Source organism: Mirounga leonina, unplaced genomic scaffold (assembly GCF_011800145.1).
Source record: "Mirounga leonina isolate KUSES-001 unplaced genomic scaffold, KU_Mleo_1.0 Mir_173, whole genome shotgun sequence".
NCBI lineage: Eukaryota > Metazoa > Chordata > Mammalia > Carnivora > Phocidae > Mirounga > Mirounga leonina.
Window position 1 is genome coordinate 2,214,631 of NW_023270447.1, and position 71,046 is coordinate 2,285,676.

At 49.0% G+C, this 71,046-nt stretch overlaps 2 protein-coding genes and 1 long non-coding RNA gene across 7 annotated transcripts; all 3 read left to right on the forward strand.

Annotated features, from left to right (window-relative positions):
- Positions 1 to 11,122: 11,122 nt before the first annotated feature.
- On the forward strand, positions 11,123 to 17,732 carry LOC118019014. Its single transcript, XR_004681534.1, has 3 exons — positions 11,123 to 11,160; positions 16,750 to 16,896; positions 17,698 to 17,732. It is a non-coding gene; the product is annotated as an uncharacterized LOC118019014 (long non-coding RNA).
- Positions 17,733 to 19,140: 1,408 nt separating this feature from the next.
- On the forward strand, positions 19,141 to 22,826 carry LOC118019013 (endogenous retrovirus group K member 13-1 Env polyprotein-like). Of its 4 annotated transcripts, XM_035017809.1 has the most exons (3): positions 19,141 to 19,329; positions 20,813 to 21,139; positions 21,658 to 22,826. In XM_035017809.1, coding segments are annotated over exons 2-3 (1,158 nt in total). In that variant the 5' UTR covers positions 19,141 to 19,329; positions 20,813 to 21,137; the 3' UTR covers positions 22,814 to 22,826. The 4 variants fall into 4 exon arrangements, with proteins under 4 accessions (XP_034873700.1, XP_034873699.1, XP_034873701.1 ...); XM_035017808.1 differs by having other exon boundaries at positions 20,813 to 22,826; XM_035017810.1 differs by lacking the exon at positions 20,813 to 21,139 and having other exon boundaries at positions 19,213 to 19,329.
- A 22,924-nt stretch (positions 22,827 to 45,750) lies between these two features.
- KCNA2 (potassium voltage-gated channel subfamily A member 2) lies at positions 45,751 to 48,689 on the forward strand. Of its 2 annotated transcripts, XM_035020121.1 has the most exons (2): positions 45,751 to 46,802; positions 48,588 to 48,689. In XM_035020121.1, the coding sequence occupies exons 1-2, from the start codon at positions 45,903 to 45,905 to the stop codon at positions 48,687 to 48,689; spliced, it is 1,002 nt and encodes a 333-aa protein (XP_034876012.1). In that variant the 5' UTR covers positions 45,751 to 45,902. The 2 variants fall into 2 exon arrangements, with proteins under 2 accessions (XP_034876012.1, XP_034876011.1); XM_035020120.1 differs by lacking the exon at positions 48,588 to 48,689 and having other exon boundaries at positions 45,751 to 47,629.
- The last annotated feature ends 22,357 nt before the right edge of the window (positions 48,690 to 71,046 follow it).

Genomic DNA, 71,046 nt, shown 5'->3' on the forward strand with positions numbered 1-71,046 from the left:
GCTTGTCTTGTAATTTCTTGCCTACTTGGCTGCTGTAGCCTTGTAAATGTTTCATACTGCAGCCAAAGTGATCTCTGGAAACCAAAAATATGCTGATGACTCTCCTGGCTAAAATACTTCAGTGACTGTCCTTTATCCTTTTAGAAGAAAGCCCAAACTTTTTAGCACGACATCTGAGGCGCTTCATCATCTAGCTCCTGTTGACCTCGCTAACCTCATTCTTTCTCACTCTGTAACAGGTGCTCTCTGCTTCCATCACCCTGAGTTACTGTGAATTCCTTGTATGCAATATGCCCTCTCTTCTACATACCTTCACATCTGCTGCTCCCTCTGCCCACGTGTTTTTCTGCCCCACGCCACCCATCCATGCTGTTCTCCTCAGTTGGGCAATTGCTACTTATCTTTCAAGACTTACTTTAGGTGATATCTCCTCTGGAAGACCTCGGTTAAGTTTCCTTCTGATGTACCTTCAACTGACCTCGGTCCAAGAACCTAACACAAAATATAACTGACCATTCTTCTGTCCCCTTTTCGAAACTGTGAACAGCTGGAAAACTGACTCTGTGTCCTAGTCCTCGTTGTATTCACAGGGCCTACTACACAGTGGCTGCTTACTAGACATTTGCTGAACAGATAGGACACTGAGAAGATGGAATTTTTGTCCTCAAAAACCTCACAGAATTAGTGGGAAATGAGAAAGCCTATGATTAAGGCATGGTGACAAGTTCTATACCACGTAGGTAGGCTCCAGGAACTGAATTAGTTCAGCTCTAGGGCTTTCTGGAAAACAGAAGTTCAGGCTCGATAAGTAAGTAGAAAGAACTGAGTGAAGCAAATGAGGAGGGGGAAGGGTGTTCAGCTCCTTGCAGCCCAGGCCAGGTTACTCATCGTGCACAAATTGCAAAAGCTGCTATACATTGAGATACAGCTGATGAGAGGCTCTCAACTCTAGATTCGTAAAACAAATGCACTCCGAGGAAAGGAGATAGTTGTCTTGGCAGTGGAAAACCTTAAAAAACAAGTAAAAGTTTCGCAGTACTTAAAAATATTTTGGATTCATTAAAGCTCTAAATACATCTCTTTCTTGGAAATTTTCCCTCTTAATTTTGAAACATATGAGTCGTGTTGAGGAACTTAATCTGTACTTTCAAGTCAGCCACACTTACTTCATCCCGTTGCTGTTTTAGAAGATCTGTTTATTATTCCAGGAACCTTCAAGGTCCTTATTGTAAGCTTTCAGACTTAGAAACAGGAAATCTGATTTTATCTCTAGGGTAATTTTAACCTCAGCACTTAAACATTTCCAGTGGTTTCTAGACTTCATCAGAGGGCTACTTCAATCTCTGAGCCTTTGAAGTATTCCACTTGGACAAGAGCTCTTGTGTTTAAACTGTACAGAATTTGCCTGTTGATATCTCTATAAACCCTCAGTCAAAATGATTCCCAGTTCAAAAACATATACACATTCTCTTATTCATGTGGAATCTGCTGGAAGCAAGCCTACAGAAGGCACCAAACTTTAGATCATTACAATCACTAAGCACCATTCACTTAAAGTAAGAGTTTAGTTACTGATAATTCCGAGCAAACTTCTTAACAAAACTTCAAATATGGATTTTCCTGTTGTGATAAAAGAGAAGGAATATAGATTTACCGGAAAGGAAAAACTGACTCTAAAGGTTGCAAATGGGTCGCAATCCGTATTATTCATTGCAACTCCTTTAGGCCTATTAAAGAGGAATTTAGGGAACCAAAGAGTAAGATATAATTAATGTAACTTGGTGTTGGTGATTTATTCAGTGACAAATTATAAGGCTGCTACTGTAACAGGTTTCCACTAGCTCAGAAGGAACAAAGCTCTTCTGTTTTAAGGATGGGTCATAATAGCAATTCTCAGATAAATCTCATTTCATTTTTCCCAATGGTTATATGCCAACTGAGGAGACTTTAATCTGGAATCCTATTTGCGTGGTTTCCATTTGAAAAGACTTTTAACATCTAATGCTGGAAAAAAAAAAAAAAAACCTTTGTATTTTGAAATAGATATTATTGTCCATCTCTGTCATATTTGTCCATCTCCTGACTGGGTTGGCACCTGCAAGAGTTGAATCTGACATTAAAGGGGCAATTGCCCCCTTAGCTGGCATCAACATCTCTTGATCTGTGGGCCTTTTTTTTAAAGATTTATTTATTTATTTTAGAGAGAGAGAGAGTGGTGGGGAGATGCAGAGGGAGAGGGAGAGAGAACCTCAAGCAGACTCTGCACTGAGCACAGAGGCTGATGCAGGGCTCGATCTCAGGACCCTGAGATCATGACCTGAGGCGAAACCAAAAGTCCGCTCAACCAAATGCATCACCCAGGCTCCCCAATCTGTGAACCTTTTGGAGGGATGATGCAGACCTTGTTCAATAACCTAGTAGAAGTGACCATACAATGCTGCCTTGACTAAAGGGGGTAGATCACATGGCTAAAAACCTAAATCTAATTGAGATGATCTTTTTAATGAAACAAGCATATATAGTCTTACCATGCTCTTTTGAATTATGGTCAATCTTGAATTTAAAGTATACTTCAAATTTTTCTCTCTAATGTCACATATTTCTTCAAAGATTGCCCATTCTTCAAAGTAAAGCTCACAACTGGAATTTTTAAATCACATAACTGGTAATTGTGAGTCACTGGCTGATTCATCTTATAAAGTAGCTAAACCTCTCATAACACGGAGCTTTAATTCCTCCACTGGTAATTCAGAAGTGAGCTTGCAGCTGTTATATATCACCATTATTGTTAGTTGTTACAACCATGTCAAGAGTTTTGTTTTGAGGTTTTTTTTTTTTAAACAAAGCTTAAACTGAAATAACAGATTGCCAGAGATTTATAGTAGGAAAGCAGTGCTATTAAGCAGGAGTCGAAATTTCAAGTTAATGTTTTAATAATTATGTCTTTATTTGGCTCAATTTCACTTGGGTTTCAGTCCAACAATCATCTCTTCAAAATATTCTGAATAAATCAAACAATGTCCCTCCATCCTAAAATGCCACCCTAAAAATGATGGGCTTTATTGGATTCTGAAAACACTTCAAGAACAAAACAAAGTGAGTAATCACACTTGTAAAGCGAGAGGAAAGCGCTTATATAGTGCAGTCGGGGCACCTCTGAGCTTTCTGGCCAAAAAGCCAGACAACTGCATACAGCTTTACTTGACTTGCTTTGTCAAAAAGATCTCAGGAAAAAAAAAGAGGCTTCTAGCCTCCACTGGTGGTTCTTAATCTCATTCCTTCATGAGGGCCCAGTGCTATTAATATTGGGTGATTCCAGCTTTGTATGTGGATAAGAAATGGGAGGAATCCCTTCCTCTAAACCCACAGCTCTGTTTCAGGTCATCTTTGGGAAGAGCTGGAATCAAAAACCTCATAATCTCGCTACTAAATGGTCCCCGAGAACCAGTGGCATAAGCATCACCTAAAAGCTTCTTAGAAATGCAGAATCTCAGACTCCGCCCCAAACCTACGAATTAGAATCTGAATTTTAATAAAATCATAGGCACATGAGAGTTTAAGAAACACTGCTATCAGAGGGCGACTACATCACCTCGCTCAGAGTCTTACCACCTGTGAGCCATCAGAGTGGCTGAACAATATTTTAAATTCAAATCAGATTTAAGCTAAAATAATCCACCTTGCTTCTATATAAATTTGTTTTTATAAAGTCCGAAAACACCATGGCGAAGAATATTTTCATTCGCGAACACTAAGAATAGAAAAGCTACTACATTTTTCCATTTAGAATCAGATTCTACTTCTCAATGCAGTCTGAATGTTTCATTCCATAATGAAATGGCCCTCTACCAAACCTATTCCTCAATAGGTATAAACCCTTGTTAAAGCCCCAGGTTTGAACTAGTCTTCATGAGTGTGGATAAACTGGTAAAATAGTAGTTTTCATGTATCAAATGCTGATAATCAATGACAGTAAACACTTTACCAGGCACTGTTCCAAGCCTTTACCATACTAACTTATTGAATTCTTAAAACAACCCTAAAAGACAGATTCTATTATTATTGTCCCCAGGTTAGAGATGAGGAAGCTGATCAATGGAGAGGTTAAGTAACTTGCCTCAAGTCATAAAACTAGAGGTTGGCAGAGCTGGGAGCTGAAGCCTACTCTAGAGCCAGACGCTTAGCCATATTATCACCAAATGCCTGGGGTACGATATTTCTGCCCCTCACAGCAATCCTACAAGTTAGATAGTATACAGTTGAGAACACTGAGGTCTTAGAGCTGATAAATGATGAAGCCTCTGTGTCTTCCCCCCATGATTCCACACTAGCTTTGTGCCACCTTCCATATTGCAAATGCCAACTATTCCTAACAGGCTGGCTCTATCTCAGCTTGGTGCAATCAGAGCCCAGGACTTCAGTTCCCTCCGTCAGTGTAACACCGTATCTCATGCCTCCTCCCCTCAAGCCAAATTCAACATGTATATTTTATATGTATCCAGCATGATATATTTTACAAAGCTGGGTGTTCAGCCCTGCCCACTGCGGTTCTTCAAGTATACAGGTCAAACCCTGGTCCTGAACACATATGTCTACCAAAGTGCTTGCCCTGGAGGGCCCCCTCACTGCCGGCCTCCCTGGAAAGCCATGTTGTAGTCATTAGTATTCTGGTCAGACAGGAAATCTCCCTTGCAGAGCTGCAGTGGAGGGGAATGAAGCTTTGCATACTATAAATAGCGATTTTATTAAAATGTAGAAAAATTGTTGAAAAACAGAAAAGAGATGGGGGTAGGGGGTTACCACGGCAACTCAACCCTCCCTCAGTTTTCAAAGAGCAGGGAAGACGAAGGAATAGTAAATAGAGAAAAGGAACTAGAGGAAGTCTGAGTGACACGTGATCACAAATGGAATGAGACAGATCGGGAGAGACAGAGACGAGTTTCAGACTGAGTGATGAGCTGGGAAGGAGAGGGTGGGCCTCACGAGGGGATGCCCTTCCTCAAAGTGCAAGGAACCTGGCAGAGGTAAATCTTTGTTATCAGCTTTACCACATGGCTCAGCCAGACAGGTCAGCAAGCAACACAGCATTGACAAATGATTTATGGATAAATGAATATATCTCACAAGGAAGCAGGAATTCTCCTGCCATCCTCCAGAGAACTATCCCCCATGAACTCTGTGCATATTTCTGGATACTGGTTCTGGAACCACCATGCTTCATCCCCACCCCTTACTACTGGATTGTTGATCACCTCCAGGCAGATTAAGAAAGATCAATGGGCGCCTGGGTGGCTCAGTTGGTTAAGCGACTGCCTTCTGCTCAGGTCATGATCCTGGAGTCCCGGGATCGAGCCCCGCATCGGGCTCCCTGCTCAGCGGGGAGTCTGCTTCTCCCTCTGAGCCTCCCCCCTCTCATGTGCTCTCTCTCATTCTCTCTCTTTCAAATAAATAAAAAAATCTTAAAAAAAAAAAAAAGAAAGATCAGGACTGTCCAGAGCTCCACCCACTCATTAGACATTAGATAAATTCACATATAACGAATCCAAAATATATTATTGTGGGAAACTAGAATAAAAGGATAAATTTTATTCAGCACTTTACAGGTTACTGAGTACTTTCACATTCATCTAATGCATGGGAGAGCAGCCCCAGCAACCTGGGATTACTCAACCCTACAGTAGCCCATGGAATTCAGCACAGACTGAAATAAACTGATTACACCCACTTGCACGCAAGAATTTCCCAACTCTCCTGGAGAATGGAATTAATACTGATGGCTTACATCATCTTCAGTCTGTCTTCATCACACTGTGACAGCTTAAACGATGCGTTATCCCCGCTAATTAACACTTCTGCTTTGGGGGATGGTGGGGAGTGGAGTGGAAAGGGTCAGAGGAGAGAGAGAGATGTCCATGTAGATATGCACAAGCAGCACTATATCTATTCTGCTCCTGGAGGGGAGCAATGCTGGAGATAAACAAAACATTGTCCAAGAGTCATTTTTAAGACTTGGAAATGCATGAAATCTATTGTAGTGGAGGCTACCGGCAGATGTTTGAGTTAATTTTTAAGTGAGATTGCATTTCCCCCTGCCCCACGCACTCTGAAAGAGATAACAAGGGGAAGCTGGTTAAGTAGTCTGGGATTAAAAGCTGGGTCCAGATAACCCACGGATCACCTTACAAAGCAGTGAGCCATGCCACATACACCTGGGGTACTGCCTCCTCACTGGTCAGCCCTCATGCACATGGGGCAGGGCTCAGGAACTCCGATATCATGACTGAAGGGAGGAATGTTGCCAGACAGAAAAGTTGTCTCCCCAGGCAGAGTAAGGGATCCTTGGGCTGGAAAAAGATGATGCACGAGAGCAAAGGTTCTGGGTGACATCAATACATACTTGATCACCATATCCTAGAAGAGCACACACCTGAGCCAAATACTTGAAGAGGTAAGTTTAGTTAACTCCATAGACATTCAAAATGTACATAGTAGGTCATCATCAGAGAGCAGAAAGCCAACACTTGGAGAAGATAGATCATGAATTGGAACAATACACCAAATCTTTGGGTCTGATGTTCTCAGTATTCCTCTCATTTCTTGAGGTAGAGGCTGGGGAGGAGGGGAATAGATAGTCATTGATTAGAACAACATTGCCACAAAGTCAAAATGAGAGAAACCTGTGGCTCTGGACTATATATTTGCAGGCTTGGCTGCGGAGTTGAAAAGGGGCTCCAATATTAACAAGTGCAAATTGGGAAGCCACAACTTGGTTGGGTTTCCTCCACTGAAGTCAGCCATGCAGTGGTGCAGTGGAATCCATTTCTACCCGTCATGGAATGCTGCCTTTCCCTAATTTTGTCATCTCTCCCTACACACACACACACACACACACACACACGTACTTCTGTTATTTCCCTAATCTCCCCCTTCTTTTCCCTTTTCTCTTTTGTGAAGTCACACGCAATCTTTCACCCCGACATCAGCTGCATATATTTATCCAGGGCAAGTGTTAGCATCTGTCCAGCTAAATCCCAGGGCCCTGACTGCCCAACTACTCCCTCCAAGACTGCACTAACAGATAGCCAAGAAAAGCTTACTGTAATGATAACCGGTATTTATAGAGCACCTGCTTACAACGTGGAAAGCACCAGCAGAATAGCTCTCACGAATTCCGATTCCTGAATATCTCATCCAGTCCTTACAACAATGCAACAACCTTGTGAAGTGTTACCATCCCTATTACACGGATGAAAATCTGAGACAGAGAGGGGTCAGTAACTCTCAGAAAGTCACAGCGCTGGTCAAGAGTGGGGTTGAAGAACCATGAATTGTTTCCCCTTTGCCTGCCCAGCATTCTGAATATATTTGATATCATCTAAGTTGTGTTCCTTAAGAATAAATGCTTATATTAAAATATTTTAACTGATTCAGCATTCAGTTCATAACCGGGCAATTCTATTTTGTAATTAATCTCTGTTTTCTCAATGGTGAGTTTATATATGCCGTCTCCCACTCACTTCAATTTCCTCATCTTCTGGTGTCCGGCAACCATCCAGCCATCTTCTCTTGTTCTCTTTTCTGATCTTAATGTCCTGCATTAGAAAGGTAGGCGGGACAGGATGAGCTCAGCAGTGAGTCTCTTCCTTTAGTCTACAAAGCCTCTCACGTTTCTCATAACCCTTTGAACCGCCTCTTCCTTGCACTACCTTACCCTCTCACTCCTTACTTTCTTTTATTCTTAAACATTTGGTCCTCACATAGTCTGTTCTTTTTCAATAACCAACAATTATTTGGACTCTGTCAATATGGCACCATCCCAGAACTGTACGTAGAGGCTCTCGGAGGTCACTGGCAGCCTCCAACAAGCCTTTTCTTGGGTCTTACCCTCTTGACTTCTCCTTTTTTTTTTTTTTGGCTTCCATGACACTGAACTGCCTTGCTTCTCCTCATTAGCATTATTACTCTTTAGTCTTCCTCATGGCTCCTCTTCATCTGCCTGTCCCATCAGTGTTCTGTCACCAAGGTCCAGCCTTAGTCCTCTTTCCTTGTCCTACAGTCCCTTCCTGGGCCATGATTCATTCCCCTGGTGTGACTCTCTTTGGAGGTAGCTCCCAAATACATCTCCCTATTCTTAGGCTCTCTCTTTGGTGCCTCCATTTCCAACAGTCTGCAGGTCATTGCCACTGGGATGACTCACCAGCATTTCCAACCCAAACTGTCCAAGCAGAGCAATTTCTGCCTCTTACTGAACCAGCGCCTTCTGACTTCCCTATTTCTAGCAAATATCACCATGCCCTCAGTCACCCAGATAGAAAATTATGTTGTAATCTTTGATTCTTTCATCTTCTTCACCCACTATATTCTATCAGTTTTAAAATATAAAAAGATTCAACCTCTAATATCTCTTATTACTATCCCGGTCAATGGCCCTCTGTTACCTGTTGACAAAGTGCCAAGTCTCACCCTGGCTTTGCATTTCCTCTCTCCATTGGTAGCCCAAACCAACCCTTCTTATTCCATTCTGTTTCAACCAAATTAGATTCTGCCCTGTTCTCAAAGACATGCCAAAATTTCCTGCCTCCTCTGATCCATGCTGTTCTTAATACCTGCAACACCTTCCCTCCAATACACACAAGTCTTTCCTAACCTCCCTACCCACAACTTAATGAGTCTTCCTAAGTTTTTGTGGTATTTTTCATGGTCTATTCTTTGTTTTTATCTGTCTATTTGTTTCACCTCCTAAAGTAGACTGTGGATTCCATGCCTCAAGTATCTCTGTTTTCCCACAACCCTACATAACGTATGCATGGGAGATTCTCATATATGTTTGATGAGTGGAACTGAGTTGGTACTCAGTGGCTTTGTGGAAAGCATCAAGTTCCGAGGACCCTCTCCTCTCCTAAAACCAGGCAAATATTCTCTTAATTGTCCCCATCCTAAAAATGGGCCTCCTTTTCCCACTATGGCCTGAGCACTGCCCATTTTTTCTCATGCTGTTTTAAGCTTGCACCTGTTTTCCCTTCTTTAAACCTCTGAGCAATCCTGTGAAGTAGACGCTGTAATCTCTATTTCACAGATGAGGAAACTGAAGCACAGAGAGGTTATATGGTGTGTCTAAATTCAAACAGCTAGTATGGAGGGAGCCAGATTCTCACCCAGACCCTCTGGCTCCAGAGCCCATCCCAGACCACAATGCTATAATGAAATGCAGATGCAAAAAGGGGAGATTTTCCTTGTAGGTTTTGATGGTCAAAATCTCAAAACCCACAGCCTGGGTAGGTCTTCCCATGTGTGGCCAGATATGTACAGATGTGTAGCTGATTGTGAGTGTATGTGCAATGGAAGGAGGGATATTCTGCTGTTCAGCTGGTGCTTGTGTATTTGCTATTATTTCCCCAACACAAACTTCGTAAGAGAAGACGGTACCATCTATGACTTTATTCTGCCACTGGAGTCTAATCCAGGGCTTGTCATATAGTAGGTGACCCTCAGTTTTAAGGCTGAATTATAATTTTATGTATAAAATGCTCAAGCCATGCATCTCTGTTAAAGCTTCTGTTGTCTGCCCCACTTCTCCCAGCCTCCTGACACACACCCACTCTCTCAAAGAACAGGTGCCGTTCAGCAGAATGTAAGCAAATCGGCTCTGATTTTACTCAATTATTAATTTGGGAGAACCAGAAGAACAGCAAATAAATATCCCAATGAGGTCACATTATGAAGTATGTGAAACCCTCTCGGATCTAATATTTAATTTACACTCTACTGTCTGAACAAATTTTCAGCTTTCCAGATTCAAGCCAGAGGCCATCAGACATGGCTTAGAATGATAACTCAGCGGCTGCAGAGGCCCAATGCAAAGGCCAAGGCTGAATGAGGGGCAGCTTCCCAGGAACAGGATCCCAGAGGGCAGAGGCTGAAATGCTTCTCCAAACAGAACAATGAACTCAAGCACAGGAACCAAAGCCTGAGCCCTGACATCTGGATAAGTTGGGCACAGGTCAGGGCTTGGCCTAAAGATTCTGTAGGTGGCCAGGCTCTGGACCAGCAGCGGCCTCCTGCTGCTCCATGCTCTCTTCAGGCCAGCTGAAAGGGAGATCCAAGCACATGAAATGCCACCTAAGGCTGAGGCAAGTTGGCAGGTTCCTGACAGATGCTCTCTGGCTGTAACAATCTGTAGGCGTTGGGCCACAGTGAATGCCAAAGAGGAGAGGGGAAGAGGAATGGAGGAGTGGAGAAGCAATGAGGGAAAGAGATTCAGAGAGTGAATGCCCCACTCATTCAACTCACCCCACTTCCCCTGCCATCCTTGGCTCCCATGCCTGTAGTCACCATCCTCTGATCCCAACAGGCTGACTTCCTGTGGACTCCAGACCTGGTGGTCCTCCCCATCTCCCCCAAACTTCTGCCCAAGCATTTGTGGTACACATGGGCTGTCTCCCTTGTACTTCTGTGCTCATGAACTGTAATGATCCACTCTCTCCTCTCCTTGGATACCTCCCTGAGAAAGGATGTGTCTGCTCTTAGCTCAGCATCCCAAGTACATAAAGCTCCTAGAGTCAGGCAATGCATGAAGGCTTAGGACACAGAAACAAATCTTTCAGTCACCCCACATTGTTTCAGCAGGGGACTTCTCAGGGCCTGATGGGAACCAGTCACCAAAATCTCTCTCATCAGACCTCCTGAAGGGCACCCATGCTGCTCAGGCCCCACCCAGAGGGAGACCCAGGTCCCAGGCAGGTCCCGACGTACTGAAGGCTCTATCACAGAGCTAAGCGATCGGGGTGGGTTTGGCTGCCCTGGGACTGCTAGGTCTGCAGAGCTGACTGATGAGCCTATGCCAGCTACTGAGGGAGGAAATGCTGCCAGTGAACACAAAGTAATCGTGCAGCAGGAAAGAAAGTGGCAGCTACGGCCGGAACCCCACCTCACTCTGAACATACAACAGCCTCCCAAGCAGGTGCAAGGTACTCGAGGTAACACGTTCTTTTTTTTTTTTTAAGATTTTATTTGTCAGAGAGAGAGAGGGAATGAGGAGGGGGAGCAGCAGAGGGAGAAGCAGGCTCCCTGCTGAGTAAGGAGCCCGATCCCAGGACCCTGACATCATGACCTGAGCCAAAGGCAGACGCTTAACCGACTGAGACACCCAGGCGTCCCAAGGTAACACATTTTTCCTGCTCCTCAAAGTTCCTTTCAGACAAAATCTGATTTTAATGAGCATCGGGGGCAGCCCTAAACCAATACATTTGACTTGGCCACTGGGGAGGGCCCAAGGAGAACTGGCGCATGACCCATTTATTTCAGAGATCTTTGGTGGCTTTCCTCTTCTCCAGTCCTTGACTTCTGCAGACCTGGTGTTGGTGATGGAACCCCAAGGCTTTATGAGACTGTCCCCTCCACTGCTGGACACTCCCAGGCAGCTAAGAGTTGCCAAGCTCTCACCAAGTGTCCCACTCTGTGTTAGTCACTGTCCATGTCTCTAACTCCATGTCTCACCAGGGGAGTATTGTAATGATTCCCATATTCAGAAAAGGAAATGGTGTCTTGGAGAGGTTGACTCACTTGTCTAAGATCACAATTGCTTAAAAGTGGCAAAGCCAGGATTCAAACCCTGAGCTCTTAAGTAGAGCAGGTTTGCAAACTGCAGTCCCACTGAGGGGCTGGGCACCTGTGGATCAGTGAAACCATGCAGGTGTAAGAAAGGTGGAAGGAGGTGGCACCTGTGATGGACTGGGGTGCAACTGCCTTCTTTGGGTTTATTGTTCCATGACAGAATATGCCCCTGGGTGATCAGCCCTTCAGGTTTTTCAAGAGAGGTTATAAATATAGATTTATAAGCATAATTTCCCAATTTGTATTGATTACCAATGCATTTTTTTTAAATCACAGTGCAGGTCAACACTGAATGGATCTCATAACCACATCTGTGAGTAGGTTCATGACCATGCCCTTTGAGCCCAGGGTCTTAACTCCCTGGCTTTACTGCGTTATAATGACTAGATAGGTCTATGTCTGGTGATTTGCAGCTTTTCTTCCTGTTATTTCGATCTGCTGGCCTCAGTTCTGCCATCTGGAGCAACAAGGGTCCCAAAACACTATTCTCCTGTCCTCTTCTCTAGACTAAACATCCCCAACAGCTTCAAGCATTCCCCTCCTGGTTGGTTTGCAGGACCTTGGTCATGCTGGCTGTTCCTCCAGGCATGGCCCAGGCACATTCCCACCTGCTCACAGGACTCCCCAAATCCACCGCTTGGAACTGAGCCCTATATTTGAGGTCTATGTGTGCCATGTAGAGCAAGGCAGGCTCCCTGCCCCACAAAGACTTGCCCAAGAATAGAACCCAAGGCCACTTGGCTTGTTGGGAGCTGAGGATTTGCATCAGGTTAAGTGAAGAGACTCTGGTCCCTCTCGCCCGTGAAAGGCTTCTCAGTCTCCAAGGTGATTGCCACTGTTGTGGGGAGTGACATCCCCAGTCACCAGCGCTTCCCACCATGGTCCAAAGGATCATACCAGTCCCTGCAGGGACTGCTCCAGGGTTAGCAAGCTAACACCTACGGCTGTCAGGCCCACACCTGGCTGACCTTCCTTCCAGAGAAGACTGCACATGGCACCAAGAATCCATCCCTCTGTGTTGCAAAACAAATCTCACCCTCCTACCCAGTTCCCCTATCCTGATATCTGGGGGGACATTAACATGATTCAGCATGCCCATCCTAAGATTCACCCCCATTTCCTGACACTCACCGCCCAGAGCATACCATGTTCAGTCTAAAAGCCTGGCTGTGACCACCTGTGGTCAGAAACAAAGGGGGTGAGTCAACGGTGAGAACCCAGTGGGTCCGAGGAATAATTCCAGTAGCTCAGCCCAAATCCTCCACACTCAATAGCTGTGGGCTTTCCCATCTGCCCCAGGGTGGAGGCCTCTTTGCTTCTAGTTCCACCTCCCAACTTCCCTTCTGAAATGGGGAAATGCAAATCTGGGAAGCTGCTGTGAAAACTGAGAAAAGCAAAGTGGCCTATCTTCTACTCTTGCTCTGCCTGCTGGCCCTTCCCGTGGCCACTGGGGCCGGGTCTGAGCAGAGCAGCTGGGTTTTCCCCTGAGCAGTGACTCACAGATGTCGTTTCTCTGGCACAGACTCTCACAAAGGTCCCAGCTGGGAAGGTTTCCTGGTGGCCAAGTGATCCCTCACAGCTGCCAGCCCGGCAACAAGGGATTCCAGCTGGTGTGAGGTGATGAAAAACGGGTCCAGGCTTTGTCCCTTGGCTACAGGACCTGTCTGTCCCACTTGCTAGACTCAGGATGTAATTCATCATCGAAGTTACTGTGGAGCACCCGAGCCCTCAGCCCATCATAACTACTTTAGTAAAATCAGATTTCTGGAAGGGCATCACGACCACCACAGAAGAGCGCTGGTTTTTCAGTGAGCTCGGTGCAAAGAGGTCCTGGAGCTGTCCAGTTGCCCACCAAGTCCTTAACACTCAAACTGACAAGGGCCCACAGATAAAGACACATGACCAAGGACATGCCCTATAGCACACAACAGTGAAAGGCTCATGCAGGGCAAGGGCCAAGTGAGACCACAGATTTTAACATTATTTTGGATAGCTGAATCCTCCCTCCAAACAAAATCTCATGCAGAACCACAGTATTCAGGCAGATCCAAGGGTAGCTGCTCGGATGGACACCAGGGTAGAGCCAGGAGCCCATCCCCACTCAGACTCCCTGCAATCCTGCCCCCGGGGGCTCCTTAGCCTCCTCCACTGAGTCACTGGGGCTCCACATGACATGGCTAAAAACCCATGGTTCAACCCCTCATTGTACAGAGGTCCACAGAGCATGTCATGCATTTCCCAAGGTCACATGGTAAACACATATTACAAATCCAGCCAGAATAAAAGGACCTGCACACCAAGCTTGCAATGCATCAAAACAGCTGTACAAATGGGCAGCTTGGGCAGGTATGAAAAGTAAGTGAATACACACATTAGGTTAATTTTAATTTTGTCTCAGCCACTTTCTAGCTGCGTGTACTCAGGCAAGCCACTGCATCTCAGCTGGCCTGAGGCTGGGGCTAGATCCAGCACCACCTGCACTCCTCACCTTAAGGAAACCTCTCTCTCCCCTGTGGCCATGTAGTTTGCAGCCCTTTCAGATAGCGATGGTTCATTGTCCCCCATGCCCCTCTTCTCAGAGCCACTACCCCCTGCCCTCCTATAAAAACCCCTGCTCTAGTGAAGCTCCTGGGACCTGGCTGCAACACCAGCTTCCCCTCCTCCTTCAGTGTCTGTCAACAACCTGGTCCCTCTCCAGTCATGGAAAGCCTTGGCTCCTGGCCCGAAGTCTTCCCCTCAAGTCCGGCATCATCTTGACATCAGGCTCCTGTGCTCTGTCCATCCAGCACCTCTCCTCTTCCACTCCAGGATCCCAAATTCTGATTCCACTTGGGCTCCCCACCCAGGGTTACATCCAGGACTTTGATGAGACCTGCTGCTTCTTGGGAATTGTAAACTCCAACACCCCATCTCACCCAGCCCTCAAGCTCTCCCTACTCCCTCTGCTTGGCTTGGACACCTTATCAATACCTCCACCTTTGATCACTCTCTTTTCCCCCAGCCTATTCCCCTCCTCCTCTCTTCACTCGGGCCAGTAGGTGGCCCAGAGCCCTTGATCATTGCTTTAAGTACTTTCTTGCTGAATTTTCAACTCTAAGAACCCTCATTGTACTGCTGTCACTCTCCCTCCCCAACAAATCACACCCCGGAACTGGATGGAGACGGTGCCTTCCTGACTCCTTTCCCCAGACTATAGAGTCCTGATGGAAAAGGTGGCAGAACCATGAGGATAAGAGTACTGCCCCGTCCTCCCCTCCCACCATGCTCTGGACAGAGCTCAGTCGGCCTCAGTGAACAGCTTTCTGCTCCAGCTCCTGAGCCCAGACTCCACACAGCCTGGCTCTCAGCAAAGCCCACCTCCCTCTCTCTCATCAAACAAGTGCCCCAAGCCCTACCTGATGGCTCTCCCTCCGCCTGTGCTCCACCATCCTCCCTCTGGGAATTCTCTTCCCTTACTTCTCCTGCATCCTTAACTGCTCATTCTGTAACTATTTCCCTCCATACATTTCTTCCATTCCAAATCAAAAAGCCTCAAACAAACAAGACTCTTCTTTACTCTGACATCCCCTTCTATCACCACCATTTTAATTTTTCTTTTATATTCAGATTTCTTCCAGGGGTAGCTCTGAGTCCTTTTCCCTGCCTCCTCATATCCCACTCCTCCCTTGGCCCATGGCCTAGGCCTCTGCCCCACACTGCCCACTGAAACCACCACCTCCATGTTGCTGACTCCAAATGCCTGAGCTCAGCTGCTTTTGACTTTGCCACCTACCTCTGTTGGGACTTCTCCACCATCACTGCTCCCAGCTTACCTTCCGAATCTCTGGACCTGCCTTCTCCATTTCCCTGCCAGCTCCTCTTTCTCCTCCAGGTCCCTAAATGTCCCTGCTTCCCTCTCTTCTGCAATCCTGCCCCTAGTGTCATCTCATCCATGTTGGAGGCCTCATCCATGCAGACTCCAGATCTCCCCGGGGATCCAGCCCCAGATGTCTCTTGAGCTCCAGGAGATCTCTAAATCCCACTGCACTCACCCCTCAGGCCTGCCATGGACCCCTCAGACTCTGCAAGGTCCACCCAGGTCACTGAGCCTGTGACCCCACCGCTGCAATATCTCTTACCATGTCATGCCCACATGGTGTCTGCGGGGACAAGCAGTAGCTTTCCCTCTGGCCTCCCCACCCCCTGCACTACTCACTCCCGTCTGTCTCTCAGCAGCCAGAGCGAATGTCCTTAACAGGAAAATCCAATCATGTTGCTCTTCTGCTTAAAATCTCTCCGGGCTATCTACCTCCAACGAAAAGCCCAAAGAGCCCTTGCAGAGCCTTCCAGACTGACACTGTGATATCCGGCTCCTGCTACCCTCTCCATGCGCCTCTCCGTGATTTCCTGCACGGGATGCTCTGGTCATAATGAATTGCTTATAGATCCCTGGACCTTCCGTACTGTCTCCCCTCACGGTTTCACAAGTGCTGATTCCTCTTCCTAATTCTTCCGATGGCTAACTAGCTCCTACTGGCCCTTTGGTGCTCAACTCCTAGTCGCTGATTCCAGAACTTTCCATGGCCTCCCCTAGCCCCTCCCTTTCTGTGCTCCCACAGCACCCTGCACCTTCTTCCCTCGTGCCACTTCTCCTGCTCCACAGTAACTGGCTGTTCACTAGCCTGTGTCCCCATTAGGTTTTGAGGGTTTTGAGGACGGGCACTGGGTCTTATCCAGTTTATCTGTGTGTTCCTAATACCTACAGACCAGTCAGTGCTCAACACATTGATCTGAAAAAATGAATGAATGAAAGAGGAAATTACGTTTTCTTGGTAAGTCTTAGAAGGCACTAGACTTCCAAGAAGAATAAAAATCCAATTTCCCTGGGACTTTTGGCTTCTATAGTGTCCTTCCCATCCTGTTCACCAAGGAGCCTTGGGTTCACAGGGGATGTGGATGGTTTCCCCAAAGCTTCTCTCCAGGGTACCCTCTGCTCTCATCCCCCCCACACCATTCACAGACCTTCTTTCTCCCTTCAACTTATCCATGATGATTAAGGGCTTGATGAATGCAGGGCACAGGCCAGAGGAGGGGAACAGGACTTGTTTTCCTTTAAAGAGAAACACCTATTCTTGCCCTCCCCTACTGGGGTAACAGGAAACACCTGGAGATTGTTGGTAAAGCATCATGCAAACAGGCCAAACCACCAAACCTGAAACCAGAAAGCACTTACCAAGAAAGGAAGTGCTGATGGGGCACTCAACAGAGCTTTCATCTGGTGTCAAACTAGAAGACTTCCTAGAGGTGAGCTTTGGGCTGGGTCTTCACAGAGGTGAGAGAAAAAGAGGGGCAGCAAATATGAGCATGATGGGTGGGTATTAACAGACAAGGAATGATGTGAGCAAAGGCAGAGAGGACAGGAGATGCCTCATGAGCCATAGTGATGAGTGACAGGCATAAGGTGGTGAACTTTGATGAAGACACATCTTAAGGACAAAACAGGGTTTTCTGAGCCTTCACAAAAGCAATATGGGGGTCTGTAGTGGAATGAAGGTGAAAGGAAGGTGCTCTGGGAAGGATTCTGAATAAGGACACTACAGGTGTTTAAGTGACCCCAGGGCAATAGGCTGGAATCTGGGGATTGAAAATTGAAGGGAAGAGGCCAATACCACAGCATTGATTGTAACTCCCAAACATTGATTGCAACCCTCCCTCCCAAAAGGAGGGTTAGTCCCCTCCTTCTCCAGTGTTTCAGATAGAGACCCTGTGCAGGGCATGGACCCATCTCTGGCCTGCTTTGGGCCCAGCAGTCAGTGGGCTTTGTGCTGCCAAGGTGGTGACACTGGGGTCCTCAAATCCCTACTCTTTCTAAAAGGTACAATCCCTTTGCTCTTTCAGTTGTCTCTTTTTGGCCATTATTTAGCACAGAGGCTGGCACAGAGCAGGCAATTTCTCTTTCCTAATAATAATAATGAATTAACAATTGTTGAATGCTTACCATGCACCAGGTACTTAGATATATTATTATTTTAATTATTCTTTATAACAACCTTGAGATGAGTATATTATGATTTTTTTTAAAGATTTTATTTATTTATTTGACAGAAAGAGAGACAGCGAGAGCAGGAACACGAGCAGGGGGAGTGGGAGAGGGAGAAGCAGGCTTCCTGCCGAGCAGGGAGCCCGATGTGGGACTCGATCCCAGGACCCTGGGACCACGACCTGAGCCGAAGGCAGACGCTTAACAACTGAGCCACCCAGGCGCCCTCCATGATTTTTTTAATAGAAGAAAGAACTGAAGCCATGAGCAATCTGCTGAATCACTTGGTAAATATTTACTGAGCACCACTGTATGTCATACTGAGCTAGGCCCTGGGGACATGGAGGTGAGTGCCATGCGTAAGGTCTGCCTTCCTGGAGTTAACAGCCTGGAGGAGGAAAAAGACATTATGCAAACAGTACCATAGTAATTAATTGATTTTATTATGATTAATAGACTAAACAGGAGAAAAAGTACAGAGTACTTATAGATGGTAACTAACTTTTGAGTCCATTTGATTAAAAAATGTAAGAACCATGAGAGACTATGGACTCTGAGAAACAAACAGGGTTTTAGAGGGGAGGGGGGAGGGGGGATTAGTTAGCCCGGTGATGGGTATTAAGGAGGGCACGTACTGCATGGAGCACTGGGTGTTATACGAAAACAATGGATCATGGATCACCACATCAAAAACCAATGATGTATTGTATGGTGACTAACATAACATAATAAAATTAAAAAAAAAAAAAAAGTAAGCTTCTTCCAGCCTGACTTGCATACTGCTGCATTACATGAATGAATACTCTTTTCTCCTTTCTTCTTTGGCTTTTACTCCCCTACTTTTGATTCTATCTCCTCATGGAATCTATATTTTTTCTCTCTCTCTCTTCCTAATTAAATCCTCTTCTCTGCCCATGCTATACCTTCTGTCTGCCATTATTATCATTTGTTGACTGCGTGCCTGCATAAATGAGTGAATTAGTCAATGAATTAATGAATGAACTCACGGACATGATTATTACACAAACACATCACTCATCCACTGCGGGTCAGGCACTTGGTGTGCTTGTGAAGACATGGGTCCTGCTCTCCAGTTGCTCAAGGTCGAGTGAGGGCAAAAACATGGCAAGAAACAATCACAAGACTGAATAAGTGAGATGGTGTAGGCTTGTAAGCCCCTTGCAGGCCCAGATCATTTGAGGACTGCACTGAGGTTAAGGACGGCCAGGCAGGCCTAGGCCAGGAGGAGAAAACGTTCTCTTCCCCTTACCTCATGTTGCAAGGCCTAAATGCCTGGATCAGCAGGAAGTGGCTCTTGCCTCGCTTAAAGTGTGTCTTTCTAAACAGAAGTGTTCTTTCTAAAGACAAAGAACTTGTTGTCTCCAAAGGAAGGATGGCTAAGAGAATTCTTTATTCTGCAAGCATAAACAGGATATAAACAGGATGTATTTTGTTCTTATTGCATTTCGTGTATATTTCACTTCACAGATGTTGGCTTGATACATTGTTATGTTTATCTGATCTCTGCGAGTATATAGCTATGTGAGAAATAAACGGCAGTATGCAGTTGCAAGTGCTGCCTTTGCTCTGCATCCCCTGTGTCCTGGTGATTTCGTAGACCCTTACCCAGGGACCCCAACGCACTAGACGTTGACAATTGGCGCCCGAACAGGGACCCTGAAGGACGTACAGGAAGGGTGAGTAACTTAATTAAGTACAGGGTGATGGGACAAGAAACTTCTACTCCTTATGTTCGAATGCTGAAGCATTCACTTGCTGTCTATGGTATCACTGTCGCTTCTAATGATATTGAGCTGTGCTTGAAGGTGGTTCGAGAATGGAATCCTTGGTTTCCAGAGGAGGGAACTTTAGATTTAGATAATTGGCGGCGAGTTCGACATAATGTCGAGAAGGCAATGAGACAGGGAGAAAAAATTCCCGTGCGGTTTTGGTCTATTTGGTCGATTATTTTTACAGTGCTTAAAGCTATGGAGGACGACCGCACGGTCGAAGATTTCCATAAGGAGATGGCTCCTTCTATACAAGACCTCCCTTTAGATACGGATGAGAAAAGGGCGGTAGAGAAAGATACCTTTAAGCTTACTCCATCCCGTGAGCCTAGCGAGGGTGGTAATGAAGAACCAAAACCGAAAGTAAAATCGGATCCCGAGGTGGAGCGTGTGTGGAAGGTTTTTCAGCAGGTTATGGCTATGACGGAGGAGTCTAAGAAACCCTCTAGGAAGCCCTCTGCTCCGCCTTTGCCGTCTGTACCAGCTCTTTCTTCTAAAAATCCTTTCCTTTCTGCTGCTTTAGCTGAGCTTGATGCGCTAGAGGATAGGGATGATGAGGCTGGCGCAGGTAATTCTGTCTTTGCTTTTCCTGTTATCAGGCCTCCCCCAGTCCAGGGGGTGGCACAAGCACCATATTATGACGGAATAGGTATAGAAGATATTGGTCGCTTGAAAAAGGCAGTGTCTTTATATGGACCTCAATCACATTATGTTAAGGAGCTAGTTAATAGTCTAGCTCGACATTATAATAATTTTTCTCCTGAGGACTGGAGGGTCCTCTGTCGGGCTCTTTTAAAAGAGCCTGAGTATCTGCAGTGGCAGATGTGGTTTTCTGAACTTTGTATGTATGTACATGTGGTAATAGATACATATTCTCAATTCATTTGGGCCACAGCACAAAGTGGCGAAACTGCACAACATGTTATCACCCATCTTTTAGAAACTTTTGCTGTGATGGGTTTACCATCTATTATTAAAACAGATAATGGACCTGCATATAGCAGTAAAAAATTTCGAACTTTCTGTGAACAATATGGTATCATGCATAAAACAGGCATTGAATACAATCCTCAAGGGCAAGCCATTGTAGAACGTGCGCATAGTACTTTAAAGTTGCAAATTAAAAAATTAAAAAGGAGGAAAAAGGATCATATCTTAGCATTCACTCAATCAAATGCATGTTCTATTTTGCAACAAGCTCTGTTCGCATTAAATTTCTTGAATCTTCCGCAGGGAGATATCCTTTCCCGAGCAGAAAAGCAGTTCATAGAGGGAGAGGTCGCTCCCCCTCCATTAAATGAACATATATGGTTTAGACCGACTGCAGATGCAGAATGGCAACCGGGGCTATTGCTTTATAGAGGGAAGGGTTATGCTTATGTCTCCACAGAGGATGGACGGACCTGTTCCTGGCTCCCCGCACGATGGATCCGGTCGAGGGCCAATTCGAACGGCACCGTATCCCACCAGACGACGGATGGGGAATCCAGACCAAGATGAACTTCCGTTACAGGCCATAGCACATCTGAATTTGGGGGGACGACCTCGCCGTCGGCAGATATTTGCTACTGCTTTGCTGACTTGGGGGCAAATTAAAAAGCTTAGTGGGGAGGGGCAAAAAATCCTGCAGCGAACAGGGAAGGCTTGTACGCCTGAAAATTTATTTTTGGCTATGTGTGCCTTGCTTACTGTATTATCCTCTGCCGAGGCGACAAATGTAAGCTATTGGGCCTATATACCTAATCCACCTATGATGGAACCTGCACCTTGGGGAAGTGCAGATATTCCTGTCTATACCTCCCCTGTGATACTTTCGCCTCCTTGGAAGAATCTTACTTATCTTAATCAGGATGATGGCACCTCATTTAATTTTTCATACAAAGGGGATGGTCCTTACATTTGTCTGGGCCCATCACCGTGTGCCGAGATGGATTGGCAGAACTGGATCCTGCCGGGGAATAAGTCTAATGGATCCCGAACTCATTTACAAAGAGTTGAAGCATGGTCTCTTAACATGACATGGGGAAATATTACATTTGCTGAATTCCCCTCATTTCCTGCCTGTCCTGATTTCACTTATATCGGACTGGCCTATAAACCATTTGTGTGGCAGGAATGTATTGGAAAATTCGTGAAATTTTATAAGAATTTACTTATGTGGGGACCATATGGTCAATTTCTTCGGAATTGTTCCGAATGGAATAAGACATGTTGTGATTTGTCCTTATCCTACAGGATGCCACCACGGAACAAATGGAATGAATCAATGGTGAATCATCAGTTGATGGCCTGGGGAGATGGCGGCATCGCAGATCCTCGTATAGCACATCAGAAATTTCCTGACCATATCCAAACGCACTTATGGAAGATTGCTGCTGCGCTTAAGACTGTTAGACTTTACGAGGGAACCTTTTCTGGCACCGTGAATTCTGCATCAACTTATAAATTCACCTCATTTAAAGAGATAAATGTAACTGCATGCGTACCTTTACCATATCTATTTCTGATAGGGAATTTTAGCTTTGATAACGGTATTAACTGTACCAATTGTCGACTATATTCTTGCATTAATAGCTCTATAGAATTTGACTCCGAATATTCTCTTATGATTTTACAGCAACGTTCTCATATTTGGCTTCCGGTAGATCTAGAACGACCATGGGCTCAAAATCCTGTAGATGTCTTAGTATTGGAGTTTTTTAAAAGGGTACTAAAGCGCACCAAACGTTTTCTCGGTATTGTTGTGGCAGTCATTTTAAGTTTAATCGCAGTTACTACTATAGCTACGGTATCAGGCATAGCTTTACATACATCTTTGCAGACTAAGCATTTTGTGGAAGACTGGCACCATAACTCTCGGGATCTTTGGCTTTCACAAACCATGATCGATACTCGCTTACAAACACAAATAGATGTCCTCAGACAGACGGTGAGCTGGTTAGGGAAAAAGGTTTTGACACTAGAAAGGCAAGTTTGGCTGCGTTGCGATTGGAATTCCACAACTTTTTGTGTTACCAATTTAAAATACAATGAGTCGCAGCACGAGTGGAGCATCATCCAAAGTTATTTAGAAGGTAATTCCTCAGCTACTAAAATGATCAATGACCTACACACGAACATTCAGGAGGTATTTGGCAGACCATTTGAGACTGAAGATGCCGCTACGTTGGCCAATTTACTTCTTAAGCAACTTAAGGGACTAGATCCAAAAGGTATTATTCAGAGTTTGGGGCATACTGCTGGAGGAATGGGACTTGTATTGTTGATTGTTATCTTATGCTTTATGCTGTTGCATTTTTGCTATCTAAAGCCTTCCCAGAATTCTATGGCCATCCTTTGGAGGGCACTTTTATTAAAACAAAAGAAAAAAGAGGGAATTGAGATGGTGTAGGCTTGTAAGCCCCTTGCAGGCCCAGATCATTTGAGGACTGCACTGAGGTTAAGGACGGCCAGGCAGGCCTAGGCCAGGAGGAGAAAACGTTCTCTTCCCCTTACCTCATGTTGCAAGGCCTAAATGCCTGATCAGCAGGAAGTGGCTCTTGCCTCGCTTAACGTGTGTCTTTCTAAACAGAAGTGTTCTTTCTAAAGACAAAGAACATGTTGTCTCCAAAGGAAGGATGGCTAAGAGAATTCTTTATTCTGCAAGCATAAACAGGATATAAACAGGATGTATTTTGTTCTTATTGCATTTCGTGTATATTTCACTTCACAGATGTTGGCTTGATACATTGTTATGTTTATCTGATCTCTGCGAGTATATAGCTATGTGAGAAATAAACGGCAGTATGCAGTTGCAAGTGCTGCCTTTGCTCTGCATCCCCTGTGTCCTGGTGATTTCGTAGACCCTTACCCAGGGACCCCAACGCACTAGACGTTGACAAATAAGCACACAGGAAAAAGAGAGCAACCCTGCTGAGGTGCCTACCTGAGCCTACTTCTCCAGTGATCTGTAAATTCTGGCTGTCACAGCAGATCCTTTGCTCTTTGATAAATGTCCTAGGATGGTTACCCCATTTATGTTGTGTCAGAGGTATGGATGTCCTTAATTAACCTTTCCAATTTATTGGAATATCTCCCAAACAAGTGGTTCCAAAACTTAGAGGCCCTTGGGATCACCTGGGAATCTTTAAAAATCACGATGCCAGGCTCTTACCCATCGCAAACATTCTGATTTAGTTGATCTGAAATGCAGCTTGGATACCAGGAATTTTAAAACCTCCCCCAGGAGATTCTAATGCACAAGTTTGGGAACCACTCTTGCAGATCCTCATGGATCTGGTCTGGAAGATGAATGAAATCAGATGGGAGTTTGAGGAGAGCAGGTGAGGTCCTGCCACCAGGGACTCGCTCCTGGGTTTGAAGTACAAAGCCATGACTCTTAGAGGAAATAGCTCTGCCAGGCTCTAAGTCAATGGACGACATTGCGAAGTTGTTTCCACCATTTAACAATCATTCTGCACTCACTTTGTGCCTGCTTTGAGCCCAAGTCAGTCCATCTCTGCTCTCAAGGATCTGGTTGGGGGATGTGGGTCTAAAACATACAAGAGAGGGCGCCTGGGTGGCTCAGTCGTTAAGCGTCTGCCTTCGGCTCAGGTCATGATCCCGGGGTCCTGGGATCGAGTCCCGCATCGGGCTCCCTGCTCGGTGGGAAGCCTGCTTCTCCCTCTCCCACTCCCCCTGCTTGTGTTCCTGTCCTCGCTGTCTCTCTCTGTCATATAAATAAATAAAATCTTTAAAAAAATAAATAAAATAAAATAAAAAAAATAAAACATACAAGAGAATCTTGTATGATTGCTGAAAAGATGCGGGATGTCCAGGGTGTCACAGGGACATTGAGGTGGAGCATCTAATCTGGGCTCCCTGCCCTTTACATCATCTGCTCTTTTCCAGCCCTCTAAAGAGAGAACATGACCAATAAAAATGTACAGGGCATCTATTATATGTCAGGCACCAGGTGCCAGGCAGTGGATGAGGCCCCTGAGGCAGTATAAGGATGAAGAAGAAAGATCCTTGCCCTCAAGGTGTTCACAGACTAGGGTGAAGAGTTTTTCTTTCTCATTCCTCTCACATGAAACAGTCTGGGGTGAACCCCATCACAGAGTAGAAACCAGTGCTGTGGAACGTGGAGGATGGCCAGGTCAGCTCTGACATCTAGAAGATTTAGATGTTCTGACATCTAGAAGGATCCTTTGCAGCAAACCTTAAAAGATGAGTGGGATTTCTGAGGGTGAACATGGAAGAAGAGGAAAGCCCTTCATTCCTCCTCACCTATTTTGCTAGAGTCAGGACATGCCCAGGGTGGAGGACAGAGTTGGGGATTGCTTCTTGGCCTTGCATGACCCACGCCCACTAACATTCCCAGCTGCACACTGCCTTCTCCTGACCATCAGGGCACACGAGCAGCCTGTGATCAGTGAAAAGCCCCATCAACCACCACCATAATCTGGAAACAATAAGGCGTCATTGGGTAAGGCACTTGGGAATAGCAGTGGCTTTTGAATCTCATTTCAATCATCAATATCTTATTGAATTCAAGAAAAGGGGAAACTCAACATTGCCCAAGAGCAGCCCCTCTAAATATAAATGTTTCCTCAATGCATAGGACTACTTTCAATACCTCTTTTCCCCATTTCTCTCCTTGCTATTTCACTTCCCATCCACCTCATAGGGTTCCTGCCTCTCACTTCCTCCTGACCAAATCTGGCACCAGTGTTTTCTAAAATTAAACTAGTCTTTAAGATGTCTCTAGTTTTATTTTAGTTTTCTTCTCCCACCTTTTGTCCCCTTGCTTACAGTCTTTCTTCAGATTTAATTAATCATCAAACTTTCAATGAGCATCTGTTAAGTGCCAGGTTCGATCATGGAGTGTCCATACAGAGAAATGCAGGGCTAGTCCTGGTCCTGAGCCCTTACAATCCAACTGATAAGGACACATGGAAATGGGTAGAGATAACGTGACATTAGCTGGCATGGTGTTGGTGATACCAGGAGGCTCGGTTAAGACTTCACATTTCAAGGGAGGGAGACTTCAACATGGGGTAGTAGCTGGAGTCTGCAACTACAAACTCTGTGACTGGACATTAACCAAACACTTACTATGTGCCAAGCAATGTGTGGAATGTTTTCTTCCCAGTGTCTCATCAATCCTTAACAACTTCTTCAAGTAGGAACTTTTTATTAAGACCATTTCACTGATGATTAAATTAAAGCTTCTGTAGATGATGTAGCTTTCCAAAATCACAGAGCCAGGAAGGAACTGAGCTGGCAGTCTAGCCCAGGCCCATGTGACCCCAGACATTAAGATTAAGGTTCAGATCACTCTGTGGGGCCATCTCTGGCTCGAGTTTCCTGTGTGTGACACAGCAATTTCTCCTTCTCTGGTGGGAAGATTAAAAGAGATGCAAAAGGGCGCCTGGGTGGCTCAGTTGGTTAAGCGACTGCCTTCGGCTCAGGTCATGATCCTGGAGTCCCGGGATCGAGTCCCGCATCGGGCTCCCTGCTCGGCAGGGAGTCTGCTTCTCCCTCTGACCCTCCTCCCTCTCATGCTCTCTGTCTCTCATTGTCTCTCTCGCAAATAAATAAAAATCTTAAAAAAAAAAAAAAAAAGAGATGCAAAAGAACACGTACCACAGTGCCAACACAGAAGGTTCCTGGGAAATAGTGGTTATAACCACTGCCATCATCATCATCATCACTATCATTGTCATCCTTGTTACATTCTTCTTATTATTAAAGCCCCCCAGGAAAGCAGCAAGAGGCCCCAAGACATTATTGCTTGAGAGGAAGGGAATGGTACTCCATGCAGGGAGGTTCGAAGGAACAAGATTCAGGCCCCAGAGCGCATGGTGTTCTCAGGGACTCAGGACCGACTAGTTTGGCTGGAGCCTGAGGTCTGGGCAAGGCTGAGGTGGAGAGAAAGAAACTGAGATTCTTGAGTGCAGGTTTAGGAGTTCGTACCTGATCCTTTGGACTATGGCAATGGCATCTCAAAGTGTTTGTGTGTATGTATTTTTTAACATCCACTAACGGTGACCTTTAAAAATAGGGGGGTTTTTTGTTGTTGTTTTGAAGGGTAACGTTTCGCATAGATCAAAATCAAAATAATAAAGATACACATTGGAAAGTCTCATTCTAACTCTGCCCTGACCACCCCATTTTATAACCCCTAGAGGTAACCACTTAATTTAATTTATTTTATATCCTTCTAGTATTTCTTTGTTCAGATATGAACAAATACAAATGTATATTTTTATTCCTCTGACTTTCATATTCAAATGGTAGTATACTAAATATTCTGTTTTCCCCTTGGTTTTTTTCACTTTATAATATATCCAGAGCTTTTTTTTTTTTCTATATCCAAACATAAAGGTACTCATTTTCTTTTTACAGTAGTGAGTATTCCATATGTGGATATACCACCATCCGTTTTACCAAGCCCCTAGTGATGGGCACTTTGGCTATGTCCAGTCTTACTATCACAGTCATTCTACATGGAGAAACCATGTCATTCAACATCATTCTGATGATATATGCGGGTATACTTGTAGGATAAATTCCTAGGATGGGATTACTGGCTCAATGGGTAAATGCATTTGTAATTTTGAAAACTATTGCCAAATTGCCCTCCATGGGGGTCGAACCAATTAACACTCCTATCAACAACCTACTGATGAGAGTCCCTATTTCTTCAGAGCCCAGAAAACCAAGTACATAGTCAAACTCAAATTCTTGCCAAATTGATGTGAAAAAAATGATGTCTCAGTGTACTATTAATATGCAATTCCTCTTAATTATGAGTGAGAGGGTGTATATTTTCCCTACTGTTTACTATTTTCTATTTTATTCATTTCCACCCTACTCTTTTTTCCCTTCCTTTTGCTTATTTTGAGCTTCACTTGTTCCCCCTTTTTTTTAGTTTCTTAAGGTAGAAACTCAGGGCAATGATTTGAGATCTTTTCTAATATTGGCATATGATGCCATTAATTTCCCCCTAACTACTGCTTTTATGGCATCCCACAAATTTGGATGCATTAGGCTTTTCTTTTTTAATTTATCTTTTTTGTATTATTCTTTTAAAATAATATTCTTAGTTATATTTGACTTCATTTTTGAAGGATGTTTGAGTGGATGTAGAATTCCTGTTTGACTTCCCTTGCCCCGTACTTTGAACGTATCGTTCCACTGCCTTGGAGCCTCCACTGCTTCTTGGGAGAAGTCAGTTCTTGACCACATGCTTTCTCCCCTGTACGTGATGAAGCATTTTTCTCCTGCTGCTTTCAAAATTTTCTCTTCATTTTAGCTGTGAAAACTTCGATTATCATGTGTCTAGGTGTGGATCTCTTTGTGTTTACCCTGTTTGGGGTTTTTTGAGCTTGTCTGATCTACAGATTAACGTTTCTTATCAAATTTGAGAGGTTTTCAGCAACTTTCTGTTCACACATTTTTTTCTGCTTTTTTCTCTCTTTCCTTTCCTTCTGAGAGTCTCATTACATATTTTGGGGGCACACTTGCTATTGTCCCCAAGATATCATAGTTCTCTGTTGACTTTGCTTCCATTTTTTTTTCTTTGTTCCTTAGAGTGGATGATTTCTACTGATCTTTTTTCATGTTAACCATTTTTCGGACATCTCAAATCTGCTGTTAAGCCTTTTTAGTGAAACCTGTGGTCCTTTTTTAAAGTTTCTATTTATTTATTTAGATTCTCTACTTGTCAAACCATTTTTATAATATTTTCCTTTAATTCTTTAAACATGCTTAATTTTTTAAACATCTATAATAGCTACTTTGAAATCTTTTCTGCTAAATCCAAAATCTGGGCCCATGGAGGACCATTTTAACTGCTTTTTTTCCTGACTATGGAGCACATTTTCCTATTTCTTTGAATGTCTTATAATTTGTTGAAACTGGAAATTCTTAGGTAATATTTTGTAGCAACTCTGGGTTCTGATTTTTTTCCTCTGAGAATTTTTTACTGTTTTGGTTTGGTTTGGTTTTGTCTTTTGAGTAACTTGCCAGGGTTTAGTTTGTGGTTATTTGTCTCTCTGCAATGTGCCTCACTGATGGGTCTGCTCAGTTTCCCCCCGCCCCCATTCCTTTTTTTTTTTTTGCCTGTCTTTAGAAGGACTACCTTGGTCTGCATAGCTTAATGATCAGCCAATGATTGGTCAGAGACTGTACTCAAGCACCTGAGCCAGTAAAGCTTCTACCCCTTACCTACGGATCTGAGTGTGGGCTGAGGAACAAATTCAAAGCTCAGGCAGGTTCTTAAGTCAGCTTTTATTTTCCACTGGATCCTCCCAGAACCTGCCTGTGAGTGAGCACAGCATCTCAGTCAGACAGAGATGTGTGGAGTGTTTATCTAGTCCCTCTGTGACTATCTTATTTCCAGATTTTCCTGTTAAATTTCTGAGTACTCTACTGGTCTGCTGCCCACCCCAAGCAGCATGAATCTTCAAGCAAACAGGGCCGTAGGCTTTCCCATTTGTTTCATTCCACATTTGCTACTTTTACTGAAAACTCCGCTGAACATGGGACTTTTGCCCTCCCCTCCAAATCGAGAGAGCTTCCTCCAGCAATGACACTGTTGGTTTTCATAGCCAGCCACACTCTGGTAGCTCTGCCTCTCCCAAACTTGGAGGTAGGAGGGCAGATCTGAGCAAGAACACCACAGACTCCCATTGTTCTGACCAGGAGTGCAACAATTTTTTTTATGAATAAACATTTTTCTATGTGTTATTTTGTATTTGATCAATTTTCAGAGCCCTGAAATGATTGTTTTTGACAATTTTGTCTGGTTTAACATTATTTTTGGATGAGAGGATTTGCCATAGCTGGAAATCTTACCAGTTGTTGTTTTTAATGGACTTATACTTTTATGTTCCAAAGACACTTGTATTTTATTGAGCTAAAGCATTGTGCTACCTGGGAGGGCTAGAATTAAAATTAGTCCACTAATCCACTTTTTTATGGAAGCTTGTGAAAAATTAAGCTAATGTACCTGTATTCATCCACCAAAGAACAGCATTCTAAGGAGTAGAACTTTGAAGGACAAAACATGTCAGACGCCAAAGCCAGGGTCCACACTTAGGAATCTCTAGAGACTTGGTGTCCAAGGGGATAATACTGCAGCACTCTAATTATTTTAGAATTTCAAAAACCCTGAGGAAAAGTCACACCTTTACTTGTAACAAGGCTACCCAGGCAAAACAGAATGTCAAATGGCTTTACTTTGGACTGAATTCTCACACTTGAGCGAGGCAGTCAGCAGCCTCTCATGCTAGCCAGAAGCTATGTTGGTTGTTATAAATGTTCACATTGCTTACAGTGGATAAGCACACTCATCATTACATAATAAAAGCAGTTTGTTTTGCAGGCAAAATGATCCCACACATGGGGTTCCTGGGGGTGGGTGGGGAGGATGTTTTAAAAGGAGTTTTCAGTGGGAATGACCAAAAAACAGAGCTATAAAGGGTGGGAGTACCTGGGAGGCTGATTAAGCCCACTTCAGGTGTTACTTGGCCCTGATCCCCTATTCAACTCCCACCCACATCTTCACCTCAGGTTGTTGTTTGGCGAGACCAAGAGTTCACCACCTCACTCCCTGCCCTGTCATCCCTGCCCACTCCCACTCTCTGGCCCTCTGCTAAGTAAAGACCCCATTCTCAGTGACACAAGTTTCGGCCCCCGAGAAAGCAGCAGGACAGGCAGGGGAGATCATGGGCAGCTGTGCTTGGGAGAGAGAGTTGGCTTACCATCAGGAAGACATTCCACCAATCCCAGTGCTCCAAAACACACCTGAGGACCGGGCTGGGATTGGGGGAAGTGAGCAGTGGGTTTCCAGCATGCTGGATGTGCCCAAGAAGTGGGGAGGTACCGCTAAGACACCGCTGTACTGAGGGCTCACCTGCCTGCACAGGATTCACCCAGAGGGGAAGGGAGGGGTCTGGAGGAGAGATGGTAAGTGTGAGGACAGGTTGTGAGTCAAGTTTGGTCTGGGGGCCAGGAAGTCTGATAGCCTCCTGGCCCTGGGTACTCACCAAGTGAGTGCTTAACCTCTCTCTCCCTCTCCCGGTCTCTCTCCTTCGCTCTTTCTCTATCTATCCCCCTCTCTCCCTCCCCTCTCAGGAAAGTCACACAACTACAGTTCAGAGCAGCACTTGCTATGGGAGATGAGTGCACGAAAACAGTGGCCTCCTGGGGCGTTAGACCCAAGTCAGCCTGGAGAAGCTGGGAATGCTGCTCCTGGAGGGGTAGGTGCTTAAATGGGTTTGTCGGGCAGAGGGGTTTGTGTTACTTAACTACACTAAAGCTCCAGTTTCTGGACATTATTTGCAGAATGGGGAGTGGGAGGATTGATGTCAGTAACAGGACCTCAGGTAACTGGAGGTGTTGGGGTTTGGAGTTTGACAAATAAGTGGAAGAAAACCCAAAAGTCCCATCGGACCTCCTTCCCATCATAAACCTCACCCCTAAAGGTAACCATGGTAAACCACTTGCCAATAAAAGAAATCTTGATTCAAAACAAAATAAATAAGTGGGGGGGGGAATATTTTTAACCTTCAAAATCTCACCTGCCTCTTTTTAAGAAGCCCTCGGCTAGCAGGTATGCAGGGAGCCAGGTGCTGGTTCAGAATGTCTACCTCCCATTTCTCCCGTTTTGGGGAAGCTTGGGGGGGTTGGGCTGGGTGGCTCTAACGTCCCCAGGCTGCGGCAGACGCCGCCTGTGCCGCAGTGTGCAGTTGCCGATGCGTGTGGCGCCCTCTGGTGGCTATGCACAGTACATGCATCTGGTCCTTTCTGCTGAGCTGATTTCCACCTCTGTGTAGGTCCCGTGGAACCGCTGGGGGTGGGAGCGGATTTCACAGCCAAGACAAGAGAGCTTAGGCCAGGCTATTATTCCATGCCAGTTATTAAGCCCTTCCTATGTGCCAGGCACCAGGCTAATACAGGTATTATCAGTCATTCATTCATTCATTTATACCTTCAATATGTGCCAGGCTCCTCCTAGGAAATCACATGTAAGCAGAGACCCCATAAAGGAAGCAAGTCCCGAGAATGTTTGGAGTAAGAGTCTTCCAGGGAGTGGGAAGAGCCAATGCACAGGCCTTGCAACAGGGATATGCTTGCTGGGGTTGGGGATAGGCAAAGAGGCAGCTGGCCCAGCCGAGTGCACACGGGAGGTGGTTGGAAATGAGGTCAGAAAGGTATCCAGGGCACAGATGGTGCAGAGCCTTCCAGGCCACAGAAGAGCTGTAGGTTTAGTTCTAAGGCCAGTAAACAACCATTGGATTCTGAACAAAGGCATGACACAACCTCATTTACATTTTTTAAAAAATTCACTCTGGCTTCTCTGCAAGCACAGGTAGAAGCAGAGCGATTTGTTGGGAGCCCAGGTGAGAGATAGAAGTATCTGGTACCTGCCTCGCTCCTTGGAGGAGCCAAGACATCAGAGTCTGAATACATTTTGAAGGTAGAGACAATAGGATTCGCTGATGGCTTAGTAGAAGGCTGTCTCCAGGGCTTGGGCCTGAACAACTGAGTGAGCAATGGTAATGACATGGGGGAGGGTCAGGTTTGGGGGCAAGGGAGCAGAAAGGAGAATTCCGTTTGGGAAGTGAGTTGCCTATTGGCAATCTAGGTAATGACGTCAAGTGCACCTGGGTAGGGCTCTCTATCCTTTTCCTCCTCTTGTTATGTCCCTTTCATAAACCCCCCTGGGTCTCTTTCCCATTGGAGGGCCACACCTCCTCCATCCCACCTCCCAGAAGGAAAGTCCATCCAGAGCAGTTATTCCAAACAAAAAGAGCAAAGGGCATTACTGATCTTCCAGGGCCACGCCTCAACTAAATGGCAAAGTCAGAGTAAACCTTGAGATTCTGGGCTCCTCAGACCCTCCAAAAAATAATTCGAAGATGAGAAAACCCTTTTATGCAAGCTGGCAGGTCTCTCTTCATGTGGCTGAGCCCATCCTACTATGGGAGTGTGGACCGTGGACCCCAGCAGGGAGCAGGAGAGACCATACGTTCCAAGGCCAAGCCCGAGTCCTCTCTGTGTCTCCACCCCCGCAGCCACCTGGCAGAGTGCGTCGGGCTCCCATGCCATCTTTGCACCCATCTCCTGATGTCTGCAAGTCTGTCTCCCCTGCCAGTCAGTGAGCCATGTGAAGGAGGCGGCCACCACGTCTCCTTGAAGGCACAATGCCCGGCACTGCCCGCCGCCCTTTGTCCATTATGAGCTCAGGTATTTCCAGGTCACGAACCCTGTTCAAAACTCCTCTGGCCCCCCTTCCCCGAAACCCACATCTGGACACTTGGTCCCATCTCTAGACTGCAGTCCGCTCTTCCAAACAGATGAATGGGAAGGATAGGGCTACTTTGGAGAAAACTCTAATGAGATCTTTCCAGTTTTTTAACATGCATTATGTTTAGCTCCACAGATGCCACTAATAAATGATTTCTTCCTCCTGAAGTAGAAGTGTTGGCCCTAATGTGGCACAAACGTTGACCCGAACTAGGGCCCCGGTGGTGTCAGACCCTGCTATGTGCTACGCTTCTGTGTGGGAACCAAGGAGAGGGCCATAGGGCTCAGATGCCGTGGAAGTCGTGTCCGTGGGGGAGGCGAACATGTCAGGGAGGCCCCAGCCCAGACGTAGTTGTCTGGGTCACGGCTCTCAGGCCTTCCCCCTGCCCCCCCTGACCACGACTCCATGGGTCCTCCCCCTCCTCTCTCTTCCTTTCCCCATAATGTGGGTGTTCTTCTCTTCTCATTCCATCTACATTCTCATCCTGGAGGATCTCTTTCTCCCCTCCCCCACCCCCCACAGCTCCAAATACACCGTCCCCAGCCCCTGGCCTCTCCCCTGAGCATCAGGCCAGCATTGTCGCCTGCCTAGTTGCCAAGGACCGGCCAGCCATAGCAGCCCTGCAACGCCCATGTCTGCCAGACCGCCCCTTGCCATGGGCTTCATCCCCCAACACCCACATGAGCTCACACGTGCAGGGGCACACACACGTGCCACCGTTCTGAGACTCTCGCTTGGCCAAAGGCCTCGCTGCTCTCCTTCCCCCTCTCCATCTCACCGACCACCAAGTCCTGTTGACTCCCCCATAGTGGCTCCCCGTTGATTTTTTCTCTTTACTACCCTGACCACCGCTCAGTCCCTTCCTCCTGTCGCCCTTCCTCCCTGTCAACACCTCCTCCTCACTGGGTTCCTGCTTTTGCTCTCAGATCACCCCCACACTACATCTTCATGACAAATTTCATTACGAATTATATTACATTCCTAAGTTATCTTTCTAAAATCTAGCTGGATCCTGTCACTCTCCTACACAAAACCCTCAAAAGTTCACTCTCATCTATAGGACAAGATAAATCAAACTCCTCAGCATGGCATTCGAGGCCTTCCCCAATCTTCCCGAATGACCTTTCCTGTCTCCCCGTGTCCTTCCACGCTGCTCCCTCCAGTCCTATTGTATGACTCGGTATTCCTGGGACAGGCAACACTGCTTCCGTGTTCTGTCCCTCTTGTCCCCTTATCCTGGAATCTACTCATCTATTTAGGCATTTATTTAACAAAGATATACTGACGAGCCTCAGCATCCCAAGAACTGGGCATACAAGAAAGAGCAAAATCCTTAAAATCCCTCTTCATAGAATTTGTATTCTAGCAGCAGGGAATAAGACAATAAATGGATGTGTAAATAGCTAATTGACAGGTAGAGATAAATGCTATGGAGAGAAATATAGCATGATAAGGGGCAGGGCAGGGGTGCCTGTTTGAGACAGGCTGGTCCGGAGAGCGTTTCTGCAGGGAGTGAATGCAGGGGTGAGGTGTGCAGACATCCCCATGCAGAAAGCCCCAACCCTCGCCTCAACACCCGTTCAAGGCCTTTGGACATTCTTCATGAGGACACCTCTCCAATACCCTGTCTTTTATGAAGGCTTGCCTTGTCTTAGGCACTTTCATACTTTATTCTTCAACTGCAGCCAATTCATTCTGCCCTGAGTCAGAGTCACTTGCTGACAACTTGAAGGATCTACTTTCACTAATGTTTGTTGAGCACCTCCCATAAGTCAAGCCTACAAGTCGTGTCCCCCGTGGTCCTGGAGCTTGTGCCTGGTTTAGAGCTGGGGCTGGTGAGTCAGACAGACCACAGACAATCTCCAGTCTCTCGCACCTGTTTACTAGTTATGTGGCCGCCCGCCAGTAACTCAACCTCACCAAGCTTCGGTTTCTGTATTTGTAGAATGGGAATGAAAATAGTACCCACCTCTGTTCAGTATTATACTTAACATACTCCTAGGCAGAAGGGTTTTACCCCCAGGTTCTATTGTGTTTTTCTTAGGAACCATGCCACCTTCTTTACGATCTAACTCTGGGGTCCCACCTTTCTTAGAGGAAGAGCTCTGCTTCTTTCCTAAAAGCTCATGAACCACAAAGAAGGTGCAGCTGGAAGAGAAATGGTATGCAGTCCATTGTGAAGTGACTTCCAGCCCCCTCCACTGCTGCCCCAGAGACCCATCGTGCTAACCTCACTACAACCATGACCTTGACCATGACCAGATCAACGCAGGGGGAGGGCCAGCTGGCAGCTCCATTCTCATCCCCTCATCACCCGAGAAAGGGGGGCCTGGGGGAAGGGCTGCAGACATCCTTGTGTCTTCAGGTCCATGCCCAGGGGACCTGGGGACCTCTGGATTAGGGGAATGCTGGCTTAACCCGGCAGCTTCTAAGTGCCAGAGTTGAGAGAAGAAAGGAAGTCCTTCGGGGTGGGTGGGCCATTACAGGACAGCTCTGCCTAGAACTAGAGACCTGTGAGGAGTCCTGCGCCACATCCTCAAGGGAGGAAGAAACACAGAGCTTTCTATTTTTCTGGGAGCCTTAGTACTTTTCCTTTCTCCCGTCTAATTTCAGCTTTCCTGAGCATCTCTCTGCACCTCTCCCACGTGGCCACTGAGAGGCACTGTTGGATGATCCCAGAATTTCCAGAGACCAGAAGGCAAGCCAAGCCGGAGCTGGGAGTTTGTAGGGGCAGGGGAAAACACCATTTCCAACTCCCTGTCCCTCTGTCTAGCTATCCCTCGCCTCCCTAGGCCTTTGTCCACTTCCCTTCATTTTTCTGGGTGCATCTGGCTCTGCAACACCAGGAAAGTTGGCAAGATGGCTTCATCACCTCTATTCTCTGTTTTCCCTTGTCCCTAATTCAAAGCCGGGGCAGAGAGGCTGAGTCATCCAGAACCTCAGATCTGAGCTCCCTGGACAAGGCCCTGCTGCCTCTCGAGACCAGAGCTCATTCCATTCAACAAACACATATTTGCCACCTGATACTCTCCTCTCCAATCTTTCACTCCCCCGACTCTACCTCCTTAGTTTTAGGGGGAAGGCTACACCTGACTGTGTGGCAGTCAGGCCCCTGCCTTGTTCTTTATGATTTCCTTGGGTCCCTTGGTCTGTCAAATGTCCCATAAGGCCTGTCATTATCCTCCATCTACCCAATCTCTCTTGCTGCAGGGTCGGCCCATTTTCTCTCTGTAGGGCCTCAGAGCTGAAGAATCCCTGAGTTCCCCTTGTAATGACCCTTCTTGGATTCAGAGAACATCATTAAGATGCGCTGAGCATCAGGTTTGCACTGTTTTGAATTTTTTCAGGACTCATTTCAAAGTGATTTAGCATCTCCAAAATTCCTTCCTCCCTTTTTAAGCAGGCAGTGAGATGTGATGGGGGCTGCCAACTTGGGGGTCAGAGGGGCCTGGGCGTGAATCCTATCTAGAATGAGCCTTGTGACCTTGATCAGGTCACATGTCTCTCTGAGCCTCAATGTCCTCTCAGCAAAAATAGTTATCCTAGGAGCACTTATGATACTAGTTAATGAGATATGTCCATTTGTTTACATGGGGTTCCCATTCCTTAGCTGGGATGAGGTTGAAGAACTAGTCCTAGCTCAAGAAGGGGGTCATATATATCATGTTGTCCAGCTTTCCCATTTTACAGATGAGGAGGTTGAGGCTCAAAGAAGGGAATTGACTTACCCATGGTCACAAACCCAAGGTCACCCAGGTAATGGCAGAGCTGGGGCTGCAACTGCCAGGCCGGTGGATTCTCCCTATTAAGTTGCTTCTCGCTTGTCTGCTCTATTCCCCTGGTCCATGGACTAAGGCAGTACAGAGGTGAGAAGGAGGACATAGGGGTCAGAGTAACAGTCAGGCCCAGACGGACCAGCCACAGGACGTGGACACTAAGGAGTCAGTGTGTGCCAGGCTGCGTTCGTGCAGCAAAATCAGTGCTAGCCCCCACTCCAGCCCTCCCCACCCCCTGCCGCTCTGGGCTGATCGGGCCACACCTGGGTCAAAGGGCTCTTCTCCAGGGACCTCAGTGTGAGGCCCACTTGAAAGTTAGAGTCATTTTCAGAGAACGGCAAGGCCCCAAGAGCAATTACCCCAGCAGTGCCCCAAGAGAACGAGTTCTTCAGAAGCAGGGGCCTTCCAGAGATGCTCCATCTGGGGGCTAAAAGGCAGAGGGGATTGTTAAGCCATGGGGCTCAGCAGAGTCGGTGCATCTGCCAACGTTCACCAGTTCACAAACACTGCTGGGGCCACTGCTCTATGCCTGGCCTGGACCAGACAGATGCAGGCAGAAGACACATGCACCTGCCCTCAGGAGGCTTCCTGCCCAGTGGAAGATAGCATTGGGACAGAGACGGGCCTCCAGAACTCAGTATGATGGGTCTGTGCCCTGGGCAGCGTGCAGGCCTTGCATTGATGGGTGGAGACCAGGGAGGAGGTCCAGAAAGGCTTCATAGAGGATGTGACATGAGTTAAATACTAGAAAAGGAGTCACTGGGGGGCACCTGGGTGGCTTGGTCAGTTGGGGGGCTGACTCTTGATTTCAGCTCAGGTCATGATCTTAGGGTCTTGAGATTGAGCTCCACGCTCAGCAGGCAGTCTGCTTGAGAATTCTCTTGTACTCCCCCTCTGCCCCTCCTTTCTCCCCACCCCATCATGCTCTCTTTCTCTCAAATAAATAAATAAATCTTTAAAAATAAGTCTTTTAAAAAGTAGTCATTGGGGGGCGCCTGGGTGGCTCAGTTGGTTAAGCGACTGCCTTCGGCTCAGGTCATGATCCTGGAGTCCTGGGATTGAGTCCCACATCGGGCTCCCGGCTCAGCGGGGAACCTGCTTCTCCCTCTGACCCTATCCCCTCTCATGCTGTTTCTCTCTCTCTCTCTAATAAATAAAATCTTAAAAAAAAAAAAAAGTAGTCATTGGGGTGATGGGGGTTGGGGAACCAGGGTGTTCTGGGTGAGAGGCTGCTAGCCAAAGCAGGAAGACCTAGAACTATTTGGAAGTTCCTATTTCTTGAGCCCATCCTGCAGGTGAGGCACTAAGATAAAGTCTCTGTGCACATTGTCTCATTTGGTCCTCAGAACAAGCATTAGGCATTAGTCCTATTTTACAGATTGGAGCTCAGAGAGGAAAAATACCCCACCTTGAGGTCACGTGAGTGGCAAGCAGCAGAGCCAGGACTCAACCCCAGGTCTGTCTGACTTTAGGACTTGATTTAATATGTCTGTTTGAAGCCAGGTAGAGTCGTCAGGGCAGTTTAGTTTGATGCCAGTATAGACTTTTAAGACGGGGACAACGTGGGGGTGGGGGGAACACCAGATCATGAAGGGCTCTGCTTGCCTTTTAGAACATGTAGTCCGGGTCACAGCAATAGGGAGCCAAGGAGGAGTTAAGACGTAAGTGGCATGATAGGATTTACACTTTAGGAAGATCACTATGGCAACCATGGGGAGAAAGGACCAGGGGGAGCTAGTCTGAACGTAAGTGGCTCAGACCCCGCCTGCTGGGGGCTGAAACCAGGGTAGCAGGGGAGGGAGAGGGAATCAGAGAGAAGTGAACAGTTGCCAAGGCCAAGGGATGGACTGAGTGCAGGGGATGTCGGGGTGGGGGAAGCAAAAAGAGCTGATAGGGCTCCCGAGTTTCTGGTTTCGGCAACAGGGAAAAAGGTAGTCTTTCTCCCAACCAGGGGAATATTAGGGAGACGCAGTCCTGGAAAGTGAGGCTGATGAGTCTGCAGCTCTGGAGACAGGCCTGGGCTGAAGACAGAGCACCCAGGGAGCCAGCTCTGGGCAGGGCCGGGAGCCAGCTCAGCTGCCTGGAACACAAGCGCAAGGAGCTGGGAAACTTTGCTCAGGACCTTGACCTGACCCAGGCCAGCTGGCTCACGTGATTGAGCTGATTACCTCTGAGCCACCGGGGCTCCGTACAGATGGGAGCCATCCAAGGAGCCAGCTGTACAGTATGAATCGTCCCTCTTACAGACGGCAGGCTGGGACATTCAGAGGTGCACCCCCACCCCCACCCCGCCAATATCCAGGCCACTGCAGGCAGCCTGAGCAAGCCACCATGGCTTCAGAAAGAGTCCTGAGTCAGAAAAGCCGAGAGACACAGTGATTGAAGGGGACACCGCCAGCGTGCTTGGAACTGCCTTCCACAGGCAGCTGAAATTACAGGTGGTCCAGGGGATGTGGTTTGGAACACCAAAGGCATCCCTGTCACAGCCCACCATAAACCTCTCCACTTTCATTCCTAAAAGAGAAAACGTGGCAACAATGCCAAGGATGGTCTGCTGAAAGCAACACTTAGCGTGTGCTATGGGACAAGCCCTGTTTTGGATGCTTTACATCCCAGCCACCCAGTGAGAGTTTACGGTGAGCAACTGAGTCCCGGAGCTAAAACATGGCAGGCTTGGCGTTGGGCCCTAGACCCACCGGCACCAGGGGTTGTACTTCAAGCGCTGCCCCATTCTGCCTTTGGCTGTTACCGGCACAGGCGAAAGGGTGAGACGACCAGCATGGTGCCTGACCCAGAATAGTGACTCCAAAAGGGAAGGAAAAGTCCACCCCCTTCAATCATTCCTTAATGTCCTTTTTTTTTTTGGCCAAGACTTGCAGTACAGGAGCCAAGGCCCAGGCCTCCACAGAGGAGTTCCTTGGAGGCAGCAGGAGTTAATCCTGGGAGGCTTCCTGCAGGAGGCAGCCCTCAGGTAAGCTGGGGGCTGGGAGGATGCTCATTCCACTCCAGGGGAAGTCCTCAGACATCAGACATGATGCACACTGGCAGGGCACAATCATGACAGCAGCAACAAAAGGTCACACTCTTCCTCACCGACCAGGCTTCCCACTTTTCCAAGTGCATTCACATGAACTGTCCTCTTCGATGCTAACAGATGAGATTTTAAAACACACCAACAGTGAGTGTTAGTTTCCCTCCTTCTTCCCTCCCTTCCCTCCTTCCACTCTCTTTTTAAACCCTACCAAGCAAGGGGAGCCAGGGGACAAATGCTATCCTTCCCATCTTACAAATAGACCGAGGCACAGAAAGGTTGAGCGAGTGACTTTGGGTCACACAGCTCTGCATGCTAAGACGAAAGCCCCAGGGGGACGGATGCTCAGCCCCGGGCCCTGCAGATGTGACAAGCATCAGTAGAGCTGCTCCAGGCAAGGGCACAGGGTGGAGACTTCCAGGTCCCGAGTCTTGTGCCCCTGCCTTGACTCCCAAGACCTCCCATCAGGTTGAACAAACTCGACAGCACGCCCTACAGGTCTGGAAGGTCCGCTGGACTGAAGCCATGATCCTAAGACCAGGAAGCGAGCCCAGAGGGCTGGCACCCGGCTACCGGTCGAAGTGGGCAACAGAATGGAACGGTGATTTGTGGAGTCAGACCTCTTGAGTTCCATCCCAGCCTCACCACTTACCAGCTAAATTACCCTGGACAGCGACTTGTCCTCTGTGAGTATCTTCATCTATAAAATAGAGATCATGGCATCTTTCCCCCAAGTTGGTGCCAGGGATTCCATCAAACGACCTATGGACAGCTGTCAGCCCGGTGCTTGGACCCACATTCCATGCCTCCCTGACCTGCTCAGCCCACCATAAACCTCTCCACTTTCATTCCTCACCGGACCAGAGGGGGCGGTGCTGCCACAGCGGGCCCAGTGGGTTGGTGGGGGACCAAGCATCAGCGGAGGTGACAGGCATGCAAGGAAGGAGAGCCACTGCTCTGGGAGTGACACCTGATGGAGTCCTCTATGCTCATGAATTGTGGTGGCAGAAATGAAGAGACCCTCCCTCGTACCTGCAGTGCCTCGGTGTGTGTGTGTGTTGGGGGCTGGGAGTTGGGGGGGGGGGGCATGGACGCACCCTGTCATAAACTCTTCCTTTCAGTGACTGTAGTCACAGAGCTCAGGAAGCGACAACTTCAGATCACTGGCAGCTCACTCCACGGAAGGCAAGGCACGGCCCCCAAGCAGGAAACCTGACTGAAGGGCAAAGGAGTGGCCATTAGGGGTTTGATCTGCCCCCAGGGAGGGATCAAGAGGGCACTCCAGCTGTTCTTTTGTGGCCAAAAATAAGAACTGGTGACCTCTTTAGGGCTGGAGGGAGCTAACCGTGATGAAACAGCTAGCTAGGTGAAGCTAGCTGGCTGCCCACTATAACTCATTTAATCCCGATCGCCCTGTGAGGAGTTCCGCAGTCCCACGCACCGAATTAGAAACCGAGGCTCAGAGGGTTTAAATAACTTGGCCAAGTTTACACAGCTAGCAAGTGTCAGAGGTGGGAATTGGGTCCATGTTCTTTTTCTCACACAGCACGTCCAAACCAAGACAGACTTCTCAGGGCAGGACCCACACCCTGAGCCCTAGCACAACGGTGTTACGTTTCTTTTTCTTTCTTTCCTTCTTTTCTTAATTTCTCTCCAGTCATTGTTGACACTTAGATCAGGCTTTAAAGGGGGGGGGGGGGGGGGGGAGGATGACATTCCCTTGAGGCCAATCAGTTGGGACAGGAGTCAGGGGTCAGAGGAAGATCCCAAAGACGGAAATAAAATTGGAGGGCTGCTCGTTGAACCCGAGCAGCGTGGTGTGGGGGCCAAGGGTGTCTGTCCTAGAGTCACAGACACCTGATTCATGTCTCAGAGCATCGCTTAGTGACCTCAGGCTGATTGCTTCCCCTGTGTCTGCCTCAGTTTCCTTTCCCCTGAAACGGTACCTACGTAGAAACTGGCTCACAGAGTTGTGAGGATCCAGCCTCCCACTGCACTGGGGGTGCTTAGCACATGGTAGGCCCATGTTACCAATTAGCACAATTATTCATTCTCCCCCAAGGCTTTTCTCAGTCCACGGCTTTCATTTCAACAAAGGAGGGCAAGGAAAACGTAGAGGTGTTATCAAATGGACGTCCGTTGTGCTTCCATTGACATGAGGACCCGATGTAGCCAGAAGGAGAAACAGAGCCTTGCAGCGCTGGGCAGGGGAGGCTTCCAGAAGGAGTGTGGAGCAGGGACTGGGGGACAGTTTGCTGAAGGCGTAGGAATGGCTGAAACCTCAGGGCAAGTGAAGAGTGGGGTACACTGGGAGTCAGAGAGAATGGGCCAGCCAAACCTGCTGATCGGGCTCTTAAGAGAAGCAGCCACAAGCTAAGCTCAAGGCTGGGAGTCACGGAGACTTTCACAGGGAAGCCAGTGGAGAAACCATCATTTGTGGGGTGTCTGCCAGGGGCTAAACTCTTCCCATGAGCAACTTAACCCTCGCAACAGCCATGAGGTATCCTCAGTTTGCTGATGAGGACACTGAGGTCCAGAAACCTGATTTCATTCACCTAGTACCTGGCAGGGATTTCAGTCCCAACCTGGCTGGCTTCAGAACACCCAGGCCACGCTCAGGCTGGGACACTGAGAGGCTAGCTTCTAGAAGCTCCAGACCAAACCAGTCCTGCTTTATAATCATCTATCATCCTCCGAGCTCACTAAGGTCATTGCCCTCCTGGACTGCTCTGGCTAGGCCCCCAGTCTGAAACCATACCTAGCAGACTACCCTGACGAAATGCTGGAATTCCGCAGAGCCAGACCTTGTAGGTTCTCAGAACTCCCATCACAAGCTACAGGCCTAGAGGGGAAGGCTCTCAGCAAGGAGGGCCCAGCAGGAGCCTCCCTGGGACTGGAGCCCCTCTGCACCTAGGCTCTGTGTCTGGGGCACTCTGGGCTCAAAGAATCACTGTTTGGAACTGAGACCAGAACTCCCAGGGGCATGGGGCTGTCACGTGGCTCCCAAGAGCACCCTGGACCCTCTTACATCCACCACCTGAGCAGAGGGCAGGCTGGGCTTCCCATACACTTACTTCCAAAAGCAAAGGGCATCCTCTTCTGCCCGACCCCCGTGCCTGGGTGCAAGGGCACCAAGAGCCGCACTCTCAATTTCCCAGCCCGGTGGGCCAGTGGGCTCCGTTAAGGTCTGTGAGGAGACCGGTTTTGTGAGGAGCGGGCCTGGGGCTACTGCAGGGCCGGAGCCCTCCCCGCCCGGCGCTGGGGGGAGGGAGCCAAGAGGGCTGGCTCTGCAGTTCTGCCCGTTCCTGGGGCTCCTTGGCAGGAAACCTAGCAGCGAGCACTGCGGGCAGTACCTGCTGCATTCCCTTGCGAAGCCAGGGCTTTGGCTGGGTAAGAGAGAGCTGGGGAGGCAGAGCTGGAGGAGAGGGCGAGCCGGCGCGGGAGGGGGTCTGCAGATTCTGTCTGGCAGCATCGTAATAATAGCAACCCATCTCCCGCGGGGTTGGATCCCTCCTCGGGCCTGGGATAGCTGCTATCGATTGTTTCCTCCTCGCCTACTTCATTATGTTGGCAGGAGCCTCTCACGACCGCCCCTCAACTTCTGTCCCCGGTTCCCCGGCCCCAGCGGCACCCAGCTGAGCTCTCCACGAGGTTCTGGTTAGTAAGCTGGGCTCTGCCACAGCATGGGTGTTCTCCTCGTAGGGTGGGGGCCGAGCCCCGGGGGGCCAACCCAGCGGCCACCTGCTCGGCTCTGGTCCCCGCCGGCCCCTTTAATTCGAGTTCGCAGCCGGGCCAGGTGCGGCGCTGCGTGGCGCGGTGCGGCGCGGTGCGGCTGCGGGCGGCGGCCGGGCGCTCCGTACGCGCCGCCCGCGGGACTGCAGAGCCGGCTCCCGGCTGGCCGCCCGCACCCCTCCCGCCGCCGCCCGCCGCCGCCGTTCCACCGGCGCTCGCGGTCACCCAGGAACATGGAGGCCCCGGGTGCCCAGCGGGAAGGGTAAATCGGTGTCTGGGCGTAGGGGCTGCTCGTGCCGCTTCCCCTGCCCGGGCTGCGGCGCGCGGAGGGGCTGCGGGGCACCGGGCGGCGCAGCCTGCAGCGCGGCGGGCTCGGGCTGAGTCCCGGCCAGGCGAGGGGGGCTGGCGCCCTGCGGAAGGAGAGGGCGCGGAATGGGCTCGGGACCCTTGGGCTGCGCACGGCGCGGGCGGAGGGCGCCGCGAGGCGCTGGCGGGTGATGGGAAGTGCAGCTGACGGGCAGAACCGGGTCTGGTGAAGAGCGCCGGTCGGTAGGACCCGAATCACTTGGGACGCCGGCCTGCATTCCCCTCTCCGGCTCCGAACCAAAACGGCTTTGCGGCGGAGCGGTGCTTTTCCGCTTCCCCGGGGCCGTGCGCTGCGGCGGAGCCCCCGCGCTGAGGAGGAAGCGGAGCTCTGGGGGCAGCACCCTCCTCCCTACCCCCAGAGTTCGGGCTCCCGGGTTTTCGGGTGGAGATGGACCCCAGGGGCGAGAGAGCCGGGCTGCGCTCGGGCCCGCAGCGGCCGGGCAGGAAGGGGTTAAGGCGGCGCTCGCCGCGGCGGCCAGCTGCTGGTGGGTCCGGTCCGCCGGCGCGGAACCGAGCGCGGAGCGCGCCTGGCGGAATCCCGGCCGGAGTCGGGGCGATGGGGAGAGGGCCGGGACCCCTCCCTGCCCCGGGGCCGGCGGGATTGGGCCGGCAGGGGGCCAGCCCGGAAGCCGGCTTCCTCCAGGCTCCCCCTCTCGCTGCTGCCAAGCCGCCTGGCAGCCAGGCTGGCCGGGCGTTCATTCTGCGCTCCCTGCCGAGGAGATGTGAGGGCTTTTCTCTTGGGGGAGAAATCGGTGGTCGAGCGCCTGCCCAAATCACATGCCACCCTGCTCAGAGGGAAGCCTCCACCCCAGGGATCCCCGAGGGAGAGTAAGTCTTGGGAGCAAGCCAGCCAGCTTTTGGAGAGTCGACCTTTCTGTGTGAGGAGTCTCCCTAGATGGGCTCTGAAGGCGTGTGCGTCGGGGAGGTGGGGGGTGGGGGGAAGGGGTTCTTCCTCCTCCGGGACCTTGCCGGGGTCAGAGCTTAGAGTCGGGCTGCAGTGGAGGAAGCCCTCCCCTTGGGAGTTGCAGCGTCCTGACCTGGGGGCTGGAGGGCTTTGCCTAGAGTCCCTCCTGATGGCTGCTGAGGACCGAGGGAGATGTGGCTCAGCCCTGGCAGGCCCCCGAGGAGGCGGGCCCAGCCCAGCCTGAAGGCTCCTTCCCTGGAAGAAAAAGCTTCCAGCTGATGGAAGCCTGCCCAGAGGAGGCAGGGAGGCTGAGGGGTAGTTCTCAGGTGTGACACCAGCATGGAAGGTGGGCATGGAAGGAAAGCCGCCAGAGCCCTCCTAAATCTTGGCACCTGCCACCCAAAAGCCCTGGTTCCACCTTGCTGCTGTTTTTTCCAGGCAAGGTCACACCTCCTGAGGACAGCCAGGAGGACTTCGCATCTTGCCACTTTCCTTCCAAAGGCTCCAGACCCAAGTTCTGCGTCCTCGAGCCCCGCGTTCCCCTGGCCAGACCCTCCACTGGCCCTCCAGGCCAGCGCAGTTCTGGAGCTCACCTCCAGGACCTGGAGCCTGCCCTCCTGCCCAGAATGACTCACCATTATTTCTCGCTCAAGTGAGAAGACGTGATTTGTGTATCGGGCTGCCTATTTGTGTATCTAGGATTCCCACGGTATCTGATCAGCTCTTCAAGGAAGAGAGCTCCAGGTTCCTGCCTTGCCAGGTAAATCAATCTATTTTTAATAACAGCCATATGTCGAGTCACTGGAGTGGGGGCAGTGAGGGAGACCCAAGCCCAAGATCCACCACTGTGAATACCTCCCTGGGGGCAGGTATTTGCAAGACATTAGTTGAGAGGGCTCCCTTTCAGCCTCTAGTATGGAAGGGGCTGTGCTCCTTGAAACCCTGTGGTGCAGAGGGGGCCTGTACCAATCACCTTCCCCCAGCGCAGGGCAATCTGGACCGCTCTTGAGAGACTGCCACCTGCTTGCCTCTGATCCCCAGCCAGGTTACAAGGTGAAGGTAAGTTTCGCTTTTTGGTGGTGGTGGTGGTGGTGGTGGTGGTGATGTTTCTGAGCTCTTGGCTCAAAGATAGGAGACAAGGAGCAGCAACCCAGGTCGGGCTGCCAGTGCTGAGTGGTCTCACGGCCTTAACTGCCTCTGTCTTTCAGCCAAGGGAGGCTGTGTCTCTGGTCCTCAGCGAGCCCTCGGGGCTCTCCTGCAGGACCCCAGGCCAATGCTTCCGTGTTTCCTGGGGCCGGAAGCAGCACCCTGAGCTCCCTGCCACCAGGCAGCTGGAAGGCATAGTGTGAGGCCCTTCTCTCAGCCCCAATTATGACAGTGGCCACCGGAGAGCCAGCGGATGAGGCTGCCGCCCTCCCCGGGCCCCCGCAGGACACGTACGACCCTGAGGCTGACCACGAGTGCTGTGAGAGAGTGGTAATCAACATCTCAGGGCTGCGCTTTGAGACCCAACTCAAGACCTTAGCTCAGTTTCCAGAGACCCTCTTAGGGGATCCAAAGAAGCGGATGAGGTACTTTGACCCCCTCCGAAACGAGTACTTTTTCGACCGGAACCGGCCCAGCTTTGATGCCATTTTGTACTACTACCAGTCTGGGGGCCGCTTGAGGCGGCCCGTGAACGTGCCCTTGGACATCTTCTCCGAAGAAATTCGGTTTTATGAGCTGGGAGAAGAAGCGATGGAGATGTTTCGGGAAGACGAAGGCTACATCAAAGAGGAAGAGCGTCCTCTGCCTGAAAATGAGTTTCAGAGGCAGGTGTGGCTTCTCTTTGAATACCCAGAGAGCTCAGGGCCTGCCAGGATTATTGCTATCGTATCTGTCATGGTGATCCTGATCTCGATCGTCAGCTTCTGCCTGGAGACCCTGCCCATCTTCCGGGATGAGAACGAGGACATGCACGGCAGCGGGATGACCTTCCACACCTACTCCAACAGCACGATAGGGTACCAGCAGTCGACTTCCTTCACTGACCCTTTCTTCATTGTAGAGACCCTCTGCATCATCTGGTTCTCGTTCGAATTCTTGGTGAGGTTCTTTGCCTGTCCCAGCAAAGCCGGCTTCTTCACCAACATCATGAACATCATTGACATCGTGGCCATCATCCCCTACTTCATCACCCTGGGGACGGAGCTGGCTGAGAAGCCAGAGGATGCCCAGCAGGGCCAGCAGGCCATGTCGCTGGCCATCCTCCGTGTCATCCGGTTGGTAAGAGTCTTTAGGATTTTCAAGTTGTCTAGACACTCCAAAGGTCTCCAGATTCTAGGTCAGACCCTCAAAGCCAGCATGAGAGAATTGGGCCTCCTGATATTCTTCCTCTTCATCGGGGTCATCCTTTTCTCTAGTGCTGTCTATTTCGCAGAGGCCGATGAGCGAGAGTCCCAGTTCCCCAGCATCCCGGATGCCTTCTGGTGGGCAGTCGTCTCCATGACAACTGTAGGCTATGGAGACATGGTTCCAACTACCATTGGGGGAAAGATCGTGGGTTCCCTATGTGCAATCGCAGGTGTGTTAACCATTGCCTTACCGGTCCCTGTCATAGTGTCCAACTTCAACTACTTCTACCACCGGGAGACAGAGGGAGAGGAGCAGGCCCAGTACCTGCAAGTGACGAGCTGTCCAAAGATCCCATCCTCCCCTGACCTGAAGAAAAGTAGAAGTGCCTCTACCATTAGTAAGTCTGATTACATGGAGATCCAGGAGGGGGTAAACAACAGCAACGAGGACTTTAGAGAGGAAAACTTGAAAACGGCCAACTGCACTTTGGCTAATACAAACTATGTGAATATTACCAAAATGTTAACTGACGTCTGATTGAAACCTATTAACCTACCCGCAGCTCCATGGAATACTGCAGATACTGCATAAATAGCCTGCATTGTAGTCAGTGTGTTCTACAGTGTGGTGTGTATCTGGTTCTGCATGGAACGCAAATAGTGCAAGTGACTTGTGATCTTTTGATTTTTGATTTAGAACACAGAATATCTATCCCTGGCTTTCATGCAGATCTTCATCACTGGCCTAGGGGGTTCTAAACAGGGGAGTCATCTATGGAGCCAGAATTTCAGAAAGACACACTGGGGCCACCTCCTATCAAATACATAGCCCGCCCCATCTGTACCACCTTCCCTCTCGAATTAAACACGCACAACACCCGGGGAGACGCACCCCACCGCTCCCAAGCCTCCGGGCCCCCAAGCCCCTGGTCCCATATGAGCCCACCTCCCCCTTCACAGAGGAAAACCGTCGTGGCTTAGCTTGAAAGCACCGGGAGTTATTCAAAAGGTCATTTCCCATTTTTGCATTGAAAAGAACACACAGTCCTGCGTATTGGAATTACTTTCTGTGTCACGGGCTGGGGTTTGTGTGAATTGCAGTTGCCTAGTGGGTGCTCCGGAGGCTTGTGTTTCATAACGGAAAAGGCTGCTTTTGGTTTTTCTCCGCAGTGTGGATGTGGGGGAACCCCAGGGGGAGGGACAGTCAGGATGACCGAAGGCGAGTTGCCCAGTAGCACGTCCGCCCTTAGGCCGATGGGGAGAAGCTAATGAACCAAGGGACCTCTCAGCTTCGGACCTCGCCATTTTCACAGGCTTCGGGGTCACAAAACACGCCCGACTTCTGCGTTCGTTACGCTGGAGTTTGCAGACACCTGCTTTCCCAGTGCGGTGCTGGTGGCCCTGACACCACAGCGCAGTTTCCAGTGATGCGATAGACCTGCATGGGTGTGTGTTGCATGAATCTCAGTAGTTAAAACACAGGAGATAACCTATTTTCCTAGTAGCCTACACAGTATTCATATTTAGAGTATCAATAGCCCCGGAGTGGCACGGAGCTAGGGGTTTGTTTGGTTTGTTTTGGTTTTTTTTCCCCATCAAAGGACAAAAGCCCTCAGGAGAAAGGAAAAAAAAAAAAAAAAAAGAAGAGACTATTTGGAACGGGGAACCACAACTTCCGGCTCTCCAGCCCACCCCATCCCCGTTCCTCCACGTCAGGGCACAGACCTCTTGCAAAGCCCGGAAAGGGAGCAGGGAAAGCAGCGCCCCGAACACCTCACATAACTGCACCTTACGATTGAACTTAGTCATGGGCATAACTCTATAGCTGACCAGGGCACCTGGTCCCGAGGACAGGCAGATTTGTGGATCCAGTGTATATAAATATATATTGAGTATCTCTTTTACAAGTTCCTCTACTTACCTAGCTATAGAAGTAATTGCATTTGAACCTTGTATAAGCTTATGCAATATTTCCGACACAGGGCAATTTATGCATGTGTTTGACTACGTGCACTAGCGTATGTATGTATATATTATGTATTATATACATACATACATATGTGTGTGTATATGTATATATGCACACATGCACACACACTTATATATATACATACATATATATATATAAATATATATATATATATATGTTCATTCTCTGGAGTTCAGGTTCAGGAGCAAATCCCCTGCTTGGTGGGTTGGTTGTCTGAGCAGCCTAATGGGTTGGTTTGTCTCACTGATAACCCCACTGGGCCTGGGTTTGCTGCCGTTGCCCCAGACACTCCAGTCTTCATGGATTCTTAGATGTTAGAATTGTCTCTCTGCCCTCCATGTGCTGCAGCTTCAGTTCCCCGTGGCTGAAGCTTGTCTCACCGAGTACACAAGGGCCTGTGGCCCTCACGGCTCCTGCTGCCCTGGGCCACACCCGCCCCAGGCCTCTTCTCTACAGCCCATCATGTTCATCATCTCCCTTCTCATCTTTGCCCACCCTCTTTGGCTTTTCTTGTCATTTGGCTCTGCATCAGTCACTTTAATGACCCTTTCCGTAAAGAGCCAGAATGGATCTCCTGCTTGAAACCAGGGACCCAGTGCCACAGGTCTAGACTTGGGAGCTTCCTCGGTGTGGAAACTCCAGAAGTCCCGGGCCAAGGGATGGAGATGCTAGATGATCCATGGCATCGTTTCGATGGCCTGGCTCAAACTCTCTCCCCATTGCACTGGCAACCAGAGCTGCTTAAATAATCATTCCCTGTCCTGGGACAGATTGAGAGGGAATGAGCACTTCGCCTAAGGGCGGAGTTCAGGCTGGCCCTGGAATGGGTTGAGGTGGGGAATCTTCCGCCTCCCAGACTGGGCTTCCTCACCTTTCGACATAATAGCTTGTATTTCCCAAACACAGTGTGGTCAGGTCGCCCAACCTCGGCTCCAGCCCTAGCCTCACTGTTGGCTATTTAGCACCTACAGTTACCTTAGGGGGTGGGGCACCAGCTCAGGGTGCTAGGCCCAGGGTGCTCACTAGTTCCTGGTCACCCACATCCCCAGGGATCTGCAGGACGCCCCATGCCCAGCGTGAAGCCTCTATGCTTCTCTTCCTCTCCTTCATGGGAGGTGGTGCTGAATTTCCAAGACATGGGGTGGGAAGGGCGCAGACCTTGGGAAACAGATGGTAAAACAACCCATACCCAAGGCCTCGGTCAGAGGGGAGATCTCCTATCCCGTTGGCCTTGACCGGGGACTATAAAATATCCACAGGTGCAGGCACAATGCTACACGCCCACCGCAAAATAGATACACTGTCGACCCACACAAATACAAAACGCACAGAGGCCAATTAGTGAAAAGGGCATACACAGATGATACGTAACTACACCTGTATCCAAAATAGGCATATTCAGCACAGACCTAGAACATACTTACCAATACAGAACATAACACAGAAGATCTACGCATACCACATACAGGGACACAACCACAACTCAGATGCAAAATGCGTAAAAACCACATGAACACAATGGGTATGTATACACAGTACACCAAGGATACTTTATATTGTTTCTGCCCACCAGATACACACAAACTCAGTTTATACACACAATGCATTTACTCATATGAGGCACACAACGTACAGCACACACACCCAAGCACATACACACATAATTCACATGGAGGGTACACCTATACTCAGCTCTCTCTCTCTGCCCCCAAAGCTATAAATCAGTAGGCATAAACAAAAGATGAGATTTCATCACCTTTCCCTAGCCTGCATCTGTACTCCCCCAATAGCCTTCAAGAAGCCTCTTCCTCTACCCTCTTCTCTTTCTCCCACTTCCAGATTTCAGAGAAGTAACCCCCAAGGTTTAAAGCAAAAAGATGAGCCACCACCATTGTTAAGCAGATCTTGGATTAAGACTGGGAATCTCATAGGGCTTCTACTTATTCACCTTCCTCCCACGAGAAATGTGAGTGTGGAAGGACCTGGGACAGCCTGTAGCCTATTAACACACACCTCCTTGCCATGCCCTAGCCTTTGGAGCAAGTCCACATAGACAACCCCCTTGCCCAGGCTCCCCTGCTCCCAACCCCGGGATCTCTAGATTCAGCTCCGTTCTCTTCAAAGCAGTGATGGCTCAAGAAACTGCAGGGTCCTGAGCCCAAAACCAGAGTGAAGATGTCCCCAACATTCTGTCAGTCCTCAGACTTCACTGCCCTTCCATCCTCAATGGCTTTGTCAGGGGCGGGTCAGAAAAAGTCAAGACCACACGTAGACTTGTCTCTTAAAATGAGCCCCCTTTCCTTGCTTGTGGCATCTCACTTGCTCTTGGGCATAAGCCCAGTGGGGTCAACTCCTGAGTCCCCTTTATGGGGATCCAATCCCAGGCATGCTCCACTCCTTTGCCGGGTCTCCACCTGGATGCCCTGCCTCCCATCCAATTTGCTGTGCCTTGAGGAAACGCTCACTAATTCAGCTTAAGAAAAACACGATTGAGGACGGGAACCTAATGCCACACAAGCAAGCAACAATTTTTTAGAAGGCCTGATTTTTATCCTGTATTCTAAGGCCAGATTTAAATGCCTCATAAGATTCCTCTTTGAATGGCGCACAGAGCTGCTTCTTCCCACTGGTAGCTGGGTGCTTGTTGGCCAAGGCGTCACCTCAGAAGGAAATTGAGAATTGAAGTCAGGCATTGGCTCAGGCATGTCTGTCTTTACTCCTGTGGCCCTCCCGGGTATGTCCCTCCTAATGATGGCCACAGCTCCCAGTCTCCACAGAGGAAGCACCAGCACCAGAGAAGGACGTGTGGGGTCCAGTGTGCACGTTCAGGGCAAGACGCCGGGCCTTTCGCGCACTCCCAAGTCCAGGGAGCAATTTTCCCTTCAGGTTCAGCAGGTGTTGCCATGAGCTCAAACTTTCATTTATGTTAGAGTTTTCAGGAGGCTAAAGAGAAAGAAGTCCAGGAAAGGTGGGGAGATGATCAGGAAGAGAGGGTCCAATTGCAGCATAAACTTTACAGGAGCTGAAACTTAGCTGAGGACATAATTAAGGCTCTGTGCTTCCTGAAGCTTCCATGGTGTCAGACACACTGTCTGCCTTCCTCTCTGCTTCCCTCTGTCCCTCTCAGCTGGGCTTCTGAGAATGGAATAGGCATGTCACCAGGAGGTTAGCCTTTTGGAAGGAGCCCGCAGGGAGTGTGCCTCCAGACTCCATTGGCTGGATGTGGAAAGGACTCCATGAGAGCTTTGTTGGCCTGAGTGCTCATGTGGCTGTCTCAGGTGGGGAGGCTTGCAGGACTGGCTTGTCACATCTGCTGTCCCTGGATCTCTCACTCCTTCATAGTTAGGACCTTGGCCAACTTACTTCCTCAGAGTCTGTCTAAAATACCAATGCTAACCCATGTTGAGAGAGGGAGTGCCCTCTGAAGAGTCTCAGGCTGGGGGTTTAGTGCGGCCCATAGTAGGGGAGGAAAGAAGAGGTGGAGGCTGACTTTTCCCCAAAGGAGATGGTAGGACAGTTTGCAAATTGCATGTGAGGGTGGCACCATAGTCCCACGGCAGGCAGGAGGAGCACGGGGCTTTGAATGGTTTACCCAGGAGTGAGGATGGTGAGCTCTGCTCCAGCTCTGGCTCTCCTGGGGGCCATTATCATAGCAACCTCCATGTGGGTGATGGCTGCCTGGTCTGAGAGGCTGGTCCACATAGGCTGTAATGCCTGGGCTGCTCCTTGGCTACACAGCGGAGGTCCCCCAGCCTCGGCAAAGTGTCCATTGCCAGGTTTGAACGCATGACCTTAACCTCTAACATCGTTAGCCACCTGAGCCAGCTAGCAGGGTGCTGGATGCTGGGAGGTGTCCACATGGCTAGCAGGACCATCATCTGTATCTTCAGAGTCCGCCCTTGTTGAGACCAGCCCCGTTTCCTCATCAAAGCAGCAAGCAGGGTTGGGGGAGGGGAAGGATCCTCTACAAGCTGGGATGGGTCTCTTCCTCAAACCGATCTAGTTCTCTTTTCTCTTCTTTCTGCTTCCCTTCCCACCAAAGCTCAACTCCATCTCTCCTAGTTTGTGTTTGAGTATTTTTAACGAGGAAACGTGCAATAAACTAAATAGTGACTGTTTTCTTTAGCAATAGCTATTTCAAAACCATGTTCTCAGGACTGAAAAGTGATAGTACCTGGATTATCAGATAATGCCCTTGGCTTCAGGGCATTAGCTCTCTGTCTGTGGCTCCCTCTTCTTCCCGCGTGTTCACACGACCCCTGTCCTCAGGGGCTCTGACCCTCCTTGGGAAGGTAAACCTCTGCAGAGGTGCAACGCATGCACGTATACACGAGGAAGGTCCGAGAGAAGGCTTTCTTTGTCGCTCTCTTTCCCACGTGCACGGCTCTCTGTCCCTGTGTGCACCTCAGTCCCTCTCTCCCTCCCGCCTACCCCTGTCTGCCAGGGCATTCTCACAACCTGTAGGCCCTGCAACCTTGAGTTTGGGTGACCTCACGCCAGCCCATCTCGTTGACTCTCAGTCAATCTGGCAGGGTGTAATGGAACCCTGCAGGAAAGCACTTACCAATAGATAAGAATAAAGCATCCTGAGCCATTACAGAAGATCACTTCCATGCACTAAAAGCCATTACTTGATCCATTTGTTTCCCTCCCCCCCACCGCCCCAGGGAGGTGGATGCTGGGGGAATGTGGCCTGGAGGTTCATACCTGGGATCGGTAGCCTGGACAGATTTGGGGAAGGGCCCTCTGGCTGTCCTTCAAAATAAGCTGGCTTGCTTCCCCAAAAGGAACTCCATGAGAGCTGTGGAGGGAAGCAAGTTACGGGGGGGAGAGGTCTACAGGGGTGGAGAGTGGGTGGTTAGGGCATGACATTGGAGCAGCAAAAGCCCCACCACCCCACTACCGTGTGCAGTTGCACAAATATTTGCACACGTTACTGGGGGCTTCAGAAGAATCCCCCTGTCCTGAAAAAAAATCTGTAAGGTTAGATACTCAGACTGGACAATCAAGAAAGGCTGGCAACCCCAGGGTCCTAGTCCATTCCTTCTCTATCTACCTTGCTCTATACACGTGTGTACAGCAAAACTGTACTGTTAACTGACGGGGAAATCCTCAGGGAAGGGAGAGTCCTGATTGCTTTACAATTATGGTGGTTTGAGTGGGAATGGGACACCCTGTCTGGGTTCAGTATTTGCTATCGGAAAAAAAAAAAAAGCAACCCATTTCCTAAGTAGGTTAGTATAAACTTTCCTGCCTTAGCAAGTAGAGTGTTTGAAGACGACAGAAGACCTTGCATTGCTCAGGGTCAACACTGGAAACCTCAGCGCTCATCATATGAAAGTGCAGACGGAGGAGACCAAAGAGACCAAAGAGATAGGCCGCAAGGCATACCGGAAGTTGGCCGTCTGGGCACGTCCTGGCTCACCAGATAATGCCCTTGCTGTCATTTGCCTCTTTCTATGGAAAGTATAGTAAGAAAACGTAATGCTTGCGTTAATTGAGGTTTGGGTTCGTTGGTCCTGTGTTATCAGAAGTTTTCCATATATACATATATCTGTGTATATATATATATATGTATAGTATATGTATATATGTATACCATTGTTTCAAAAATTATACACTGACCGACCCCCTTAGCTTCACTAATGTGGAATAAATTTGGCAATCCGAGGAATAAACTGCATTTATTTGAATTTTTAAATGCCATCCCTTTGCATTCTTAACCACTTCTCCAGTTCAGCTCTCTTACTGCTATGTGGGAACCTCTCTAGAAGGCAATTCTTTCATAACAAACGATCGGGCTCCAGGATTACCTCTCTCCTCTCCCTCCCAGGTGGCTGCCTGACTCAGGGATAAAAGGGAAGTCTGATCTAAGGGCCAGGTGCTTTATCCTTTGTTCTGTCTGCCCTGGTTGGCTGTAACCTCATCACTGAAGCCAAAAAAAGTTATTCCAAACTTTTGGATTGGGGGGTGGGGTGGGGGTAGGGTGGAAAGCTCAAGGACATCGCGTGGCCCAGGACTGTTCTGTTAGGCTTTCTCATGGGTGGTGTCCTAGACTTGAATTTCAGGAGATCTACACATAACATTTTTGATGAAGAACTAAAGAACACCTCTGCCCTGTGGAAGGCGAGATGTGTGATGACCAACGGAAGCAACAAACCCACCCTGTTGTTGTCCTGACCGAATGTAGCTTGCAGTTCTGGGCAGGAGAGCAGCTATAAGTCCCTGGCCTCTTTGGAGAAACAGCTAGCTCTGAGCTGAACCACGCTCTCACTCTCCATCTGCCCAGCAGCATGTTAGACCCATGGGAGAAAGCTCCAACCTCATGTCCTACATGTGACTGTGCACAGTCTACCTGGACGAGGGTGGGAGAGATTCCTCACTGCTCTCCGGGGTAATTGGGGCATGCAGGGGTGCCTGCCACCTCCCACCACCCGCGGCAGCCCTCCAATCTTGCCAATCTGGCTATGACCCAGTGGGAGAAGCCCATCACCCAGACTTAGCGTGACCAGCGGGCAAACTGGGGCAGCCGAGGCAGCCTGTCTGGATGACCGCTTCTTACACTGCATGAACCTCGGCGTGGAAACAGATATGACTCTTTGCTCCTTTGCACTCCTAAAATAGTCAGATATGTTCCAGATGAGTTTGCAGCTGAGAACTCCCTGCATCATTCCAGTGACGGATGCACGGGGCAGGTGTGGTTACATAATAATGTGGACAGCTGCTGCATCATCTAGATAATTGAAGGCAGTGTAGGTGCGGCTGTGTGTTGGACCTTCGGTAGCTACCCAGAGGACTCAGTCCTGTGTCTCTTCTCAGCCCTCGGGAGAGGCTTGGAAGCCCTGCTTCTCCCTAAAAAGGATTCCCTGGACACTGGCTGCCTTGTTTGTACAAAGGCTGCTGGAGAGAGCGAGAGGTAGGGCTGGGAGGAAGGGAATATTCAGGGGCCCACTTTGCTACCATGCACTTTCCACATCGGCTGCTGACATAACTGCCTTTTTCACTTGTGAAGTGCAGGGCAAGAACCGTGCCCTGCCAGGTAGGGCTAGAAAGGAGCAAAGAGCTGCAGGTTAGGACATGGGGGAGAAGAGCAAGAGTGTCCCAGCTGGTGTTGGCAAGGGTGAGTGTCAGCTCCAGAGGGTCTGAACATGCTCTGTGCTTGCCCCAGTTCCGCCTTCACGTGGGATCCGGCGACCCAGTTTCCTTTTGTTGTCGTGCTTGGATGATTCCCTCATTTGAAGGGCCCCAGGAAGCTGGAAAGTCCCATGATCGAGCTCCAGCCTGCTGAGCAAACAGTGCCCTGGCCAAATTGGCCTCTGCCTGGGTTTCTGCATCCCTGCACCCCTCTCTCCACTAAGGGTAATCTTGGAACAGTCGGAATTAATGGTGCCAGGCATCAAAGAGGATTCTCCACTTTTCAGCAGGGACACACCTATAAAGCTCATGAGTGCGGGATGCTGTTTTCTTCTCTAGACCTGTGTGCTTATGTGCTGACACATATATATAAAATGTGGGAATGGCCTCTCACTTAGGCTCATGCAGCACAGACTCTAATTAGGGCTTGCACCGGCTTCCTTGCTGCCCATGCATGACTCCGCAGCTGCCCTCCCGTGTCCTGTCTCTAATAATTGCTGAAAACTCGAAAAGCTGAGACAGATAAATAAGCCTCCCTGGGATCAATAGGAGAAGGAACTCCAAGGCTGATGGTAAAGCTTCGTAAGGATGATGCCGAGAGGGAACCGTGGTCTCCATGGTGATAAGAGGCTGGAGACCAATGGGAGCTGAAGGCGGAGCAGGACTTGCGGGGGAAGACTCATGGGAGTCGGGGAGGCATTTAACTATTTGTTTGCTCCGTGAAAATTGAGACACCAGCTGTAAGTGCATTGCACAGGATGTGTAGGTATTATCATTCTTGCTGACATATTCTGGAAGCTTTTGGCCCCACCAACAATGCCCCACCCAGGACTTCTGCAGCTCAGAGTTCCTGTGTCAGTAGGGTCTGATATTTGTACATAGGTTATACATATGTGTGTACATACATGCCTCAATGAACATCGCCTGTCCACCTGATCATGGGTGGACATAGACTTCATAGAGCTCTACAGTTTTTTGTAAATATCAACACAAGTAAATAGGTATATAAATATATATATTACTGAGGATTTATTTTAACATCATTCTGTGTGAAATGAAGAAATAAAATTTTTGACAGACACAGATGGTCTCCACCTTCTTGCTTGCTTGACTGGATTATCGTCCCTACAACGTGCACCTGAGCTCACCTCACCCTCACTCCAGTTTCTGCGGCTGGGAGGGCCCAGCCAGAGACCAGGGCATGATGGGAGAGGGCTCCCCTGGTTGCACCTGGGGCCACCTTGGCCCTGTGCCCACCCGCCCTTGCCCGAGGGCCCAGTGCACACGAAGCAGAGAATGTGGATGGGACAATGGGTGAGTGAGTCTGAGCTCCCATCCCACATTAGATCAGTGCTTCTTGCATCTTCCGTGGAGCTGGGGAGATGTGTGGGGAAGGGAGACCTGGTTTGAAGGCCAAAGGCAGTCAGACCCCTGGGACTCATTTAACTCCAGTTGCACCCACCTCTGCCCATTCCTGCTGGTGCTCAGGGGTCTGGATCAACCATACTCTCAGCACTCAAGTGAGGAGGACCTTCTACCTTTGTCTCCCCAGCAGGGCCCTGGATCTCCAGCCATGTAGTGACACAGTGGCACCTCCTGGGAAAAGATTCTGACATTCACACACACACACTGCTGGGGCACATCTGTCTGATTTCTTCTGAGGGCTAATCTAGTCCCTCGCTGGACTCCCCAGCATTCAGATGGCTCAGAAATAGCCGTGGTGTGGGGTATGACAACAGAGAAGTCCTTGCCCTCGGCCGCCAGCAAGCACATTCCACCCTGCCCTTAGTCTCTTGTTAATGATGTCCCCTTCATGGTCCGCCATACTCTGCCTCTAAGAAACCGAGCAACTGAAGCAACTGGTCCCCCCACCCTGATCTCACCTGCAGAAGGTGCTGTTTCCGGGCAGCAGGTCCTACAGTGACAAGGGAGAGGGTGATAAGGAGATGAGAGCTGTTTGGGACTGCAGCTGCTGCGGTGGGCATTTCTTCCGACATGGAGCGGGAACTGGGAAGTACCCAGAAGAGCTCTAGACCCATCAGAACAGCCCCAAGCAGACTGATAGTGCCTAATAGGTCCCCTGGCCCCCAAAGAAATGGGAAACTGAATCGGGCTCCCAAGGTCCGGTCCCTCCTGCCACTTTCTTCTGCGAGACATAGAACTCCTGCCTTTAAAGGGGGGGGGGGGGCGCGGATGGGAGCTGGAGAGAGTTTTGTCTGACTCCGGGCATTTAGATTTTGTTAGGTGGATATGTCAATGGGAGAAGTGAAAGGGAGTGGGCATGTGTGGAAGCTGCAACACCAGGGTCCCCCTTCCTTTTTCCATTTGTGGCATGGATGGCTCCACTAGTTCAAGTGTAGACTTGAGCACGCTGGACCCTTCCCTGCCTGGCCTGGGGCACCTGCCCTGTGCACGGTGCACCACAAAGGCTGGGGCTCTGGGCTTTGCCCAGCTGGTGCCTCCCAATGAAGAGAGGCACTTAATCGGGTGGGGTGCGAGCCCACCTCGTCCTGGAGCCAGAGGCTTGGGTTTGAATCCCAGCTCCGAGGAAACCATTTCACTCTCTTTGAGCCTCAGATTCTTCATCTCTATAAAAGGAACCATGATACCTACCTTATCTGTGAGGATTAAATGAGCACCTGGAACATAGTAGGAACCCCAAAAATATAGTGAATGTATCTTCTCTCTTAGATTCCCATGCCTGAGAGACCCAAATGGGCCAGGATGCTTAGGAATCTGAGATGTAAAAGGCAAAGGATTTTCAACCTCTTCTGGTCCAGGGGTTCCCAATCTGGGCTAAGAGACACATGAACTGACTTCAGAAGGTCTAGAAAACTCCCAGAATTGTATGACACATTGTGGTGTGGTCATTTTTCCATGGACAGTGTCCACAGCTGCCCAGGGCCCCAAAAGTCAAAACCATTAGTCAGACTTACATCCCACATCTTCTCCCCAACGCCCAGGAAGGCAAAGTAATTGTCCCAAAGTCACTGTCACTTGTTCAGGAAAAACTCATTTATTCAAAAAATATTTTTGCACTTGGTGCTTAGGATACTCTGCTCTTTTTTTTTTTTTAAGATTTTATTTATTTATTTGACAGAGAGAGACACAGCGAGAAAGGGAGCTCAAGCAGGGGGAATGGGAGAGGGAGAAGCAGGCTTCCTACGGAGCAGGGAGCCCGATGCGGAACTCGATCCCAGGACCTTGGGATCATGACCTGAGCCGAAGGCAGACACTTAACGGCTGAGCCACCCAGGTGCCCCTAGGATACTCTGCTCTTATGGGCCTTCCAGGGGAAGACAAAACTTTACCCACAGTGAGTGAGTGCCCAACACAGAGCTAGACCAGACCCCCACTCCCAGGACATCTCTTTCTAGCGGTGCTTGGGCCTCAGACCTGAAGTTTCTTTCCCTAGCTGGATTAGCATAGCAGTGGGGAAAAGACCTCATATTCTGATATGAAATCAGTGCTATTTAAATGATATGCAAATGAGGCAAGTCTGCCTCTCTTTGACCAGAGGAGGCCTGGACATTTCTGAATCTGTCAGCTCTGATTTTCTCTCCCTTTTGTTCCCTTAGGCTACCCCTCACTCCCGCACCTCATATAGGTCAGTAAGCAACACATCCACAAGTGATCAGCTTATCAAAAAAATCAAGGCTTTTTGGCTTGGTACCTATTGATCCTGACCACTAGCCAGAGCTCCATGCTTAATGATTTGTAGCAAAGTTAGAAGGGAAATCTCCCACCTGCATGGCTTTCTGTACCAAGGAAAATCAGCCTCTTCCCATGTCTTTTCTGATGAAGATATACACTATTTCACTGATCATTTGGGGAGCTACCAACAACCATATGAGAAGCAAAACCACAGCCATTCTGTGTCGGTGGCTTGTGGTGCCTTCTCTCTCCCAGCCTAAACCAGGCATCTTTAAGTGTCTCGTTAATCTCTGAATCCCCAGCATCTGAGACAGTGCCAGGCACAATAAATATTCATTGAATCAATGACTATTTGCATCACATCATCACAATGGTGGCCAAGATATCCATGTCATTGGGACAGCAAAGATATGACCATGTTTAGGACTCCCTTACTTCTGTATTTCTCTCTGGCCCTATAAGAGACCTCTAATCTCCACTTCTGGGGTCAAACTGGTCTTTACATACAGGTGGTCTGAATCACTGGAGACAAATGGTGCAGGGTCAGGGTGCCCTGCATCTCCTAATGCCTTGTCCACTGCACACACTTCCACAGGTCCCAGAGAAGTTGCCCTCTAAAGCCTGCCCGGCCCCACAGCAGCCCCCAGGCCAAACCCTTCCCATTTCCCAAGGGACTAGAATCTAAATGGTTCCTACAGGCTTCCCAAATTCCAAGACTGAAGAGATCTTAGTGCCTTAGAAAATGCCGGTCCTGGGCGCCTGGGTGGCTCAGTTGGTTAAGCGACTGCCTTTGGCTCAGGTCATGATCCTGGAGTCCCGGGATCGAGTCCCGCATCGGGCTCCCTGCTCGGCAGGGAGTCTGCTTCTCTCTCTGACCCTCCTCCCTCTCATGCTCTGTCTCTCATTCTCTCTCTCTCAAATAAATAAATAAAATCTAAAAGAAAAAAAAAAGAAAATGCTGGTCCTTAACAAACACATGAAAAAATGCTCAGCGTTGCTCTGAATCAGGGAAATACAAATCAAAACCACAATGAGATACTACCTCACATGAGTCAGAATGGCTAAAATTAACAAGTCAAGAGACAACGGATGTTGGCGAGGATGTGGAGAAAGGGGAACCTTCTTGCACTGTTGGTGGGAATGCAAGCTGGTGCAGCCACTCTGGAAAACAGTGTGGAGGTTGCTCAAGAAGTTGAAAATAGATCTACCTTACAGCCCAGCAATTGCTCTATTAGGTATTTAACCAAAGGATACAAACATAGTGATTTGAAGGGACACCTGCACCACAATGTTCATAGCAGCAATGTCCACAATAGCCAAAATAAGGAAAGAGCCCTGATGTCCACTGACAGATGAATGGATAAAGAAGATGTGGTATATATATACAATGGAATATTATGCAGCCATCAAAATGAATGAGATCTTGCCATTTGCAACGATGTGGATGTAACTGGAGGGTATTATGCTGAGCGAAATAAGTCAAACAGAGAAAGACATGTATCATATGACCTCACTGATATGAGGAATTCTTAATCTCAGGAAACAAACTGAGGGTTGCTGGAGTGGGGGGTGGGGTGGGAGGGATGGGGTGACGGGGTGATAGACACTGGGCAGGGTATGTGCTCTGGTAAGCGCTATGAATTGTGCAAGACTGTTGAATCTCAGATCTGTACCTCTGAAACAAATAATGCAATATATGTTAAGAAAAAATAAAAAAGAAGATAGCAGGAGGGGAAGAATGAAGGGGGGGAATCGGAGGGGGAGACGAATCATGAGAGACGATGGACTCTGAAAAACAAACTGAGGGTTCTAGAGGGGAAGGGGGTAGGAGGATGGGTTAGCCTGGTGATGGGTATTAAAGAGGGCACGTTCTGCATGGAGCACTGGGTGTTATGCACAAACAATGAATCATGGAACACTACATCTAAAACTAATGATGTAATGTATGGTGATTAACATAACAATAAAAATTTTTTTAAAAATGAACTCTTACCATTTGCAATGACCTGGATAGAACTAGAGGGTATTATGCTAAGTGAAATAAGTCAGTTAGACAAAGACAAATATCATATGCTCTCACTCATATGTGGAATTTAAGAAACAAAACAGATGAACATAGGGGAAAGGAAGGAAAAATAAGACAAAATCAGAGAGGGAAGAAAACCGTAAGAGAATCTTAATCATAGGAAATAAACTGAGGGTTGCTGGAGGGGTGGGTGTGGGAGATGGGGTAACTAGGTGATGGGCATTAAGGAGGGCACTTGATGTAATGAGCACTGGGTGCTATATGCAACTGATGAATCATTAAATTCTACTCCTGAAAATAATATACACTATATGTTAATTACATTGAATTGAAATAAATAAAAAATTTAAAAAAAATAAGATGCTGGGCCTTGGAGTCAGGGTTGGGTTATACACACACACACACACACACACACAGTCAGACAAATCCTCACAAAGTCCTAGGACCTGCATTGATCATTCTTAGCTTAACCTAAGCCCTTGACCTTGAACTCTATCAATTCAAGACAAAGAAGGGTTCCTTAGGCAAAGTGGATATTCAGTAAACATGCTGACTGAATAAACAATTCAGATTTGACCAAAATGTAAGGCACCAATACACAGGCATCATGTTGGAAAATCTGCCTGCCTTATCGCATTTAATCCTTACAACAGTTGTGAGGTCTTTGTCACTTCCTCAATTTTCAGATGAGGCAATTGAGGCTCAGAGAGGCAAAGTAATTGCCCAAGCTCGAAAGGACCCAATAGGACAGATCCAAGAGAGCCGGAAGCCACTGAAACCAAGTCTAGCGCCCTCGCCATGACACCACCCTCCCTGGTGCGGTCAACTCCAGCTGGGTCTTACAAAGACATTACAGCAAAAACCACCAAGGACTGCAACTCTGTTCCCTGAGCCCTCTGGTCTGGGGGAGCCTCCAGGAAAATATAGGAATGAAGCATCTTGAGGAAGAGTCCGGAAGTCTAGGGATTACGAGGTGCAATGGAATCCAATCACCCTCTTCAGGTGTTTTTGTCAACGAGATTCATGAGGCTGCAAGGTGTGGATGAGCAATTGCTATATTAAAAGTTCCTGAAAAAGCTTTCTTCCCTTGAGCCTCAGCTCCTGATCTAGAGAAAGGAGGAAGTCTAGGGGGTTCTGTGCCCCTCCCCCAGTCTCCCTCCTCCCTCCCACAGCCTGACCCCAGCTCCTCATTTATAAAGCAGAGACGGGGGTCGAGGGATAATGCTCTTCAAGGGCAGCCGTGAGGATGAAATGTGTATTGGAAGGCACCTGGTACAGTGCCTGGTACACAGTAAGCGCTCACTGAGTAGTACCTTCCACTCTGGGGGAAGAAGTGCTCCAGGAGGCAAGGAGCTTGAGCACTGGACTGGCAGGTCGGCCTCGGAATCCCAGCACTGGTTTCCCAACGGAAAGCGGAGTCCCAACTTGTTCATCGACAAGGGGGGTGATAGAACCCACCCCATGGAACTGCTGTTGTTCTCAGGGAGCCTGACTGGTAACCAGGATTTAATAGATGCTGCCCAGTACTGGGGCCTCCTCACTGCTCGTCCCCTCAGCGAGTGTTTGCAGAGCACCACTATGTGCCACGTACTGTGTGAGGCTCTGGGAGTCCAAGGGAAATAAGACGCCCTCCTTGTGCCCAAAAGACTTCAGGGTAAGACCGCCCCTCCCCTCAGAAGGGAAAGGGGGAGGAAAAAATTCAATTGGGGAAGGGAAGGACATGAACCTTGAACCAGGAATAGCATATGAAGAAGCTCTTGAGAAATAATTGCAGAAGGAAGGAATGATTCCACGAATGGGTAATAAAAGCAAATGTTTATATGGCACCTGCTCTGTGCCAGGCCTTGTTCTAAGCACTTTACATATATTAACTCATTTAATCCCTGTGACTACACTATGTGTTAGACACTAATTATCCCCATTTTATAGACAAGGGAACCTTTCGTGACTTGCGGTGACAGGATGTGAACCTGGGCCATGTGGCTCCTAAGCCCATGCTGCTAAGTCTCCCTCTCATTCATGACCCAGACCCCACAGCAATTTCTCACCTATGAGCCTCATGATACATGTATGGGGTAGCCAGCCTGGCAGGCATTTTTGTTTACGGAAGAGGAAACCAAGGCATTGAAAGGATGGTAACTTGCCAAGGACCCCCAACTGGATGCGAAAGTGCACAAGAGTGAGGCGAGGGGTGGGGAGGTTGAGGGTAATAAAATCCTGGATTGTCAGATCTAGACAAGGACTAGACCGACTCCTTCATTTTATAGATGAGAAGATTGAGGCCCAGACAGGGACAGCGTTTTGCTTAAGGCTACACAGCAAATCAGTAATTGGAATGCTGGTCTGTCAACCGTCAATCAAGACAAATGCATCACATTTTTTCTTCAAAAGAAGTCAAGAGCCATAGCATTTGGCAAGGGAGACACACACAGAGTCAGGCAGCAGGAATGAAACCCCTATCCTGTTCCAACACCTCCCTTGATTTTATGAGGAATGCAAAGAACTGAACCCCCTTCCTTGCTAGTCTGGGAATATACATCGATAAACCAAACAGTAACATCTCCTGCTCTCGTGGGGCTTGAGGAGATAGAGAGTGATGGTAGGGGGCTTTTGTGTGCTGGGTGGGCAGGGAGGGTCTCTTGGATAGGTGGTATCTAAGCAGAGACCTCAAGGAAGCCAAGGAGGTGGTCGTGCAGACTGCTGTGGGAAGAACATTCCAGGCTCAGGGCACCGCAGGGCCAGAGTGCTCCAGGAGGGAGAGAGACTGCCTTGGAGGCCAGGGTTGAATGGGCAGGGGAAGATGGCAGCAAATGAAACCTGGGGAAGTTTGGGAATGGGGATCACGTTGGGGTTTGCAGATCCTGTAAGTCCTTGTAGCTCCAGAGAGGACTCTGGATTCCATCCTGGAAGCCACAGGAGGCTTTTCAGCAGAGAAAGGAATTGATTAGACATGCTTTTCTGTGATCACACCAGCTGCTATGTGTAGAATAGTCCATAGCGGGCAAGGATGGAGACAGGAGGACCAGCAAGAAGGTTCCTACAATAAAGCAGGCAAGAGAGGCTGACAGCATGGAGGGCTGTGGCAGCAGAGGGGCTGGGGAAAAGCAGGTGGATTCCGGGGCTAACATGGGTGTCCTATGTAGGAAGATGGAGCCAACAGGATTTGCTGGTGGGCTGAGAAAAACAAAGGCATCCAGGATGACTCCAAGCTTTTGGCCTGAGCATCTGGCATCACAGAGCTGCCCTCTCTTGTGATGGAGAAATCCATATAAGCTGATCAAGACACCACTTTCCAAAGTGTTCATCTCAGGGTCTGTACCTTCTAGCCCGGCCCCCTCCCCCAGTCCTAGCTATGGATGACCTGGCACTGTTGAGGGGGACTTCTTGAGCCACAGATGGAATCACAGCAGCCCTCTCCTAAGATGCCCCATTGCCCATCTCCACCCAACCATAAACCCTCCGCCTTCTCAGAGGCAAACCCTGGCCCGTCCTGGAAGCCAAGGGCCAGAGCCCAAGTAGGGTCGGAGCCCAGACGGTCAGCCAGGCCTGGCCCTGATTTAATTATGAGATCAATCTGACCAGCTGCTCTGCCAGCAGGAGTGTCCCTGGGCCTCAGCTTGGCCAGCTCCTGGGGCGCAGCTCCTGGGCTTGTCAGAGGGAGTTAGCCTCACTCGCCACTCCCTGGGTCCCATCCAGCAGGCCTGGCTGGCTCTGCCGCTGGCCACCCAGACTCTGGGAAGAGTGCAGGCCAGGCCAGTCCTAGGCCATGGGATTTAGGGCACAGAGCCTGTTGGGGCTTGAACAGCTAGGGCTCCTGGGAAAGGAGGAAGATCACGAATAGTGGACCTGCCTCCTGGGGCCCAGGCTGAGGTGCAGGGTGGGGTGGCAGAGCGCTGAGACTAGTCCAGAATCTACCAAGACTAGGAAAGCACTGTGGGGCATAGGTTTCCTCCCGGGAGCCCCGGAAGTAAGACAACATAATAGGTTTCAAACACTGCTTAGGGGCCCGGATACAGTCATACCCGGGACGTGGAGAAGCTCAGCTCTTCTTCCTGGCATCAGAAAGGCTCCATTCTGTAGGATGAGGTGCCGACCTTGGGTCCCTCCCTCGCTCCTCCTTGCTATTCTCCAAATGGGCTTACTGAGACACTGGTGTCTTTCCACATCTCTAAAATGGGGCCACACACTGTCCATGGGCCCCCCAGGGGTGGATATACATGGAGATTTTCTAGCCAGAACCCCCCTACCAGGCCCACAGCTGCCTCCCTCCAGAGCTCCCCCCAAAATAACACATCTTTTGTTTCTACCCAGATATAAAACTATGCTTGGGGCTTAGGTGAGCTGCCTCAGCCATGAAGAAATAGAAAATCAGGGCAAGCGTGGACCTTGGAGATCAGACACAGGAAGGGACTCGTTCAAGAGCACCAAGTGAGTGGTTGATAAAACCAAGAGCCCAGGAAGCCTGACTCCCAGTCCAGTGCTATTTCCATGACCCATCATTTATCAAGAGACCCATGGGACCTTCCTCCCCCCCACCCTCCTATGCATCTCCCCAGATCACCCTCAGATTGCTCAGGAGCTTCCCCGAGGGACCCCCTCTCCTCCAGCTATTCCCTCCAGCAACATTCCTTTCTTCCCCACTCCTTCCCCCGGGGTCTCTGCTGAGCTGATGGAGCCAGCAGGTCAGCAGTGAGCCCATATTACCCACCCCTCCCAGATGACAGCTGCAGTGCTCATTGCTCCAGGACCCCCTTACAGTGCAGCTGAGATGTGCCGTGGGTCCCTGGGTCCTTCATCTCTTTATACTACTCTTCCACATGCAGCAGCTCATCTGAACTGGAGGTTCATCACCTGTCATACGTATAAGGTAAGTATTAGTGTCCTGTTTAAACAGATGGAGAAACAAAGGATCAAAGAGGTTCCCATCGCTAGGAAAGTGTTGCACAGGGCCTCGGACCCAGATATGTCCGATGCTGTGAGCTGTGTTTTCTCCGTGACGCACCACACTTCCGTGGTGGGGGTTTCAGGTGTGAAAGCTCATTAGTTCACCTCAGTTCCTTCTCCTGGAAAATGAAGGGCTTCAATGAGGTGATTTCCTCTAGGCCCAGAGTATTGATCCTTAGGGATTTCTATGAGCAACTGTAGGGTCATGATGTTTTCTGAGTTTATGGAGAAGCTTCAAGGGCCCTCACTTGCATGAGCCCTCCCAAGGCCCCTTCTTTTCATTCTAGACCAACATTTACTTTCTTACCAAATGTTGTGTTCTTATAAAATGTCTGTCTTCAAGATTCCCCTCCTCTATCTCCCTCATCTCCTGTCCCCCCACCAAAATTGAATAAGCTTCAGGCTCTACAAAACAACATCTGCTTTTGGGAGTCAGACAGAACTAGATTCACATCATTTACAGGCTGCGTGATTCTGGGTGAGTTGCTTAACCTCTCTGAACCTGAGCCATCTTCTCTGTGAAATGTTGTGAGGGTTCACTGGCTCACAGCGGGGTGGGGGGGGTGAGACTGCTAGAGTTCCTCTCTTCCTTCCGGTTGTACGGAGACAGGTACAGACCTAAGTCCCCTTTTCCTCAGGTTGAACGACATAGGACACTGACTTCAACCAGTCATTTGTACATCTATGGAGAACTTGCTCGCTCTCTCTGGTGAGACTCAGTCCCTACCCTCACCGCCAAGAGTAGCTCCAATTTAGGGGCACCTGGGTGGCTCAGTCGTTAAGCGTCTGCCTTCAGCTCGGGTCATGATCCCAGGGTCCTGGGATCAAGCCCCGCATCGGACTCCCTGCTCTGCGGGAAGCCTGCTTCTCCCTCTCCCGCTCCCCCTGCTCGTGTTCCCTCTCTCACTGTGTCTCTCTCTGTCAAATAAATAAAATCTTTAAAAAAAAAAAAAAGAATAGCTCCAATTTAGCCCCTGGGCAACGTGCCCTCTCTCTGGGAGGTGGGGGTGAGTGTGACCCTAGCTCAAGCTAGGCTGCACAGCACTCAGAGTACAGGGGTCCCCCCTTATCCAAGGGGGATGCGTTCCAAGATCCCCAGTGGACGCCTGAAACTGCCGATAGTACCAAACCTTACATATACCATTTTTTCCTATACGTACGCACCTGTGATAAAGTTTAATTCATAAATTAGGCACAGTAAGAGATTAACCACCATCACCAGTAATAAAATAGAACTATAACAAAATAGTGTAGTAAAAGTTATGTGAATGTGGTCTCTCTCTCTCTCTCTCTCAAAATACTGTATTGGGCTGTCCTCATCTTTCTTGTGATGCTGTGGGATGACAAAATGCTGACATGATGAGATGAAGTGAGGGCTACTACTGAACTTCTTAAGGTATGTCAGGAGGATCACCTGCTTACAGACCACGGTTGACCAAGGGTAACTAAAACCATGGAGAGCTGGGCGCCCGGGTGGCTCAGTCAGTTAAGCTTCCGCTTTTGGCTCAGGTCATGATCTTGGGGTCCTGGGATCGAGTCCCGCATTGGGCTCCCTTCTTGGCGGGAAGCCTGCTTCTCCCTCTCCCACTCCCCCTGCTTGTGTTCCCTCTCTCACTGTCTCTCTCTCTCTCTGTCAAATAAATAAAATCTTTTTAAAAAATTTTTTTAAAATAAAACCACAGAGAGCAAAACCATGGATAAGGGAGGGGTCACCATACTGTCACATTCTACATCTCATCTGCACCTCACAGTGACCCCAAGGTAGGTATTCTTGTACCCCTTGGCAGATGTGAGAAAACCGGGGCGTGGAGACACAGAAACTTGTCAAGGTCATGCAGCTGGTTGGATAAGAGAGCTGGATTGAGGCAGAGCTGCTCAAAGCACTTTTATACCCTGATGTGCCACAACCATCCTGGGAGGCAGGAAGGGGACTCACGGAGACCTCGTGTGTTCCCTGACCTGTCAAGGTCACCAAGCAGCAGGTATTAGAGCCAGGCCTGGAACTGGCACCCCAATTCCTGGCCTGGTCCCAGTATCTGCCTACCAGGTTTGATGGTCTTTGGGGTTAGCCAGAGGGCTTCAATCCCACAACCTCAGTGCCAAGAGTGATCCAGGCCCGGATCGGAAAGTACAGTGACAATCACAGTAACAATGGGTGCCTTTTCCACGCCGGGCAGGCAGTAGGGTGGGTGTTTTATACCCACTGTTAGGATTCTCACGGTCTCCCTCTCTCACTTCCTTTTCACAGATGAGAGCCAGAAGCTCGAAAAGAGTAAGCGACTTGCCCAAGGTGACACAGCTGACCGGTACTGAGACTGGATCCCAGAGCCGCTGGCTCAGCCTTCACCACGGGCCTCGTTCTGTTCTCAGCTTCAATGACACCTTCTCAGGCAGGTCCTTTCTATGCAGCCCCCATTCATACTGGGCTCCTGGCATTCTTGGTGGCCACACTCTGTCTGTTATCTTCTTAGCATCCATCACAATCTGCAATTCGTTTCATTTATGTATTCCTCCGTCTATTTCCCGACACTCCCACTAGAAGGTAAGCTCCCTGTCTGTCTTGTTTACTGCAGAATCACTAGAACGGAGCTTAGCACCCAGCAGATGCCAGCCATGTGTTGATGGAATGAATGAACGAAGAATCTCAGCACCGGCCCACAAGAGCACGGCCGAAGTGCAGGGAGTCTGGCTGAGCTGGCCATGTGAAGAGGAAGCCTTGCTTGGCCCAGTGTGGTAGAGAATATGTGGGCTTTGGAGTGGGCCAGACCTGGGTTCTAACGTCCACATTTACTCTCTACGTGACCTTGGGCAGGCTAGAGTTTTTGGCATTCTCGTTGACTAAATGGGAACAGTAATACTCCCTCTCAAGGGTGGCTGTGAGGATTCAATAAGATCATAGAGAACGAGCACCCAGAATGGATCCTGGCGCATCTAGGCTCCAGTAAGAGCGGCTCCCTTCCCCCTCCCTGCTAACGACAGGCCTCAGGACTCCAGGCTGGGAACGGTCCAGAGCTCCGCTCGCATTAAGAGCCCAGCCTCAGAGCCTGTTCTGCTCCCACCCTGTGCATCCCGCAGCCAATTTCAAACTATGTAAATATGCCAGACTGCCTCCTCAGCAAGGAAACAGCTATACTTAGTGCAATTTGCATGTATTTTAAGCCGACTTGTTCCAGGCAAAGAAGCCGATTCATGAATTTAATAACATTCATAGATTCCCAGAATGTCAGCACCGGGAAAGACGTCAGAGACCACGCAGCCCAGCCCCTCACTGGGCAGAGGAGGATGCCCAGGGCGGCAGTGTGTTCAAGGTCATGCCTCTGGGATGGCATCGGCCCCTTGGCCTCTGATTCCCCAAGTCCAGGGCCATGTCTGTATTTCACTCTAGCCCCGCCCAGCATGCGTCTGAGCAAGGTAGGAATTTGCAGCCTTCAGCCCCTCATGCCACCTGAACCACCTGAGCTCAAGGGGAGCCGTCGGCCCTCCAAGGCTGCCTTGCAGGCAGGGGTGAGGGTGTGGCTGTGCTCTGGGCAAGCTGGGGACCGGCTGTGTGCAGAGGACAAAGAGCCCCGTGGGGGCCCAGTCCGTGCTCTCTTCCCCGCTAGGACACGGAGGGGCCCAGAGAGTGAGATCTATGAGCACTCCCGCTTCCCTTCCCAGCCCATTAAGATGATGCATTAGGTCATCCAGGGATTTACCTAGAGCATACTTTTAACACTAATCAGCACTGATTGTATCTGCCTGCCCAGCCAGCCCTCTCTCTTCTGGTAACTGCGCACTTCTTTGCTTTATGGGAATGGTGCCCCCTCCATGGATTCCAGTGTGGCTGTCAAACAAAGGGCCCTCAGGCCTTGCCACAGGGCTGGCCATATGATCCAGCCCCAATCCGGTCAGTGGTTCAGGGGTGCTCATGTGACCCAAACGGTCATTTTGAGGAGTGTGATGCTTGCTCAGGGCGAAGCAGTGTAGCTCTTTCCTCTGAAGCAAGCCCCCCCAGCACCCACAGCAGGTAGCTTTGCCACCACGAGGAGATAACCTGCCTAAGAAAAAAGTCAACACAGTGGAAAGGGCTCCAGGAGGACAGACAGTTTGCTGATGCCGTTGTTGAAGTGCCTGGATCCAGTGGTGCCTGAAGCCCAGCTCAATCCCCTAGTCTTCCCTGTTTTTCGAGCTACTTTGGGTTGGATTCCTTCACCTGCATCTGAAATACTCCTGACTCAGTCCTAAGTCTGTATCATCTCCTGGGGTGATAAATCTCATGAGGTGAGATTTTTTTACACAGCCTGCCGTGTAACATTGTACTTCTTTGGGGAGAGGGTCCTAAACAGACTTTAAGATTGATGAGGGTATCCTCATTCTAATCCAATGTATTTGGAGCCTATCTTGTACCAGCTGCTTTTACATTAAGTCATTTAGTTACCCCAACAATTTTCTGAA

What these genes read in the sequence shown, in the direction of transcription:
- LOC118019013 (XM_035017807.1), top strand. Translation starts at nt 20,795, where the DNA reads ATGCTTATGTCTCCACAGAGGATGGACGGACCTGTTCCTGGCTCCCCG.
- KCNA2 (XM_035020120.1), top strand. Translation starts at nt 45,903, where the DNA reads ATGACAGTGGCCACCGGAGAGCCAGCGGATGAGGCTGCCGCCCTCCCC.